Source organism: Athene cunicularia, assembly GCF_003259725.1.
Source record: "Athene cunicularia isolate RWA chromosome 3 unlocalized genomic scaffold, athCun1 chr3_part1, whole genome shotgun sequence".
NCBI lineage: Eukaryota > Metazoa > Chordata > Aves > Strigiformes > Strigidae > Athene > Athene cunicularia.
In genome coordinates, this window is record NW_020799097.1 from 21,480,031 (window position 1) to 21,552,119 (window position 72,089).

The 72,089-nt window shown below is 37.6% G+C and overlaps 1 protein-coding gene across 1 annotated transcript; it reads left to right on the plus strand.

The window, feature by feature from the left end:
- Window positions 1-3,446: 3,446 nt before the first annotated feature.
- SH3YL1 (SH3 and SYLF domain containing 1) lies at window positions 3,447-46,062 on the plus strand. Its single transcript, XM_026844032.1, has 11 exons — window positions 3,447-3,566; window positions 7,993-8,044; window positions 10,761-10,871; window positions 11,849-11,962; window positions 12,458-12,522; window positions 15,733-15,845; window positions 18,419-18,547; window positions 20,472-20,616; window positions 21,279-21,351; window positions 22,072-22,128; window positions 45,490-46,062. Exons 1-11 carry the CDS (start codon window positions 3,447-3,449, stop codon window positions 45,687-45,689), a joined length of 1,179 nt encoding a protein of 392 aa, XP_026699833.1. The 3' UTR covers window positions 45,690-46,062.
- The last annotated feature ends 26,027 nt before the right edge of the window (window positions 46,063-72,089 follow it).

The window sequence follows — 72,089 nt, forward strand, 5'->3', positions numbered from 1 at the left end:
AACTCTTAATTAATAAACATCAAGTGCTGACACTTTTTTAATGTTTATTCCTTTTAGTTTGAAGAAATGTTTCTTGTGTGATTAATTGTTGAAATTAATTCATTGTAGGAATTAGTAACTTCTTAGATTTGACACATGCACATAGGGAATTGGGATATCTATGAAATGGGGAAATGAGAGGGTCAGAATGATAGTGACAGTTTTAATAATAGAAGTGTTGACTATTTTCTGCAGGAAATAGCTGGAGTCTGTATTTTGTTAAGGTACCCAAATATTTTTTCATGTAGGTCATTGTAGCATACAGGACTATTGTGTGGTGCACATTATGGTGGGTGTGTTACATTTTTGTTCTCTCTGCTTCTTCCCTGGTGAGAAGATAAACAAGATGGGCTTTAGGATTTTTTTTTTTTTTCTGGAAAGCATGGCTTTGTTTTAGTTAAAGCTTTCTTCTTCAGAGGTTAATATACTTGTTTACCTGCTTGGATTGCCTTGAAATGTATTCTCCATGATTAAAATAGAGTTAGCAAGCCAAAGCTGGGATTCCCATTGTGATTTTTCTCCTTACCTCCATGTATAAATTTCACATACCATACCAACTCTTGTGTTAACATGAGGAGAGACAGGCAGAACTGAATTCCTACCTCTGACTTAGCTTCAGTCGTGCTACTTATCTTGCTTGGTGGGCAGCACCCTTTGGTTTACACATCAAACATATTACAATAAGTCTATATGAAAGCATTGCTAAAAGGGTTTCAGGTAGACAGTTTCCCAGGGCTTGGGTGGCAGGGTGGATAGGTGTGGTGGTGTGTTTCGAGCAAAAACCTGCAATTCTGGTAGTACAAATTCTTGAAAGAGTTTACTTGTTAGTCTCAGACAACCCCCGGGGTAACTTTGCCTTTGGTGCTTGTTGTAGATAGTACCACTGTCTGTATTCTTGAAAATGATGTTTTCTGACTATCTTTGTACAAATTGAGTGATTTGTTCCCCATGCCCCTTGTATTTATCTTCTCCTAGTGCAAAGGCTACAACTCAGTTGTAGAACTGTGGACTCGGTATTTTAGCATTTTTGTAATTACTGAAAGTTACAAGGATTTTTGAAGACTTTTAGCTACAGGTGTTCCACTGCTTTGCCTCCCATACAGTTGAACAGATGTCTGATGAGCTTTTTGGAACAAATCCTCCGATTAAGCTGTGCCTCAGTGACTGTCTTCACACAGCACAGGTCCTTAGAAATAAGGAGTCATCACCTAGTTGAAACATCTTGCATATGCAAAGGGAACACATTTTTCTTTCAAGTGCATTGTTCAGCTATGTCAGTATCATTTTAGCCTCCTGTATTCCAGCTCCTCAGGAAGTTCATCCTTGTAGGGGATGACAGGAAATTCAGCATCACTAATTAGAGTTTCCTTCAAGCTGATTTCAGTACAGAAACTGCTGAGAACCTAACTCAAATGCTTTTGATAATGTGGGTAGCTCTATGTGTTACAGGGTTTTTTTTCAAATTCCTTGACTTTCCTTAGGGAAATAGTTAATTCAAAATGGGATTGAGGACTGATTTCCTATTAAGTTAACAAATTATGTATTTTATGTTTGGATTAGGTAAATCCTTGCTTCTTTGTTGAGAAAACTAATAAAAAATGTGCACACAATAAAACTGTGGACATGGGCTGGGGGGATTGCATGTTCTGAGATTTTTTTTAGCATTAACAAAATGGTTATTCCAGAGGAAAAATATGTACTTCCAGACCATGGGAGCTCAATATGTAATTGGTAGCAAAATCCAAAAAGGCAGCCTGTCAACACCAGCAGCTCACCAAAAACCTTGTATGCTTTTGGGCATGACAGTATTCACACTGATTTAGCTAACATGCATAAATACTTTTATCACATTTCATACAACTTAATTTATTCAAATAGTCTGTGTAGAGACTAATCTTATTATTGGATGTATTATTTTATGTAATTGCTACATTTCAAATACATTTTGCTTTGCTTTCAGTAAGGTCATCAGCTAACATCTTCAGTTTGTATCTCCATAAGCTTAAGTTTACAAAATCCCTGTGCTTAGAGGACAACAGGTTAAAAACTTGACCAGGAAGGAGAAGTTTTCTACTTTTAAAAAGTCATAGCAGAAAGCCCTGAACCAAAGTTAGGTGCTTTTGAAGGCTTTGAAGAGCGATTTGCCTTTGAATATGGCTAATAGTGGAAGAAACACAAGTGCAGATTGTGGGTGAGATAGTTTCCCTCTCCAGCTTCAGAGCTACCACAGTTACATGCTTCCAATAATACTGGATTCCTTCAAGTTATCTTCAGAGGTAGTTTGATTTCCATAGCTCATAGTAATATATTAGAAGAAGACCCAACAAGAACCACAGGTTTACAGAGATGAGAACAAAGTGAGAAATCTGTTCTCCTATCTCCATTACTTCTGTGTTTGAAGTGGTTCTTTCTTGAATAAAGACTTGTGATTCTGTAGGTTTTAGTTTGACTTCATACTGTGTATTTGCATACCAAAATCCAAATGTAAATGACTGGGTTTCTTGTCGTTGTTGTTTGACTTCTTAGTTGTCTTGGAATAAGCATACAGATGCAATGAAAGATTCCATACCGGTTTTCAACAGTACTAATCTTCAAAATTGCATTTGGCATTTTTTCCCCCCTCAAATTATTATGATTTAAATATAGAAATATATATATGTAAATTCAGAAATTGTATGCTTGATAAATTCAAGAATTTCTTATTATAGCTCTCTCCCCAGTTCTGTAAAAAAAAAAAAATCTTCAAAACACTGTAAATAGCTTTATGTAGTGATAGAAATGTCTGTGAAATTCTCCTCTTAGAGAAATATAATTGTTGGGCTATTTTCTCTTGAGAGAAGGTGCTCTCTTCTGTTAAGTGACATAACTTTTTTGTATTTGAGTTCTTGAAGGCTGAATTTTGTTGTAACTTTAGTATGCTCATGAGATTTTTCCCTGTGCACAGGCTATTGCCAACAGCTAACCTTAGCAGGGTATTGCAGGTGAAACAAGGAAAAACAGGCTGGTTTTAACATGGATAAGAGTGGGCTGGTTTTTTTTTTAATTTTCAGCTTTATTTTTAAGCACCATTTCACTTCATTCCAATGTTTGGGAATAAAAATCTGATTGTTCTTATATTTCCATCTGTCTTTGGTGAACCTTGAAATACTTCCAACCTTGTTTTCTGTAAGCTGCAGGTTCTGTGGACCTTTCTGCTCTGTTCTCCCACCCCCTCCAGTTTAATGCAGTACCATCCAATAAACTTCTTGTTACCCAGGGTGGGGAAGGAGGAAAGAGTAGTTAATTCACAGTATAAAAACCTTTAGGGTTTTGAAAGCACACATTAGAGTCTTCCAGTGAAGCTCAGCTGCCACTCTGCAAGGCCATGTAGTTCCTGCTCTAGTACTTGTACCCTACCATAACTCATAATGTCTCCGATAGCACTAACTACTCACACCAAGCTTATTGAAGAACAGTACCGTAGGAAAGTTTGTAAAATTTCAGGAATCCGAGTGATAAGGAGCATGGTAGACATACATGAGATTAGTGTAAGGCTTCACTGTTTTATCCTTTTCAACTTTGCTTCCGTTGCCTTATACCGATGTATTTTCTGTTGTCTTTTGTCTCCCTTGCTGTTCTACAGGTGCCTTTGGCAGAATTGTACAAGAGACAATTGGCATGAACCTCTATTTGCTACTTTCTCATTCCCTGCTACTGCCTTCCTAGACTCCTTTTTGCCCTACCATTAGTGCTTTCCAGCAGGATGATCAAAGCACACATTCTGAGGCTTGCTTCTTTCATGCTTGTTGGAGTCTCAAGGAAACAGTATCTGCTTGTTGCTGTTGGTTCCAAAACCAGGAGTAAGGAGCTCAGGCTCTGACAACAGAAGCCTGCTGGGTTTCAACCAAAGGGAGTGGTTATTGCCTTTATTTTATTCCACCCTTTTCTTCCAGGTTCCTGTTTAACTTCTGCATCTATTTCCTTGAGCTCCACAGATCTTTTTTTGACATTTCATTGACCTGGCTGCTTTGCTGTCTACCATTGGCATCAAGTGTTAGAAGTAGTAAATGGATGGAGGCTGGTGGAGACATGTTTAACGTAGTCTGCTGCTCATCATCCACTGCTCTGTATTGCTTCACTTTTTCTTGGATTAGGCAAAATGCTTACAACGCACGTCTTGCACGCTGTTCTCGGAATTCCAAGTACCAAATGAATCCCAAGGCTGGAGCTGGCTGCCACAGTACCAACATGTTACACATCTGTGAAACCAAAATTACATTCATCTCTTTAATTGTAATGCTGCACTGAAAACTCTTGTTCAGGCCCTATTCCAACAACTGCACTGTCTTGCTTTTCAGGTTTCTCTTTCCCATTAGATACTCTTCTTTAACCTTTCTTGACTATGCTAGTTCTCATGTTTATGAGTGTTCTTAATTGTAATTTTGAATGTTCTCCATTCATTCAGGCTTTTTAGCATTGATTTTGCTGCTATAACCATGGGTATTTGCAAATCAGCTATGCTTTAATATGTTATTTAATGTATTATTGTGCTGTTTCTGCGCTTTTTAGTGAAGTGAAAGTGAAGAACTGAATTACTGTTGAGGGCTCATAGAAGGTATTTGCCATTGTTTCTTCTTGGTTTTGTAACCAAAAAAACCCCGAACCACCTTGCACCAAATACATCAAAGCTCATACCTACATGGGCAACATATGTATGAAATCTGTGTGTAAGGCTTTGTCTCCACTTTATCATCAATCTTCTTTGAAACTGTACTTTGGATTTTCAGGTTCTCCTGTCACCGTACTTTATTTCATCTGTTCATATTCAGCTCAATTTTGATTTATCAGAATTAGCTATAGTTTTTAAGTAAAAAGGCTTTATTTATTCTTTATTACACCTTGCTCTGGTAATTTCACCAAATGTTCAGCCAACACATTATTACTGTTAGTCAGAATGTAAATTAGAGGCTGACGCACTTGCCTCATCAGCCTACAAATTAAGCAGTTAATCAATTTTGGTGTGATATTCCCCCATGGGGTTTGTGTTGCTGACTCACATATGCTCAATATCTTCTCCTTTCAACAACAAGCAGGAGTGCAAATGAAGTTTGCTCCCAGCTGAGCATTCGCTGGTCATGGCATTCCAAATCCATCAGTCGGTATATCCTCCTGATAGATGTTATTGTCTTATTGCTCCTGGTTACCTCTTTCCTGAGCATTACTTGAATACAAAACAGACAATTATATATGCATACTTAAAAGCTAATAGTGAAGGCAGTGCTACAGGATTATTTCTTATGTTATTGAAAGGGTAAATTGAACATGGAACTTCTGCTTGTTTATAAATATTTCATACAGTATATTTAAAAGCAGGTGTTTCTGTAATATCTGTTCAAGAGACTTACAATATTAAATCAGATTTTAGAAAAAGAATTTTACGGTTCAGATCCTAAGATAAGCTTGAGGAGGAGGAGGACAATTGGTGTACAGAAGTTTAAACTATTTTTGATGTCATAGAAATCCCACTTATGGTTTTGTCTGTTTATACAGTGATTAAAATAAGTAGAAACAAGATTTTGTCTCTAACCTTCACTATAATTTTTAGCCATTTTATTTCTGTTATATTTTGGGACAGACACCACCATTTCATAGTGCAAACCTCCATGCACTACTTTTTTCATTAAAAAAAAAAAAAGTCTTGAATTGTCTTTGATGTATTTGTGCAATTTTTCACTTACTATTTTTTTTAACTGAAAAAACATAATGTTCTTTTCCTTTGGACAAAGTTTTACGAAACTGATCTAAAATTTAATAGTAAGAGTGAGACCTGACCCATACTATATAGCTAACCATTAAACTTTGCATTTTTAGTGTTGATTCTCATCTGTGTCCTTCTTTAATCTTGAATTCTGTCAACAAAATCTTGACTGTGGTATAGCCTAAGAGGGAGAGCCAGACCTCCACCTTTCTTCAGTGATAAAAATATTAGATTTCTTTTTCCATGGCTCTAGCAATCTTAGCAAAATGGGAGTCCAGCCAAGCTTTATCGAGCATCATATTGTACATAATTAAGGTCAGGGTGTGGGCTTGTTGTTTGGTTTTGGGTTTTTTGTTGGTTTTTTTTTTTTAAACAAGTCATCAGTTCCTCAAGACCTATGTAGGCATCCTGCCAGTTCCTTACTATCTACATAACATTATGGAAGTAAATGAAGGGACTCAAAATGAGCCACTATGGAAAGAATCATATGATAGCCACTTTAAGTAACTGTGTTGATTTTCAGCAGTGTTTAATCAGTTGGTTTATTGATCCTGTCCATTATTATTAAAACCCTTCTGTTTTAGCCATCCTTGCTTGCCAGTTAAAGTCACTTTAATTTTCATACCTATTGCTGTCCAAATTAAAATCTGGATGTAAGTCATTTTACTTGTAACACTTCTTTACATGGTGTAGCTTTGAGCTCCTTAGTTGGCAGTGTGTTCAACCTCTTCCTTTTTTCCTTCCCTCTTCTCCCCTTTGTATCTCTGCTGTGCTTTAGAAATATCACCCATTTCTTAGCCCACTTCTGAAAGCTCATGAATGTGACTCCACGCAAAGTAACTGACAGAATGTTATTGTCAAATCCTTCCGCTGGATTTTAGTCCAGAAAAATAATCCTGCATTGCTTCAGCCTGTGGCAGGAAGGGAAAAAGCAAAGGGCAATGGAAGTGTGAATTCTTGCAGATACCCAGGGGATGCAGAAGCAATATTGATACAGGAAACAAATAACATGGGGAGAAAGGGAGGTTTCTGCTGTTATTTTGAGGATGGGAAGTTGGGTTATTCTTGTGCTTACTATTATGGTGTACGGCTAGATGAGGACTCTCTCTCCATCTCCCCTATTCCCTGGTAATAAAGGAACATCACACTACATGGCACAAAAATTACCCTTTTAGAGGGATTGGAGTGGAAATACGTAATTTTTTATTTACTTGGTTAGTGATATGTTAATGATATTTTTCTGTGCAGAGTTTGCATTTGACAATATAATGTTTAGAATGATAGTGCAGATAAATCATAGAATCATAGAATGGTATTGGACCTTTAAAGGTCATCTAGGCCAACCCCGCCCCTGCAATGAGCACGGACATCTACTAGATCAGATTGCTCAGAGCCCTGTCCAGCCTGACTTTGAATGTTTCCAGGGATGGGACATCTACCACCTCTTTGGACAGCCTGCTTGTAAAACCACTATCCTCATTGTAAAAAATTTCATTCCTAACGTCTTCCTAAATAGCCACATCAGGAAAAGAATAATCCAGGTAGGAATATCATGCAGGTATCTTGTGAAACTTTCAAACTAAACACTGAAAAGGGTTACTTTGACATCCTCCCTCCTGCCCCAAGGTTTGATCAAAACCTGAATTTGAAAGCAATTCTGTATTGAGAGTTGAAGAGACAGTGAGGTAGTAACAGTATTACTTTTGCTGGCTCATAAAGTTCAGTTTTGAATTGTCTTCAATTAAATAGTAACTCCTACGTGCACATAAACATGCACACAATTTTTTCTGGTAATCCATCAAATCTTTCTGAAGCAATTCTGAATCTGAAAATGCACATGAAAACTGTAAAGTGGTTTTTTTTTTTCTAACTCATCTGTTTTTGTTTGCAGACTTTAGGTCTGAAAACATCTCATCTCTTAGTGAGTTTATCTAAGGGATTTCTCTTCTAATCTGATTGAAATATGAGGGGGTTTCTTTTTTCCATTTTTAGTAGTAAGAAGAATGTATTGAGATACTCCTCCAAATTCTGAGATTGGTCAGAGAGAAGCAAAGGGGGAGAAGGTATGCATGCAAAGATAAGAAAGAGGAGAATGAGAAGAGCACAGAAGTTTAGTTTATTTCTCTGTAATCTAGAAGCTGGGTGATGCTTGCTTTTGCTCCGTAATGTTTCTTCTTGTAGTGTTTTTTTGTCTCCACAATGTTTTTTATCTCCAGTGTGCACGTCTTATCTTCATTGTCTTGATCACTTTACTAGAAGTTCTTCGTGGTTAGGCATGTAACTGTCCATGTTACCACTGTTAAAATGAAACATATCTTTCACTTTAATCTTACTGAACTGTAAGAATAATTAAGAACCATGAAATATCTTGGGTAGACTGGGTAGGTGACTCTCCCCAAAATCAAGACCTCTAGACTTATAAAAGATCTTAAGTGAAAACCTACATATAGAAGTGGACACCTGGTTATGTAAATGGATGTGCACTGTGTGTTACAATATTAATTATTATTTGCAAGTTATAATATGCTAAAAAGTGTATTATTCATGCCTTCTTGAGAAGAATGGTGTTGCAGTATGCCTTTTGTGACTGCCTTGATATATCTCCATACAAAAGCAAAAATCTCCCTGTGTTTCTCTTACAACATGATGGTAATGTTTTCCCCTCTGACCTTGAAAATGTGATATGAAGTACAAACAACAGAAGAAATGGAGACATTTGCTCTAGCCCGGTTTGTTAATCTACCAAAACTGATTGTGTGCTCATGTTTTGTTTGTGCTACACTGGACTCTCTTTTTGCTGTGTCCGTGTAGCCAGGTTCCAGCCTGGTCAACCATGGAAGAAATGCATATTCAAAACTCCTGCAAGCTGACTTACAATTTTAGTGCCATTACAGTCAGAGAAAAATGCACACGCTAATAGCTTTTTTGGAAGGTTCTGAGGTCTTAGAGTTTAGTGGTGCACCTTCACCTGCCCTTTCACACACAGAGACTTGTCCATTGTCTTAATTTCTGGAAATGGAAGAATTAGTATGTATTCTCTCTGTTACTGCAATGGAATTTAGAGTCCGTTGCATTCTACGCATCTATTTCCTTCTGTTCCCAGAAAGGGTGATACTTCTGCACAGGCTTGTGATGTCTGCTGTCACTTCAAACTCTCCAGTGTTATACCTGCTGCATTTTCACAGAAGCCAAATGTTGCTACAAGCTTTCTTTCACAGGGGAAGGTAGTTCAGAGACTCAGCTGTCAAAATCTCTTTTTCTGGGAATCTTCCTCCTTGCTTGGAGAACATACTAGAGGACTATACTTCACATTGAAAAGTAGAGGCGTAATTCCTGTTCTAGTCAACGGACCCTGGACAGAAACTTGGCTGACTTGCTCCTAGGCGTTTCACTTGGCCAGAGCTGAATTGCTCTCCAAGGTTCATTGATTTAATCTCAAAATGTATTTAGTACTCACCTTCATGATTTTGGCTGGGAATGTTGCCCAGAGTGAAGAGGTGAATGAATGTTCAGGGAACACCAATTAAAGTAACTGGGCCACCTTTGACTGAAAGTTGTTTCTCTGTGCACAGTCTTTTCTATGCTTTTGTGAATTTAAGAACAGTAGAATTTTATGGAAATAACTTTCACTAGTTCTTTTCAGAAACAAGACATGAGGCTAGATACATCTTTGGTCTGACAATATATGCATGTATTACTAGGACAGTTTGCTGCTGATAAACTTGATAATGGTGGGTGTTTATATGTCCAGACAGGAGAATAAGAATAATTTAAGTGGTAGCTTTGAAGGATTTTAGTAGATTAAGATTCAAGACTAACTCATGTCTTTTTATCTGCGCTAAGGCATCTTTTTGCACATCTACGGGTGAAATGTTACTATTCCTACATAAAGTGGTATTTATACTGTTGCAGAGTATTAATATCTTACAATACTTGATTCTATTCAGTAGTTGATTAATGACAAAGATCTGGTAGATCTAGATGGAATTAACACTTCTGTATAACTTATGATCTCATGGATTTGGGGGGTAAATTTCAAGATTTTCTGTCTTTGCTACTGTAGTCTACAGTTTTATAAATCAAACATAGTCTATCCCTAATCCCTGCTTTTTCCTCAATTGAAATCTACAGAGGTGCTTATGTTGGATCACATTGGAGAGAAAATATTGATAAGCCCTTCAACAGGAAATATATTTCTAAAGAAAATTTCTTGGTCTGAAAAAGAATTTTGTTCACTTTCAAAGCATCCTGCAAGTTTAGCTCTGTAAGAGAAATCATCTGAAGAGATGTTGACCATTTAGTGTTCATTGGTTAACAATTGGCAGTTTGAAGGATGGCAGAGTTGATGGTGGTACAAAGAACAGCAGTTAGAGTGATCAGAGTGATGGAATAACTACCTTGAAGAGAAACCAAAAAGGCTGGGACTCCTGAATGGCTGATGAAGGCTGGGGGGGTCTGGCTATTTATAAAAGCGCGAAGGTAGTGGATAAGTTGAATGCAGTAGTTGTTCACCAAAGTTCATGAGACCTAAACTAGCAGGCATTCACTGTAACTAGTAGATTAATTTAAAACAAACTAAGTATTTCTTTAAGTAGCAGGTAATGAACTGCTGCTGCAGGAGTTCTGGAGGCAAAGAGTATCAGCAGGTTTGAAAAGGTTTTAGACAAATTCATATGCAACAAGCCCACAGATAAATAGTGACGGGAACAACATCCTTGCTGTTGCCCGTTTGGATTCTGAGGAAGTACAAGGGGAAGAGATTGCAGAAAAGAACAGGACTTGTGTGCTCTTCATAAGTGGTATCTTCTGTTACTACCATCAGAGACAAAATGTGGGTCTGATGCAGAAAGATCACTTCTTAAATTTGCTGTTTCCCCATGTCTGGTTTGAATCATTTTTGCTATATAACTTACACTTTTATTTTTATATGAGATATCCTGAACTGACCATAGATAAAATTTATTATTTCTTTCATGTTTTACAGTGAATAACCCTATACCTTCGAACCTGAAGTCAGAAGCTAAAAAGGCAGCTAAAATATTAAGAGAATTTACAGAAATAACTTCCAGAAATGGACCTGATAAAATCATACCTCGTGAGTAAAGTAAATATTTTGATTCAGCTGAAATCTCCAGCACTTCCCGGTGTTGCAATCATGCTCTTTTTACCAACTGCCTGTTTTCACTGACCTTAATTTAGAGAGGCATGAAGATCTGGGGTGTCAGAACTTTTGTGAAAACATTTTGGAAGTAAAGGGGTTAGGTTTGCTGTATTCTAGGCAGAGATTACTTACTGGGAGAGATCTTTTGCATGTTTATAGCTACAGGGTATCTGCACAGGAAGACTTACCCCTGGGGTGGACGAACAGTCTAATGTTTGCCCTGTGAATGTCTGTTCTTAAGGGAGAACCTGGAATAGTGGCTCTAGTTCTCAAATATCTATGTTTATTAGAATTAGCTACATGGAAATAAGTTGAAGAGATCAGGATGCATTTCCCCTCTGATACTGATCAAGCACTCTTACTTGCTTCTGTCCTCTTTATTTTTGCAATTTTTATTCTGTGTTTCTCCTAGTGTCTTCCTTCATCTGGTGTTGCTGGTTGTGGCTTTGAATTTATAACTGTTGTGTTCCAGAAAGTCTGTATAAGACTTGCAGGATGATGACACTTTATTTGGAACAAACACTATCTAATGATCTAAGCTGATTAGGCTGCTGTGTGTCACTGTGTTTTAAATTCAGACTCCTCCAAAAATCTCTAAAGACATGGATGTCAACTGTTTACTGCCTCTTTAACTTGCTGAGGGTAGCCATACACAATATTCGTTTCAACAAGCAAATTAATTCTGTATAAGCTAACTGGGATAGCTGAAGCAGTTGTGGCAGTGTAGAGATCAGCGCAGGCCAACACTGGGTGGTTGACTGTGAAGTGGAGGTGTCATTACTGATTCAACTTTTTTACAGTTTTCTTTAAGTTTTTGCTTTGATAATATGACTCTTATGTGTTCAAAATTGTCTCCCCTTCTCTTAGAATTTCTCTTACAAGATCTTGAATGAATGATTTTCCCATTTCAGCTCATGTAATAGCTAAAGCCAAAGGCCTTGCAGTTTTGTCTGTTATCAAAGCTGGATTTTTGGTGACAGCTCGAGGAGGAAGTGGAATAGTATTAGCTCGTCTTCCTAATGGAAGTAAGTGGATATTTTCCTTCATGAGAGAATTAAAACAAAAATAATTTTGTTTTCTTCATTATTTCTTTTCATAACATGAAAGCATGAGATGTGTGAGGAGTCAAGCCAGTAAGTGACGTTTAATGTGAAAGATGTTTTCAAAATTTTGTACCTACTTTTAACCAGAAGTAAATGCTTTCACTGTCTTTGTAGAAAAGGATGAAATATGAGTTTTAAACCATACGCTTTTATTAGAAGAATGAATTATATCCAGTTGTGGACAATTGTATGATAAATAATTTATAACAAAGATTTGCTTAGATCATGATGGTTTGTATTTCTTACATTCCTTCCTGTGGGATAAACTAGTCTATTTATGTGATTCCATTGTAGTGGTTTTGAACATAGTTTTATGTAGAGAATTTCTTAGGATTTTTTTTTAAAGTGTAATAATAAATTGAGTATTTCTTGTAACGTGGTAAAAATTCTGTAAATTTGTCTTGTTTTGCATGACAGCCTGGTCTGCTCCTTCTGCAATAGGAATTGCTGGCCTTGGTGGTGGATTTGAAATTGGAATCGAGGTATAATTTTGCACTTGAAATACTTGTTGGTAACTATTTTTGCAAGAAATTAAAATGCGTTGACAAAGATCTAAATGTTGGCGAAAGAGCAGAATCTTATTTTTCTGTGTAAAAAAAGCTGTTATAAAATCATTTATACAAGACAAACAAAATAGGGATTTTGATCCTATCAGTCTAATTGCTTAGAGAAATTTAAATGAAAATGAATGACAGCTGCTTCCTCAGTTTCTTACTTCTAGCAGACTTGATTTTTCCCTAATGAAAATCATCTTGTTACTGTGTTCACATATAAGTCAATTGGAGTTAGTTAAAAGTATCCTGTACTTAATATTGTATCACATGCTTTATTTAAAGAGCACAAGGACTCCATCTGGCAAGAAACAGTGAAAGAAATTGAAGGCAGAGTAAAACGAAGCCTGGCTAATGTTACTGTACCTCATGCATTTCCCACTCAAACTTGTGATTACTGACTTCACCCTTCAGCTTGGGAGCATCAAAACTGATGGTGCCTCCTTGGAAGGAATGCTAAAGAAAACAGTTTCCAGCCAGCAGAAATGGTTAAGTAAGGGACTCACGGCGTCTTCAGAGAAATTCTGTTGATCTGAGCCCTGACAGGGCTGTGCCTCTGCTTCCTGTCTCTTCTTCCTCCCTGCTCCTTCACCCTTTTTTGTTACTGTTTTTCCTTCTGTTCCCACCCTAGCCTCCAGTTCTGTCCTTTACTTTGTGTTTAGCTTCTGTTCTGCCAATTTCCAAAGAAAATCGAGGTAACAGTGTGCTGCCAACAAGATGTCTTGCTATGGGAATGTGCTCTTCAGAAGCATCCATGCATAGATGGGCTGGGTGGTCCACACCAGCTCCCAGTGTATCTCCTACAACTAACCAGCTACCCCTGTCCGGACAGCCAGTTAGCCAGCACACACATAATGAGCAACAGATCAATATTTTTTTGTATCCTCATTATTTACTGTGTGATCTCAGGCATTATTGCTGTGCACTTTTTAAAGAATGCTGTGAATACAAAATTACTAATTTTTGTAAGGTTTTTTTCTTTGGTTTTCATGACTACAGGATCTGAATGCATTACAAAACACTGAGTTTAAGCCCCAGGCTTTAGTTTGGGTTTCTTTTTTTTTTTTTTTTTTTTTTTTTTTTTTTTTTTATTACAATGAAAACAGACTGTTTGCATGCTTTGATTATTCTATGAAACTTTTCCTTTAATCATCTCCATCTGATATTTTAGATAATGTAACCATTTACTATTGATACTTACTCAATTTCAACAGAAGCTATTTCTGAGAGGGTGTTTTTATCTGAGCAATATGCTATCCTTCATTTGAAAATTTAGTCAGATAACAAAATACTGTTTCCTTACTATCACTGTTATAACACAGTCTTACTTATTTCTTCTAGGGAAAAGATGCTATTCAGAAATACCTAAGTGGCTTAGGAGCCCAGAGTCCAGTTTCAGCATTCTTTTAGTCATATATAAACATAAACCTTTTCAAAATCAGTTGAATTTTATTCCTGTAGGAGAGATTATAGTATTAGATTATATATAGATTATATATATAGTATTAGAGTGGCATAGTTGTAGTAGTAATTATGGGTGGTTTTAAACAACAAGAAAGAAATCAGAGACTTCAGCAGTCATAGTAAACAACTTGGTACCTCAAATTAAAGATTAATTTTAAAATCCATCTAAATGCTTTCCTTGAAGGTTTTCTCACTATGGATTCATTTGGCTTTAGCTGTGGAATCATCCTCTTAATGAGTAAGAGGGGGTAGCAGCACCCTGAATGACATTCTCCATCCCTGGATGATTCAGAAGCTACTGTCAGCCATCTTTTGTTTGGGATAGGGTGGAGGTTACCAGGAGGCTAATAATAAAAGCCTCTCTTACGCTGTGTGTAATACTTCTGGGCCAGCCTTGTTTTGCAAATAATCTGGTATTTCCTCTTGTATTCCCTGCTGTCATTATTTGGAATTTGGGGTAAGTTGAAAGTTTTTTCTGAACCTGGCTTTCAGTCAAGTCCGTCAGATGAAAGATCAGGCACAGTAGTCCTTGGGTAGTCAATATATCTGTTGAAAATCCATCATCTGTTGATAATCCATCACACAAAACTACAAAGGTGTAATTCACTCTGTTGAACAGGCTGGTACTGCTGCAGTAATTTTTAATACAGGTAGTGTGTTTACTGATCTTTCAGGTAAGATAGTGATCTTTATAGGATCATGCTTGTGTTTGAAAAACTTTTTCCTTCTTTAAAATGCTTCCTAGTTTGGGAAAAAAAGTTTTAGGAGACTTTTGTTGAAATCTGTCAAATCGAAGAGTTATAGGTTTACAGTACTGATGGTAATAGGCATAAAATTAACTAGTAGTATAAGTTCTTTGATACCTGCATTTTGTGTCACAATCTAGGCAAATAAAGTCTTTTAAAAATAGTGATTTCCTTTTTTTCTGTTTTTCATTTGAATCTTTCAAATATCTTGTTAGTTCTTCAGTTACTTGGTTTAATAGTTTTGTGAAGAAACTGGGTAAAAACTTAAAACTTAAGTCTTAAAAACTTAAACATGGATTTATATATACTATATATATTAAACCCCTTATTTTCTGTCAAGGAAATAAAATTTTGTCAGTAACAGGAAAATCTGTATCTCTTGGTGTTTATTCTTCAGAAAGTAATTTTTGTTTACCAAGTTCCGTCTCGCTGTTATTAATTCAGTTATGGAAGGCTCAAAATTATTTCCTTAATCTGATCTCTCTTCACATCTAAAAACACCTTCATAATTGTTTGCAAAAGCCATAGAAAATAAAAAATGGTTAATTAGGTAATTTTGAATTAAAATAGTGTTTCTGTTACTGCTGTTGTTTACCACATATTGACCATATCAGCATTTGGAAAAAAAAATCATTCAAATTTGTATTAAAAAGTAGGTGAAAGGATTTTTAGTTTCAAAATACCTTGTAAAAAAATAATCAATTTGTTATGAAAATTGTTTCAAAAGACTCTTTACAAGAAAGCAAGTCATTCTCTGAGAGAACAAGAGATTTTTCACTTCAGTTAAAACCTTGATAGATCTGGAGCCAGTTTTCATTTGCAGAAGGGGGATATCTTCGATACTCTCACCTGTTTTCCTGCAATACAGAAGATACTTCTCCCATGCCATTCGTTCTTAAAAAGCATGGTACTTTTATTTTATATTTTTTAGGTTTCAGACTTAGTGATAATATTGAATCATGAAAGAGCGGTAGAAGCTTTTGCCAAAGGAGGGAATCTTACACTTGGAGGAAATCTTACTGTGGCAATTGGACCTTTGGGGAGGTGAGTGAAATACTTTCCTAATATGGGGTAAATTTAAATATGGAAGTTAATTTTTAAAGCTGTATATAAACACTGATGTGGCTTTTTTTGTTATGTTACAAAACAAACTGGGAAACCTGTATGTTGACTGGGCCATATTGTTCTTGTAGTGTTACACCTTTTCAATCTCTTGTTGCTTTTTGTTGCTTTTTTTTTCTTTCCCGATAATGACATTTGTTGGTAGAAGGAAAGTGTTCTGAGATTTATTCTCTTTTTGCAGGAGACTGCTTGGCTAGGCTCAATAAAGAGACAGGTGCTACTATGCCTGACAACTATTATTTTTATTAACCTGTGGGTCTGTGCTTTCTATCACCACAGATCTGCCTGACAGTAAATAAAATATACACCAAATAATTACTTTTAAATCTTAAGTGGTTAAGCCAGTTTACTTTAAGTATGAGATGATATAATCACAGAATAATTTAATTTGGAAAGGATCTTCTGATATATCTACTCCAACCTCCTGCTCCAAGCAAGACCTGTTATGACTTTAGATCAGGTTGCTCAGGCATTTTTTTTCCAGATGGGTCTTTAAAACCTACAAAGATGGAGACTGTCTAGGCTCTCTGAGCAACCTGCTCTATTGTTGGGCTGTCCTCATGGTGAAAAGTTTTGCCTTTCATCCAGTCAAAATATTTCTTGTTTTAATTTATGTTAATAGCTTTTTATCCTTCCACCATACACTGCTATAAAGACCCTGGATTCATATTCTTAATTGCCTCTTCATAGATAATACTTAAAGGTTTCTTTTAGGTTCCCCCTAAGTCTTCTCTTCTCTTCTTTGCTAAGCCCAGTTGCCTCAGACTCTGCTCATGGGACATGTGCCTCCTTATGCCTTTGGGTTTTTTATGATGAAGTTTTTACTGATGTTTTTTCATCTTTTCTGAGAAAATAAAAAGTTAATAACTGTTCCACAGATTAGAGAGATCTATGGATCAGGGGAGGGCAGTGAATGTTACCTGCCTTGCAAAGGCATTCAGTATGCTATCCTGAAACATCTCTGTGTCCAAGCGGTGGCCTAGGTGTCAGGGTGTGGGGCAGGTTATCAAATAAGTGAAAAAATAGATCATCAGGCTCGAGCAACAGTGGTAAATGTTGTACTCAGGAGCCAAGTTTCTTTGAAATTCCTCAGGAGACTCTTCTGGGACCTCTCCTGATTGAGATTTTTATCAGTGACCTGGAGGAGGAGATGCAAAATATCCTTTTCAGGTTTATGGATGACACCAAATCAAGGAATGCAGCCAATATGCTTCAGGGTAGGGTTGCCATTCGGAGTGATTGACCTAGAAGTGTAGAGGAAAGATCCAACAGGAAACCTCAAGAAATTAAACAAGGACAAATGCTAAGTTCTGCACCCTTAGTTGGATAAACCCTTCCTCTGCAGTTGTCTAGGCAGAGCCTGCCAGGCTGGGTAGCTGTCCTGTTGAGAAAGTGCTGGGGACAGTAAACTGAGCCAGCAGTACATCCTGACAGGAGAGGCCGCGAATGGCGTATGGGGCTGCATCAACAGAGCTGTAACCAGTAGATAAGGGAAGTGATTGTTTCCCTTTGCTTGGCAATTTGTAGACTGTGCCTAGAATATTTTGTCCAGTTTCATCCCTGCAGTAGAAGATGTTTATAAACTTGGGTGTGTCCAGTGAATGACTACTGAGATGGTGAGGAACACAGAGTACATGAACAATGAGGCTGGGGGAGCTCAGCTTATTTAACCTGGAGAAGCCAAGACCTTGAGGTCTTCTAAGAGGCTGCATTCCCAACAGGGTCTCACCAAGAAGACAGACCCCAATTCTTTGCTGAGGTGCATGGCAAGACAGTGAGAGATGGAAGTCATAAGGAAGGATCTGACTGTATATGAGAAAAAAATTTTCAACATTAGTATAATTGAGTAGTGACACAGAGTGTCTGTGGAATCTATATCCTTGTAAGTCTTCAAAATCTGGCTAGACAAAGCCCAGAGCGCCTTGATCTCAATTTGATGTTGTACCCATTTTGCCCAGGACATTAGACTGGCTGACTGCCTGAGGTATCTTCAAACCTAAAATATGTTATCCTGTGTAGGACAAAAATTGTAACCTTCTAGTTCTGTTGAGATCTGATAAGGCCTTACTTGAAATATTTTGTGCTGTTTTGGGTAACATAAAATCAACAGGGATTTGGATATATTGAATAAAGTTCCGAGTCACCACAAATGTAATCAGATCATTTTAAAACACGATTAAACCATGAGTTAATAATTTTCAGACTTCTGAATGCAAGAAGAGTTCTAATGTGTGGCATTCACATGAGGCAATGGTCTGTGCTTCAGATGAAACCTTATCAAACAACTTAATTACTTTGTACCGGGTCCTGTCTGAAATAAGAGCTGAAAATGGATTTCAGATTTGACCCACTTGAATTTATTCAATAGAGTTTGTAAGAAGAGAGGGAAGTGAAACTCTTCCTGACTTTTGATAGGATTAAAATAAAGAAAACAATTGCTGTTCATGTTGCAAAGCCATATTGAAGAATGTGAACCAAAACTTTTTTCCTTCTAGAAACTTAGAAGGGGATGTTGCCCTGAGAAGCTCTGCTGCTGTCTATACATACTGCAAATCTCGAGGTCTGTTTGCAGGTGTATCTCTGGAAGGAACATGTTTAATTGAAAGGAAAGAAACAAATCGCAAGTAAGTTCTCTTCAAATCTAGAAGATTCAGTGAAGGCATAGTGACAAAATGAACTAGGACACAGTTTGAAAAATGAGTTTGTTCTGAGAATGTACTCTGCTGTGTTTAGATTTTCTTGAGGGGCAAAGATTTCTTCAATTTAGACATCGTGCAGTGGGTATTGAGATGATGCTGAATGCTTAGAGTTTATATATCTGTGGTGGGTTGACCTTGGCTAGCCAACAGATGCCAACCAAGCTACTCTGTCACTCCCTCTTCCTCAACAGGATCGGAGGAGAAAAAAATATGACAAAAAACCTCATGGGTTGAGATAAACACAGGGAGATCGCTTACCAATTACTGTCTCAGGAAAAAAAAAATGGCTTGGGGAAATGAATCTAATTTATTGTCAGTTAATAAGAGAGTAAGATAATAAGGACAAATTAAAAGCAAACAAACAAAAAAACCCTCCCAAAACAAACCTTTCCCCCACCCCATCTTCCTGGGCTCAGCTTTACTCTCAACTTCTCTACCTCCTCCCCCTGAAGAGTGCAGGGGGATGGGGAATGGGGATTGTGGTCAGTTCATCACATATCATCTCTCTTGCTGCTTCTTCCTCATACTCTTCTGTGCTCCAGCATGGGGTCCCTCCCTCAGGAGACAGTTCTTCATGAACTTCTCTAGCATGGGTTGTTCCCATGGGCTGCAGTTCTTCATGAACTGCTCCAGTGTGGGTCCCTTCCATGAGGTGCAGTCCTTCAGGAACAGACTGACCCAGCATGGCTCCCCCACAGAGTTACAGGTCCTGACAGAAAACCTGCCTCTGTGTGGGTGCCTTTCCACGGGTCCACAGGTCCTCTCAGGAGCCTGCTTCAGCATGGATTTCTCATGGGGTCACAGCCACCTTCAGATGCATCCACCTGCTCTGTTGTGGGGTCCTCCATGGGCTGCAGGTGGAGATCTGCCCCACCGTTACCCTCCATGGGTGCAGGGGCACAGCCTGCCTCACCACAGGCTGCAGAAGAATCTCTGCTCCAGTGCCTGGAGCACCTCCTCTTCCTCCTCCTTCACTGACTGTGGTGTCTGCAAAGGTTTTTTTCTCACATACCATAGAATCATAGAATGGTTTGGGTTGGAAGGGACCAACCCTTGGTTGGGTTGGAGCTGGCTGGCATTGGCTCTGTCAGATATAGAGGAAGCTTCTAGCAGCTTCTCACAGAAGACACCCCCGCAGCCTTACCCCTTACCAAAACTTGCCATCTAAACCCAGCACAATACTGTAGAAGATAGGCATTGAGGTATTTACTACATAATGAGAAATATTCTTTTAGGCCACTTGAAACGAAAAAAATCTGGTTTAGAGTGTCACTGAACTTGAGAAAATACCCAGTTTAGGGAATGCTGTTTCCTTTATGCAGCCTATTAAGTTTAAAATCCAAGGAACCTCTGAGTGTCTTGTAATGTATGTCCTGTGTTTATAAAAAGTTGGATTCTGCTAATCTCAGCAAAGACTAACACTGATTTTAATGACAGCATTTCAGTAACTTTGAGCTATCTCCATTCATAAAATTCAGGTTCCAGTGTTTTAAGGAATTGTACTACATCATTAAGGAACCTATTACAGTGTTTTGCAAAAGTTGTGTGATTCTTCAGTTTGCTGTGTGATTGGCTTTCAAGTGGTCTAGCTGGTGCACACTGTGACCAGGAACAAAATATTACTGGCGAAGAACATTTTGAAATAAGGTAGTAAATAGGCATTCGTCTGCTACAGTTAGTTATCATTCCAGATTTACAGTGTTAAACTAGTTCTGTCATTTCTCAATAGATGATATGAAGGAGAAATGCAGGCATCGGGGAGGAAGGTCCTCCTTTTCACAGGATTTATTTATCTAGACATTAGAATGTAGTCATGATCAAATACCTGACATCTTTTCTTTTGTATCAGGTTTTATGGCCAAGATATTCGTGCTAGTGCCATCTTGCTTGGTGATGTACCTTTTCCTGCTCAAGCAGAAGATCTTTATGAAACTCTAGCATCCTTCACTGAAGTATATGAAAATGAAGAGCAAAAGAATAATCCAGGAAAAGCTGTAAGGGAACAAAGGGTTTATGCATCTCTTTTTCACACAGGCTTTTTCTGTTCCTAGTCAGTGGTAATGTTGATGTTCATGTGGCATTCTTAACTTCTCTATTGGGTGCTTAAAAGCATAACACATTGTAGATACTACATGTAACATATTCATTCAAGTATTGCCCTGGTAGGCTCTTCTGGACAAGAATGTTGATGGGTTTGCTTTGCATCCTCCAAAATAACAAAGTATATCCTTGTTTTTATAATAGTGCATAATGAAATCTGAGGTGATGATTAGAAAATTTTGTTCAACTATTCATAATTAATCTGCAAATAATGAGCATACCATGTTTGATGTTAATACTCTTAATTTTCCTACATTTTCTGTTTTCCATTCAAAGAGTCACATTTCCAATATAATATTAAGACTGTAGAAGATATTTTCCTGTAGATGTTGATGTTACTGATAGACAATCATTTACTTTCATCTTTGTTAAATCCATGGTGAATTACTTCAGTTATGTGTATGTCAGTAGTTCTTTAGTGTGCTTTTTCAGTCATACAATTTCAGTGGAGAGAGTGATTTTTTTTTTTTTTTTTTTTTTTTTTTTTTTTTAGCTCTGAAGTTAAAATCTACTGCCAAGTGTGATGCAATTTTTTATAAAAATTTGTACATTTTAGGTAAATGACCCACCTGCTAGACCATCATCGAGGCCAGAACCACCTAAACCCACTGTTAGACCAACACCACCAGGTTAAAAACATTTTTATAATGAGTAATTTATTCTCTATATAAAATTAGAGCATTAAAGCTAATGAATGTTATGCAATTATTCTAGCAGTAACTGACTATAAAAATATTGTGTTAATACTCTTCTTTGGGCAAACACTAAAAGCATGTTGGGATAGTGCCATGAGCGATAAAGGATAAAGGTTTTGTTTGTTTTATATTAACAAACCTTTTCTCTCTGACAGATTTCCCATATAAATAGTATTTGTATAGTTACAGAAGCATGTAATATTTCAAAGGAAGCATTCATGTTTATTGGATACGTAGAAGCTCCATGGTACAATGAAACTTCTTAGTAAAAAGAACAGATCTACTAGAAACTGCTGGTTCTACTTCTGTAAACTTTCGGTTTCTAGAAAATGTAGTTTCTCTTTTAGGTTGTCATTATCTTTTAATAGGTAGAGCTCTTACAGTAGAGCAGAGGAGGCAGAGTTTTGACTCTAACAGTTTGTCTACCAAAGTGCTGTCATTGAAAGTGAGGCTTTACTGTGCAGCTCCTGTAAACTTGATTTATTTCTCTGGACATGGGTATAAGACAAAGTCCTTATTTGTTTCTTCTATACTGCTCCTTAGATAACTGCAATCATTTTATAACTATTGAACATGTATTAAAAAATCAGTATATGAAATATAGCAATATATGTCAGTATATCATATAACTTGCTACTTTATTTTCCCTTTCAGCTAAAAAGAATACAAACAGACTTTATCCTGAACTTCCAAGTGATTATGCCTCTGTGGGTAAGTACTAAGCTTACATATATTCTGTTAATGCAGCGTGGAATCTGAGAAGTCCTAAGCACTGTGGAAGATACCTAACAGTATCTGTCTATATTTCTGTTTATTTTTCTTTATGTCTTAAAAGGACATTCAGGTCCTGTACACTCTCTTGAAAACAGCTTATAAATGTGAATCTTATTCCCTGACTTTACATGCCAACAATGATCTTTTTCTGAACAGTAAAAGTTCTTTTGCTTTAGTCAGTGAGCTTGAAAAATGCACTGAAAGTAGTAAAACTGTTTTACATTACCACCTAATTGAAGTGGAAAAGAAAGCTGATATAACAAGCTTGTGTCCAAGTCCTTATGCAAGATACTATAACTCCCGTTTTAATTAAAAAGTGCTGCCACAGGTAATATCTGATTTTGCTGGCATAAACACAGATTTCCATTGCAGTTATATTCCGTGAGGTTTTTGTATTGAGTTGAGATAACTGTATTATACTGCAAAGATACTACTTGTTTGTTGTTCTGTTCCAATTCCCTTAAGTTTAAAGTGGTTTCAGCTCTAACAGGAGAATGTTATTCTGTAGTATTTGCAATGCAGCTCTTGAACTCTCGGGCCTAACATCTGGAAACTTGTGATTTGTTAGGAAAAAACTTCATAATAAAAGTGGTTATGTTCATTTGGCTGCTATAGTGTTCTCTCCCCCTAGAAATCTAACCTTTCACAGGTGAAAAACTGCTAGCTGTTTCAAAGTCACTGCAATAAATTATTTCTCCCATGAAATATATTGCCCATTTGATAAATGTTTTAGTGGTCTCTGCTAGGATCAAAACCAAGACCAAGGCATTCAATATTACCCATGCATGTACCACTTGAGAACTTTTGCTTCATGTTATTTTCTTTCTTGCTTTTGAAAATCAAGTTTGATAATAGATCACAGTAAAAAGTCTATTTCAGGCAGAATACTGTGATTTAAAATAGTATTTAAACTCTGTTGTCTGAAGTCCAAAATCATGATTGTATTTTTCATTTCTTAGTTCATGTAATTAGATACTTTAACTAAAATTAAGATCAGTTTATGTGTGTCATTGTCTTTGCATTCTCCTTCATATCTTCTCTCCATACATGCTGTTGATGTGTGTGTCTGTTGAGGGGACCGACATAGGAGTATCTTAAACTGGCTGTTGATGTGACTTCTGCAGATCAGAGACTTCCTGAGAATCAAAATTTTCTACTGTGCTGTAAAACTTCTAGCATGAAAAGAATGATGACTATATTGATCTGTACTCAGTAGCTGTCATACATAAAGAAAGAAAAATTGGTCTGCTGGCCATTAAAACTAAACTTTCCCAGTGTTAAACTCCTGACCAGCTGAGAAGAGGTTTCTAAAGCAGCAGGAAAAACTTGCACGCAGGTTTGGTGTATTAAAGGAAGCGTTCTTCCATTCAGGTGCAAGTGACAGCATAAAAATCTTCCAGAGCCACCTGTTGATGGCATTCAGAATTCTTTGAAATCAAAATGTGGACTCAATCATTCTACTACTTGAGGACTCCTAATGATTTCTAGAAATACATAAGCTTGTCTTTGAGGAGTGCAAGAGGCAGTAGGATCTTGTGTAAATGTCACTTCCTGCAAGAAATGTCTCATGGTAAATTTTTGTTTACATTACAAGTTTGTCATGGTCTATTTTACATTATGCTGCAGATTGTATTTCCATAGGTAACAGTTCAAATGCTATCTGAGTCCACAGAATACTACGTTTCAAAGGCTAAAGAATTATTCTTACACAGGGAAAAATCAAGGCTGAAGTCAGTTCCCCTAAGTGTCTCAGTACCGTAGCCTTACATGCATGTTGATGGGAGACTGGAATAGAGTTGCAGTCCTTTTCACATCAGCAGCAAAGGGTGTATTAATGCGGGATGATGGAAGAGAGAGAAGGAGCCTTAAGACCATACCTCCTGTCAATAATCTCTTCCTGACTCTTTATAGTCCAGATGATTTCACCAGAGCTGCCTAGCAGCTAGAGCTTGTACTAGCCAATCTTTATTGCAGGATTAGTTGTTGCAACTGATGTTCTACAGTGATCTGAAAAAAACGTACTTTTTTTGTGTCTTTCTAGTTTAAAAAAAAAAAAAAAAAAAAAGGGGGGGGTGTGTTAGATAACTAATATAAGAGTGCAAGAAACCAATCTTTAGGAAGCTACATTTTAGGTATAATGGCTAGTGCAGGGCTAGGTTTTGATGAGCAACAAGCTTGTCTGGGTTGCCAACAGTAAGGATTTGCTTTTGGGCAGTGAGGGGGGAGATTGGCATTGTGTTATGAGGCTTTGGTTTTGCAATAGTTACAAAAGTAGTAGAAAGGTTGAAACGTTAATTCTCCTCGTTAGGTGGAAGAAGAGCTAGACTTGTGGATGAAACATTTTTAATTATTTTATGTTGACCTGAGTTATCTAGATAGGTAATGTAATATATCCTTTTTCAAACGCAAGAAGAATGTTAAATGAAAAACATGTTTTTCTAAATTGATAATGTGATACTTGAACTCAGGCACAAGTAGATTGTTTTCATGTAACTGAATAATACTTAAGGTAATGCATTTAGTTTTAAAATGAGGTTCAGTAATGCTTTCAAATGTTTCCAGAAACTTGGAAATACCATGAATTTTATTTTAAAAAACCTATAATTTTCAGAGCCCTTTTACAATTCTGAGAGGAAAAAAAAAAAACAAAACAAAAAAAAACCCCACACAACAAACAAACAAACAAAACAAAAAAACATAATAGCTAATACAGTTATCATGATTCAGTGAAGTATGAAGAATCTCTACTGTAGTAGTAGAGATTTTTCTGGAGACTGTTCAGATAAAGATATTAGATTTGCTTATGAGTATGAAAGTTCATGCCTCCTCCCTTACTAGAATTAGGGATTTGCAGCTTCCTTTTTCCACTTGTCTCCCTCTATGTTGTACAATCTAATAAAAGGACTGACTGGTCCTTCCAAACTTTATTACCATGATCTAACTTTACTTCATCTGGATAGAAGGCATCTCTGGAGTTCTGTACCACACTGTAATATAAATGACCTGTGGTTCTTTAGTGGACTACTTGGACATTGGAGATGCAGGAGTGGTTTATTTTATTAGGACAAATTCTTTTAGATACATTAGGTTGATGGTTTGTCACACTAGAATATCTAATCCAAGATGCTAGATTTTTATCAGTATTATGATTTCTAGTTATTTCTGCTCGGAGTTCTGCTATGGAGCAGCAAGTAACCAAAACCATAGATAAATGACTTATCTGTTTGTCCTCCTAACAAGTTACTAAATACTGTAAAGTTCTGAAAATGTTGCAGTGATGTGGTTTCCGGTGATCTGCTAGTAAAAGCAGAAGCTGGATTAAAGTGAATGTTGGTGAGAACTGAATCATTAACAGGCAATTTGTTCAGAATCAGAAGTCACGTATATTTTCACTTTTTCTTCAGCTCAGCTAATCAGAAAAGGACAGGTTCATGTGTTTAAAAAAGAACCACTTAAAATTGACAAGATGCTGAAACAATCAGGAAACAGATTTGTGGCAGGAATGGGGATGAAAATGCAAAAACTTTTTCCTTCCAAACACTGTTATTTCACTACTCATACACCATTATCAAAAATCATCATGGGCTTGAGTTCTCTGGCCTCGAAAAATGCATACTTGCTTCACATTTCATTCTGCTTCTGCTCAGTAATGTGTTCCTTTTCAGGAAGGGGTGGATCTGTGGCTACAATACTGTAAGACAAAATGCTCATTGTAAACACAAAAGTGGTTCTTTTTATAACAGTGTATTTTGTCATAATTGGAGACAGTAATGATGCCATTTGCATCTTTTAAGCAGTCATATGCTTTGCTTGAGAAACTCATAGGAACTTGTGCCTGTAAAGGCTAAGTGTTCAAGGGTTGTGTTTAGATTTCTCTCAGAAACAGTAGCTTTCTTACGTTTCACAAGTACTTAACCTAAACATTTTAAAATTTAATTTTATCTTGGTGAAAAGGCCCTCTTCTTTTGATTTCTGAACTGAATAAATTATCTATCTGCACACACTGAACCCTTAAGACTATTGTGTAGAAAAATCGTCACATGCAAACTTGATCACAGTAAAACTAAAAAAAAAAAAAATGAGTCATAACTATTTTTTTCAGTGCAAACTTTTAACTTTGATAATAGTACAAAAATATTAACAGATTGTCACTGCTCATTAGAGATATATTTGTATTCTTACATACTGAAAGAAGGGCTAGATCAGGCCTACTGATGAAGACACAGAAGCAGATGAGAAATGTTTTTAAGAAGCTAAAAAAAACTTCCTTCAATGATGGTTTGAGTGATTTGTCAACCTCATTATTAAAAATTCATGTCTTCCAATATGAATTTGTCTGCAGCTTTTAGGCAGTGATGTTTATTGTGACTTTCTTCACTATATTAGAGACCTTTCCTACGCAAAGTATTGGGTTTTTCCCCCCTTTTCCCTTTGAGACAATTGTGCTGTAATCAAACCACCTTTTGATCCTCCTTGATCTTTCTTTTGATTGCTAAACAGATTGATGAACTCTTTGTCATAAGTAATTTGCTTTCCTCTCAAGTTTTCAATAGTGCTACAAATAGCAAATTCTGACATGTGAACTCACTGAGATCAGTAAGGTTTGTGCTCCTAAAAGCTAGATTGAATTTGGACTAAACTCCAGTCCTTACCTTTTGTTATTATTTATTTATTCATTTATTTATTTTAATCTTCTTACATATTGCTACTCTATGTTAAAACAGTTGAGACAGTATTGACCCTTTTTGATTATGTGGTACCATGAGGTTGTAGTAAACTCAGTTTGTGTAACTAAATCTCTCTGAGATGCTGCTTTTCATGGTTACGGTTCTTCAAGAATCTGGTCTGGCCCAATTCTCTATAATTTTGGAGATTATCTCAATGTTTCTTTCAGTAATTTATGAATGCCAGATGGTTCAGTAGATCTATGAAAATCTGTTTGCTGTGAGAATTCCAAGACAGATTTTCATGTCTCCTGAAATGTATTTTGTCAAGGAAACTTGAGGTTCTGTATGTGAATTTCTTTTTGTTAGTACATTATGGTGGGGGTTTTGTAGCCAGTTAAAAACGTAAGTGCTAACTAAGATAACACAATTATTTGGACTAAGAATTCATAGACTCCTTACAAGGTAAAAAGCTTTTTTAAAAAAAAAAAACAAAACTGTTTTGCAGGTCTCTGAGGGCAATAGCATAATTTCTACTTGTGACTTCACCTTCTGTTTCACTTATTTGACTTGAATGCCTGTTCTGCAGTTCAGTTTCCATCTGACTTACAGAGCTACAACCTGTGTGATAATATTAATCAAATTCAGGGAAAAGACAAAATATAACCTGGAATGTGGGCACCATTTAGCTGTCTCTGCATTAATTAGTACCTCTAATTATGTGTACTTCTGAGCTTGTCTAAACACTGTAGTGAGACAATGGAGGTTTTAGAGCTGCTGAAAGAGAGCATCACTCTGTCCTTGCAACTTTAAAACAGGCTTGCTTTGCTAAAGGTGTGTTGAAGCAATTGCTTTATTTTTCTGATCTGCTTCGCTTACTTTTAACAAAACTGGTACTATTTTTGAAAATTTAGAACTTAACTGGAAATCTGACATACAGCTATTTAAATCAGGTATCCAGTTCCACATTTAGAAAGTGCCCACTGACAAAAACACTAAGAGAAATGTAAGTGTGCCCAAATCTCCTCTTAAGTAGTGACTTTTGTCTTGAGCATTTTTATTGTAATTAAGACTAAACACCACAATAGTAAAGTAAAAGTATTTCATCAGTTTTGGGGCCAGTAAAATTCAGGTATTTCTGTGGTATCAGGCTAACTTAATACCTGAATTTTTGCTTTTCCTTTGTTGTCAGAAAGCATGTGCTTAAAGTCTGTCTTTCTAGAATATTGTCAATATTGCAATTTTTGCTTTTTTTCTGTCTGTTCTGGATCAAGATGATTTAAAATGGTGTCATCATTCTGAAGATTCATTTGCCAATTTGAACTGTAGTAAAATGAATCAAAAGCTTTTAGCTTGTAGTTAAGATTCTAAAATGAGGTTTGTACCATGCTATCTGCATAGACCTGTAAGGGAGAAGGAATCCAAAACCTGTTGGTTTTAAGGATGTAGGAAGACTCCATGGTTCACAATGAGGGGGAAAATGCATTTTGCTTTTGAACTGAAAATAAAATTATCCATGGAAACATTATTTATTTCTGTCACTGAGACTGACTGATATTTCAGGAATGTTGGTCCTGAGTCATTTTCATAGGCATTAGACTGTACACTTCTAGAAGTCTATTCATTAGTGAGGATATGAGAGCTTGGAGATGAATAATCAGCTCCACCTGATGGAGTACTGATACAGGAAGCCATTCTTTCAGTTGAGTTTCCCATATTTTCCTGTGATACTTCTGTGCTGTTACTCATTCCATGTAGATAAGGAAGTTAACTGGTTAATGAAATTGTTCTCTAGTTGTGTGTCTTCATGGGGAAGTGGAATAGATATTTTTTGTGGTGAATATAAGATGCTGATTTTGATAATTAACTGAAAACTGGATAAGATAAAATAACAAACTCGGATATATGCCTATTCCTTGAGGTGCTGTGGATGTGTGCTATGTATCTGGAACTGAAAAAGAGCCACTTTTCATTCTTCAGTTCATGAGTTATTTGTTTTCCAAGAAGGGCAAAGATTTGCTGTAGGATCAAGTAGAACTATTTCACATTGTAAGCAGGAACCCTCATCAAGCTGTGCAGTAATCTGTTCCTTCTATAATTTGAGAAGGAACTCTAGCAGATTATAAACTATAATATCAATTAAGACAGTTCAGTGTGACTAATAGATATTTGGTTTAGAAAATTTTTTCAGAGTGAGATATATGATGTATCTTTCATAAGATCCTTCATAATCCTTCATGATATTGTCTGCTAATTTATCAAATATGAAGAAATTAACCCCCTGGAAAGTAACTCAAGTACATTTTTTTGTTGTTGTTTGTTTCTAAGAGTTTTAGCTAAGCTTGGTCTATTTCTGTGTTTTTCATGGCAAGGCTTGTGACATGTTTATATTTAGTTACCAGAAAAATAAAACATCCATCTGGTGGTCCTTCCCAGTATTAATTTTCTTGCTATTATGAGCTCTTTCTTAATACTAACCAAACCCAGGAAATCCCAGGAAATTATTTTTGAGACTATTTTTATCCCTGATTCACTTTTACTAGGATCGTACTATTACTATCATGAATGTAAGAAGTCTGATAATCAAGCTGCTTATGGCTTATGTTGTGGCAAGCTGAGAGGAAAATAATGTAGCATGCATCAAGACTTCACTGGTCATACTGAAACAAATGACTTACTGCGTATAATCAGCTAACTCAAAATACAACAAGGCACAGAGAGATTGAGGTCAGACGTGCTAGGATGAAATTGGGATCTTTCTGATGTGCGCCTGCATTGGCGGAGAGCTGTCATGCTAAATATGAACCAGATACACTGGCATGGGGAACAATATTTTTTCTTGTCATTTTTTAATGGCGTGGAATAAAAATTAGGAAATTAGAGTTAAATCATAAGAATATCTCAGTGCAATCTATGGTTATTTTATGTGTAAAGCAGCATTAAACTGATAATCCTGATTCACATCAGTTAAAATGCGAAATTGTTCATGCGATCATATAAATGTTAAATGATATGTGTTAAAGTCTTTTGTCTGAGGCCCTTGTAAAGCATGCAGCTTAATGTTTTAGCATATTTATGAAATATATGCTTAAAAAGTTGTTTCAGAGCTGTGTACTGCACTAGATAGTACTTTCTTTCCATATTGTTCTAATAGTAGGACAAAGGTAAGTTTCAATTGCTTTCCTATCTATTTATCTAGAAAAGCCTTTGGCAGTATGGGAGCTTCTGCTTCATTAATACTAGTAGAAGCCAAATAGGACTTTTAAGTACCTCAAGGAAGTAATATACAGGATTTCTATCCAGACTGTGGCAAAATGGCCTGTGCTTGATTGACTTTAGATGAAAGCTGACAATGATCTAAGAAATGGAGATCATTTTGCAGTTACAGTAGGGCGATGCTTTACAGAACTATCTTGATAGCAGGGACAAGAAACTTCACTACATCTGAAAACTGCATGTTTGAGAGCATCCTGTCTTTCACATAGTCCCCTTACCTCTGGTGAGAGGCAGGAAGGAAATGGGAGGAAATGCTGCATGTCTGTTCCCAGAAGGATACTGAACATCTACTTTATATTACATTTACTTTATATTAAGTGTTAAGGCAAGACTGATAATATTTCCCTTTCTTTGGGAATTCATTAGTTTTTACCCTGATGGAACAACAATTTTAAATATATTTTTCCATGAGTAGTTGCACAATGGACAAATTCGATTTAGTGTCTGTATAATATCTGCAAGCAGAATTTCTTCATACTTGAACTAAGGGATATTTTCTTTCACAAATTTAGTTAATATAAGCTTTTTCTTTTGAAGGAGCACCTACACAGCCAATATTTCACTTGACATAAAAGCATACATAGCATCACATCATGTTCATAAAAGTATGAAAAATACTGTCAATACCCTTCTTAAGCATTAGCTGAAAATTACAGAGCTGTTTGCCTTTTCATATCATGAACTTTATCATGACTGTGTACTTTTTGGCCAGGCTGATGTAATGAGTTTTCAGCAAAGACTGGCTGTGCTAGCCTGAAAAGTGTAATGTGAACACAGGTTGGGTGATGGTGGCAGTCCAAGATGCTTCATCCTCATGAGGGTGGATGTTGCAAGTTGCAGAGTTTGCACTGAACAGTTTAGGCTCTAATTCATAGGTCTGTGCTGTTCCTAGCTCATACTGAAGTTGTTCTGTGATGAAATAGGGGTATCTACCTTTCTTCTACCAGTTTACACTGTGATCAGATGATACAGATTTGTGCTATGGGATACTGTAAGTGGAAGTACAATTGTTTGGGTCACCATTTGGCAGAGGAAGAGAACATATGTTAAATACCTTTTGAAGTTATAAGCTGATAGAGACCGTGGTTATAGGTAGAGTTAATAATGGCTGTACTGGTGGTAGAGTAACATAACAGCAATGAAAATAAGTAATTGTGGCAAGAGTAGATTCTAGCATATATTTCAACAGCCGCTGAGCCTTAACAAGTGTTTTTAATAAGTGAATAAACTGGCAGAAACAGCATAGAATGAAGTTGGGTTTACTACTTTTTTTTTTTTTTTTTTTTTTTTTTTTTTTTTTTTTTGGTTAGGCTGTATAGTGTTTCCCAGACTGGGGTAAAAGCTAAGATTTATATCAAGTGACATAGCTCATGCGCCAGCAACGCATCAGCAGAGCTTTTGAATCTGACTGTACAGAGATTTAAGAAGCAAGATGCGGTGTATTCAGGTTGATATGTTAACTCAGTATGTGTAGAGGAAGCATGGAAAAGCTTGTCTATGTAACAGAAGATCCACAAGATTCCTAAGTTGTCAGTTTGACCTGAATAAAACAGTTCTCATTACTGTACTGTACTTTTCAGAATATGAAGGTTATGCATAGCATTGCGTCTCAGCTTTATGATTTCAGAGCAGGCATTATTTGCATTAATGTCGTCTTGAACATAATAAAGCCCTTGACATTGATGTAGTTTATTTGACCATTTCAGTTTGAATTAAAATTTAAATGTTTTTTGAAAAGTCAGAAAAATCTAAAAAGTAATCAGCAAAAGTACTGTTATGGAATTGACTCTAGCAAGCAGGAGGTGATATTTTTATATCCTAAATATCAAATACATCCACAGATGCTTGACAAAAAAAGGCATTTCTTTAACGCAAAAGCTGAGTTTGCTGAAACAAAGATAGAAAGCTTTCCATCAGCACATGAAGATGATGAACCAGCATGTTCCCTAGTAGGCCAGAAACTCAAAAGCAGTGAAATATGTTTCATACTGAATGAGCTTAATTTGCACAGTAACTTAAACTTTAAATATAGTCAGGTCTGTTTCAGTCACGAATGAAACCACTGGTTTTGTTCGCTAGATCTGACACCGTTCAGTAGTGACATGGAAGCTGCTTTGAAATGGTCTATTTTCAGTTTATGTGGAAAGAGGTCAAAAATACTTACGCCTTTTTCTGGGTTTTGCGAGTGTATTATAAAAGTGTGTATAATACCCCTATTCCATGCATACAGATTTGCAGCTGATGATGAATTTCTTATCTGTTGAGACTCTGGAGCAAAACTGACAGTAGCATGTCTTGTATGGAACATCTGGCCCAAACTTTTTGCTTTGTACTGTCTTTAACAACAAGTATAAAACATGATACAGTTTTTACAGCCACCATTTTTTTTGTTAATGGAGAACATAATTATGAAGTTATTCCAGAAATCAACTGGAGGGCTTTGTAACACTGGAGACCTGGACAAAGTACCTGGTCAAATACCAAGTAATAGATAGTGTTTAGCTCTGCAACTAACTCAGAAAATAGGGCTTGCTGAGACAGTTCCCATGGAAGTGGAAGAGGGCTTAACATTTGGGTTTGTACTCCTTTCCAGGACTGGCGTGTATATTTAGTATACAGAGGTATTAAAGAGTGTAGTTCCTGGAATGTTACAGGCCTTCCTTGACATTATCCAAGGTACTTTGAACGTTTTGAAATTGTCTTAAATCTACAGCTCCTGTAACAAAACAGACATCAGGTCGTCTGGATATAGGATGATTCTTTGCCTGTCAGCATTTGTAGAATAGAGCAAAACAACTGGTGCCTGCTCCTTCTTCAGAGCAGGTTTGTGCAAGTAGGCATTTGTGTGGGCATTTAAAGGGTAACACTTTACAGCAGTGTCAGTGAAGCTCGTTTACCCCACAAAGTCCATCCTCATTTTCTTGGTTATGAAGAAGGAATAGATTTCAGATTTCAATGTTGATCTTAAATACTTTGGTAATCATAAGAAGCTTTTTTTCCTAAAAAGAGAAAGTCAAGTGGTTTACTTACCCAAAACAGGCCATAGTTAGTGTTAAAGAAACATCTAAGGCAAGAGATTATTTGTTCTGAGCATGATTTGCTGAATATCATGTCTCCTGACCTTTGATCAGATGAGCATTATTGGAGATTAATTGGATCAATGATGGCATATGACATACTTCAAGTATCCGTACAGAAAGATTTATGCTTATATCTAATTATAGGAGATTAGTACCTGTAGATATAAAATGTCAAATCTACCGTGCATACTTAGTCCTTTCCAAACATCTGTTCAATGAGATCTGAGGTTGTTGTTTTGTGTATCCTGAGGGTTTTTTGAGGTGAGTCTACATTTGAAAAACAAAATTTAAAAGGCCATTAAGGAAATTAATAGTTGAATGTGGGTAGGACATTTGAGATTTCACTTGTAAGATTGAACAAACACTTGGTCTGTAATTTGTCCAGAAACAATTACAGTGACATTTGTAAATAGGTATATGTCTGTTTTGCTCTAAAAGCTGAGATAAAACCTGTTCTTCGTAGGTTAAAGGCTGAGAGGTATGATCTAAGAATATGACAAAGGAAGCACAGGGGCTTGAAAAAAAGAACTGATCTGTGTACTTGTGTGATTCAAGAACTGAAATTATTTTCATGACTTCTAGTATTTAGGATACAGTTGGGCTACTTTTTTTTTTTTTCCTGAATGAGAGTTGCATGGAGACCTTTTTTTCATAGTGGGCATTAGCACATGTAATATTTTGTTGTCATACAGGACCTGAGAAGTTAACTTCTTTAGAGAGTCTCAGTGTGTAACATACAACAATATGCTTCTGCTTTACTCCTTTTTCCCCACCCTGCACTAGCTGATGTTTCATCTTGTCTTGAGAAAAGAAAGCCATGACATCTTTTAGTTTATGGCCCGCTTTTTCTCTGTGTAATAACTCACATGGCACTTCTTTCATCCTTTCTCTGACTTTCCTTACTTCATCGTAAGTCTTGAAACAGAGACCAGTTGTTACTTTCCAAAGATGATGCTGCTTTAGGCCTATCACCAAGCATAGTGAATGATAAAACCTAAGAATGGACATTGGCCAATAAGTATCTAGTAAGTGAATCTTAACTTTATAATGTATATTGTTTCTGCTTATCATGATGCTGTAACCTAGGTAGTTTAGTAATCTGTTTTAACTTTTGTGCAACCTAGCTGTGAACATGAACTCAACATCACCTTTGTGGGTCTGTCCCCCAATTTTAAGCCAAAGTTCACATTACCTAAACAGTATTTCTTAGAAACTACTTACGAATAGTAAAGCCTCAGAATTCAAATATCAAAGCATGGATTATTAATTGCATTAAACTTCTACATTCATAAAATGTTACGAAGTATAAGTATACAGTGAACAATACCTAATGAGGTCTTAATCTCCAAGATGCCTTTTCCAAAAGTCACATGGAATAAGATTCTGTATCTGTCATGCTTTTGTTATTGCATGTCATCATAAAGTGGATATTTTGAAGCAATGTTGTTTCAATATTTTATAACATCACTGTGGAAATATTTTTTTTCTTTGTTCACATTCTAGCAAGTAAATGAGCCAGTTCTTTTTAATAAAGGAATTACATATAATATATGCAAGAGTTTTTTTAAATTTGAGAAAGTGTTAAAACTGGTAGTCGCACCTATTGCAAGCCATATATTTCCTATTTAAATAACAGAATACTGATTTCTGTTGCAGTTTTCATCATTTTGATTGCTTTCTAACCTCTGAGTGGAAAAATTGTAACAGACTTTGTTGTCTGTGTGCAAGTAGTTAGTAATAAACATACAATTATGTACTTTTGTAGCTTTATTTCTTTACATCCTAGAGTATCGTTTCCTGTGTTTTCAAAGGTATTCTGTGCATTTTTGACTGTTATCATTACAAATGAAATATTTTCCATTATTGTGTTTCTAAGGGTACAAGTTTAGTCATGTCCATGCATACTCTCAGACAACTGAACTATTTCCAAGATTGTCTTTTAGAATATCAACAAAGTGAATCTTCAATTGTTTCTTTGTTCTAACTCATCAGTGTGACTCATTAGAATTATTCTGATCAAAACCAGTTAATTCACATCTTGAATTTAAAGCTTATATTCCTTCGTGTTTTAAAACTCTTACTTAAAAGCAATTACAAAATGTAGTGGTGATGTAAGGCATGAGATGCTTAAAATTAAAGGACCAAACTGCTTGCAAGAAACTGTCATGTAGGAATAATTAGTGGTTTCCTAAAAAATCCAGAACTAAGCTTTACATCTTTCTTCCACACACTCCATCTCAGTCCCCTTCCAATGCTTCTTTGACTATCCCTAACACGATTCACCTAGGAAATCAAATCTCTGTATGACATAACTTTGTATTCATAAGTTATTTTCATAGCTGCTATTTAACGTAGTAATTCAGTAATAGACATAAAATATAATGGAAGCCAGGAGGGTTATATGTAGTAAAAGGTAGATACTCCCCAGTGTGACTGACAGTTTGCTCATTATTGAAAAAGGTGCTGTATCACTGAGACTATTAGTAGTTTCAGCTTCGTAACTCTTTGGAGAAAAGAGCGCTGAAGAATTAGCATTATATCAGTCAACACTCTGTCCAAATACTCACTCCATATTGGTAGTTCAGCAGACAATTAGTACTTTGACTTCAACCTGACTAATGCTTTTCATAACTGCTTTCTAAATTAATAGTAACAGCTCAGTTTTAGCCCTGTTTTCTTAGTCTCTTTGAAATAGCTGCACCATTTAATTCATGTGCTGGTATTCTTATGGTCAGGGAACATATAAAGGCACTAATCACAAAGACATCTTTATTTTCTCTCCTAACTTTGCATCCCTCTAGTCTTGTTTGCTAACTTCCTTTTTTTGTCTTTGGTAACTTTGGAACAGGTTCCATTATTGTACACAGAGACTTCTCTCCTTTCAAAACCTGCTAATACTAAAATGCTTTATAGAACTGATGACTTCTTGTTGGATTAATGATCGTCAAACTAATGAGTGACATCTGTGTTCAACACTGTATTACGTTGAATTCTAATATGGCTCTGGGTTTAGAGTTCTGAGATTTGGAATGCATCTATTCATATTCAAAATCTATATCCCTCTGTACTGAAGTTTCTTTAAATTATCTTAGACTCATAGAATGGTTTGGGTTGGAGGGAACCTTAAAGACCATCTAGTTCCAACCCCCCTGCCATGGGCAGGGACACCTTCCTCTAGATCAAGTTGCTCAAAGCCCCGTCCAACCTGGCCTTGAACACTGCCAGGGAGGGGGCAGCTACCACTTCGCTGGGAAATCTGTTCCAGTGTCTCACCACCCTCACAGGAAAGAATTTCTTCTTTATAGCTAAATTAAATCTACCCTCTTCCAGTTTAAAACCATTAGCCCTCATCCTATCACTACCCTTCCTGATAAAAAGTCCCTCCCCATCTTTCCTGTAGCCCCCTTTAAGTACTGGAAGGCCATTATAAGGTCTCCCCAGAGCCTTGTCTTGTTCAGGCTGAACAACCCCAACTCTCTCAGCCTGTGCTCATAGGGGAGGTGCTCCAGCACCCTGATTATCTTCATTGCCCTCCTCTGGACCTGCTCAAGGAGGTCCATGTCCTTACACTGGGGGCCCCAGAGCTGAACATGGTACTGCAGGTGGGTCTCATGAGAGTCAAGTAGAGGGGGAGAATCGCCACCCTCAACCTGCTGGCCATAATTCTCTTGATGCAGCCTAGGACACAGTTGGCTTTCTGGGCTGCAAAAACACATTGCTGGCTCATATTCAAGTTTGCATCCAGTAATACCCCCCAAGTCCTTCTCAGGGCTGCTCTCAGTCCACTCATCCCCAGCCTGTATTTGTGCTTGGGATTGCCCTGACCCATGTGCAGGACCTTGTGCTTGTTCTTGCTGAACTTCATGAGGTTTGTACGGGCCCACCTCTCAAGACTGTCAAGGTCCCTCTGGATGGCACATCCCTTCCCTCCAGCGTGTGGACCACACCACACACCTTGGTGTCGTTGGCAAACTTGCTGAGGGTGCACTCCATCCCTCTGTCCATGTCACCAACAAAGATGTTAAACAGCGCTGGTCCCAATACCGACCCCTGAGGAACACCACTTGTCACTGCTCTCCAGTTGAATATCTAACCCTTGACTGCCAACTCTTTGAGTGTGACTATCCAGCCAATTCCTTATCCACCACGTGGTCCATCCATGAAATCCATGTCTCTCCAATTTAAAGACAAGGGTGTCCTGTGGAACGGTGTCAAAAGCTTTCCACAAGTCCCAGTAGATGACGTCAGCTGCCCTTGCCTTATCCACTAATGCTGTAAACCATCATCAGAGGAGTGTGTCACCCTTAAGGTATCCTTATCAGCCCTCTGTTTTTCTGTTAAGATTTCCCAGGTAGCTATGCTTTGTCCCTTTTCATTTGCTAGATAACATTTTCTAAGGACAATTCATAACTACATTTGTTTTGGATTCACCTCTTCCTGCCTTACTCTGGTACTCCTTTGTTAAATAATTATGAATTCAAGCTAAAAATGATCAAACAGAATCTGAATTTGCCTGTTGCTGACTACTGCAGAACAAGTGTGATCTTCAAATTTAATTTCTTTAGAAGTTCTCACTTTCTGAGCAATGAGTCCTACAAATTGTTTTCTGAATACCTTCAAAGATGCAGTCTTTTCTTTCCCTTTCCACTTTTGTCCTGCTATGATTCAATTGTTGCAACATCCTTCTCTCTGACCTTTGGAAATTCAATATTCCTTTGCTCTCAGATAGATTCAGGTCTTACTTCAAAGTTAATTTCCTGCCCTATCACTTTGCCCATCCTTTACATACCTCCGCTGACTCTCAGGTTAAGTGTGTCTTTGAACTCGAACAGAACCAAAAGCGCTCTCCCTGCCAGCTCCAGCTTTCATCCAATTCTTGTATTACAGATTGAATTTAGTAGTACACCTTCCTACTTCAAAGTTAAACTTTATGCCATTTCTCTGCCTGCTTTTAGGCATCATCGTAGCCCACTGCTGCTGCATTCCTCAAATCTAAATTTTAGGTCTTTAGTTCCTACTATCATGAACCGTAGCACTAATTCAGAAGCTATTCTTATCAGTAATAGTTACTTTGATGCCTTTGACCACCCCTTGCCTTCCACATTCTAATGCATAGTATGCTAGATCTAGCAGAAAATGTATCTCCTCTTTGGTTCTTGCAGTTCTTACCCAGATCCTACCCAAAATATAGCTCAGTAAGATTCAAGTCTGAAAATACCAAAGAGGAGGGGTGACCGTAATTACTGTAAGAACTGGACCAGTTTAAACCACTCTCAACAGTGAGTGCAGAATAATTGTTGTTGACTGGATTCCGTGCTCAAATTCTAGTTCTGTCCTTAAAGCTGACTTTCACTGTAGTACAGGAACTCGGATATACCGTAGAATGAACTATAAGACATTTGTTCTTACTCTATCCTTCACCCATTCTGCAAGGATCCAATGTTATCTTTTAGTTTCCAGATCTAGCTGATGAGCACAGAAAATCCAGAAATATCTGTAAGATATTTACTCTTGCCATTTAATGCCTCATCTCATTCCTGATACTTCTTGTCCACCAATAAGTCTTTCTCTTCAGGCTCTTACTTTATTAAACTCTGATCCTGGTCTTTACCCAAACAGTAGCCTAGTGGCTCTGTCAGTCCTAGTCTAAACTGGTCTTTTGCAACAAAGAACAGCCATATTAGCCTCTCATGGGACTGCTAGTGAGCTTAGCTTTTACATACTTGAATTCCTGCTCTTAGCCTAGCTTTATCATCACAAAGCATACATGCCCTCCTTACTAGACCAGCAGTTAAGTAAGTTCTTTCATTATAATTATTAGTTAAAGTTCAGCAATGACCTTGAGCCTAAACAGCCTTAACCCTAATCTTTGCTGTAGGAGAAGACACTTTTGCAAGAACTGTCACAGGGGAAGACTACTCAGTTCATGTAGCTTAAACCAAAGTCAGGATCAAAGTGCTTTATTAATTCACTAATAATAGATAATAAGCAGTAATCTGTGAAGTATGCATTCAGGATTAATATCAGCGTTACAGCAAATAAATCACAATTAGACAACTACAAAAAGAGGTTTCTAAATGCAACCTCCAAAGTTTCAATTGTGCTTCCAGGCATGCATGCATGTTATGTGTACAAAGCTCTGCATTCCTGCACCTCCCCCCTCACGGTAATATGGGTTATGAGCACACACAATCTATTCTGGCGGTGCAGGTTCTCATACATGCACAGATCTCTTGTTGGAGATGTAGGTACTGCATGCAGCTCTATGTGAGCTCCTGCAGCTCCCTACAACCCACTGACCCATATGTTGACAAGAAAGCCCCGTCATGAGGTCACAGATGCACAAAGAGATGTGAGTCCCTACTAAGTGCATTCCCCTAGCTGGGGACAGGCTAGTCACAGTGTCTGACAGGGAGGCTGGTCTGTCTGGCCTAGATGGAGTGATGCTGGGCAAGGTGACTTCCATTTGTATCAAACTGAGTTTTGATTTCTTCTGTTCCAGTTCAAACTCTCTCCCAATTAGAAATTTTCATGCTGCTTTTATACACCAGGGTAACTTTGTTTCAAAAGTCACTGAAGTTTTTTATTGAATCACGGAATGGTGGAGGTTGGAAAGGGCCTCTAGAGATCATCTGGTCCAATACCCAGGCTCAAACAGGGCCACTGAGAACCAGTTGCCCAGGACCATGTCCAGATGGCTTTTGAACAGCTGCAAGGATGGAAACTCCACCATCTCTCTGGGCAACATATTCTAGTACTCAGTCACCCTCAAGGTAAAAAAGTGTTTCCTGACATCCAGAGCGCACCTCCTGACAAGATCCTGGCTCCATCCTCTTTCCACCCTCCAGGCAGTTAGGTAATTATAGACATTGATGAGATCCCCCAGAGCTTTCTCTTCTCCAGGCTGAACAGTCCCAGCTCTCTTATCCTTTCCTCATAGGAGAGGTGCTCCAGTCCCTTCATCATCCCCATGGTCATTTTCTGGATTCCGTCCATGTCTCTCTTGTGCTCTCTCTCTCGCTCTCTCTCTCCATGTCTCTCTTGTACTGAGGAACTCAGAACTGAACACAGTACTCCAGGTGTGGCCTCACCAGAGCTGAGCAAAGGGGAAGAATCACCTCCCTTGATCTACAGGCTCCTGTAAAGCTGTTGAATCAAGCTAATGATTGTCCTCCTCTTTAACATGTCCTGTTGGGGCCTGATAATAGTCATCTTTTTTAGTATGATCATTTGGGTCAAGCATCCTTCAGGAAGTTTAATGTAATCAACATACGTATACATACACAGTATTTACACTCACAGTCATATCTTAGCAGGTGGTGTTGTCCAGACCATTCACTAAGGGTGGACACTAAAATCTATAAACTCTTCATTGTTGCTGACGCCAAGTATCATTTTTTACTGAGAGATTTGCAGGACCCAGTAATTAACCTAGTTCTTCAGCCTACTTTGTATTCTTTTCTGAACTCTAATTATAAACTTAATACTAATCCTTTCCAAACAAAAGCCCAGTGTCCCATAATGGGTAGAGAACTAACTGTTCACTGTTACAGTTCTCATCCTAAACCTATGAGCAATATCCGAGGCTTTCAGTGCCTCTGAACACTGTACTAGTGATAGTAAATCTTTCTGATACTTGATATATTTGTTTTTAAAAGCATAGATGCTTCCATTTGTCTAGATCCATTAGTTGTTTTCCATTGTTTGTTCTGTTTGTTGGTTTTCTCTTACTTCTACTGCATAAACAGGGTTCATATGGTTGCTTAGTTTTCTAGGTCTCCATTTAACCAATGAGAATTCTATTACAGCTCTTCTGTAAGCTGACACTTTTTGGTGCAGCTTTTATGGCAGCACTATACAACTTCTGTCATTTCCGATGCTGGAGACTTATCTGACTTTTAACATTGTGTGTGGCAGTTCCAGTCACTCCTCTCTACTTCTTTACAAAATACAGAGAAAGTAGAAGTTGGTATGTTGAATGTGTTGCTCATTCAGATTGCTTTTTAAATAACCAAAACTACAGCCATGCATTCTAAAGGTTGCACAAAAATTTTAGTAAGAAAGACTATTCAGTTTCAAGGCAAAATATCTCTCCCTAAACAATCAAATTTTCCTATGGTATGTTGCATCCCAACAGAAGCAATGTTATAACCTTTCAGCTTCAAAAGAAACCAGACTCACAGCCCATTCACCAAAGTAGAGATTTAGCAGAAAGTGCATAATATATGGACAGTCGACAACAGGGTTACCCTGTAGGTCATAAGTACCCTTGATCACATGGCTCATTGATGGTGACAGTTGAGTCAGGGCTCCTTTTTTGAAAGCTCTTTAATACGATTCTGTCTCTCAACTCAGATTTAGTTTTTGAGAATGTAATAAGCTGAACCCAAAATGATGTGAAATGCCAGTTCTTCTCTAAAAAACAGTCTTAGAATCAGCCTATGGGTTTACTACTATTTTACAGATTCGTATTAGAATGTGAAACTAGTGGCTATCCCTACTAGTAAATTAAAATGTGAAGGCATGGAACCAAGCACTATAACTCAGTTACCTATGTGGTTGTGTTGTTAGAAAGTTCCTTGGCATTATTGCAGCTAGCACTTTCCCACATAATTCATAGATGTGGTTTAGGAGTTAGTACAGTATAGAAACCAGTAGGTAATTTGGATGTGGCTCTTTTCTTTGGATGGTGAGCATTTACTAGTATGTGTGTGGCCAGTCTATGCCAGTTGGCCTCAAAAGCAAAGGCTCTGGCACCCTTCAGACAGTTAATAGAAATGTAGCCAGTGTATCTGTTCTATAGCAACCTTCTAGAGATTGCTTTCATTCTGTGGTAAATGTGCTGTAATTAACGATAGATTTAACGTTCTTTCATTCACTCGGGCTGGTACTGCAGCGCACCCAAGAGGCCATAAATTCACTCTAGTTTGTACCTCATCAAGCCCTTAATCCATAGCAGCAATCCTTAACGAAAAGTTCAAATCATTATGATATATAAAGGTGAATAAAAATAAAAGGATATTGTGGTCAATTAAAGGATATTTGCTATCAAGCGTATGCTATAACTATGTATGCTAGAGCACTGAATATGTATGCTGGCTGTTGCTCTCAATGATCTTCAGCCAGAATTTCTGTATTTCTGTTTTGACCACTGTGTTTGTAGAAGTGTGCTGCGTGTATTCAGATACCATTAATTAAGGATTTTCCACAGTGTAATTTGTTTTTATTCCAGTGTGCATGCTCATAAATCTCAATGATTTCAGTATCGTATGCTGTATGTAGCACTGTAGCACCATCTTGTGTGAGCTGCAAATGTGGATTCAATACATGCATTCAGCAATCTTCATGTTGACTATAACAACCTTATTTAAAACCCTTTTATGTAAAACTGAAATCAAAAAACAATAATGTGAAATAGTTCCTCTTTATAATATATGTGGTAGATTTCATAACAGTGTATTCATTTAAGATAACTTTTTGATGATCCATATAAATATGAGGCATGGGATGCTGCAATCTAGAGGCAATAAATATGCATTTTATCTGTTTTATGATGCTACAAAAATACAGAATTAAAGCATAGATATTAGAATCTTTGAGAAATAAATCTATAGTATGGGAAAGAGTTGCTAGGGAAAAGTAAGAATTGTTATGAAATAGCTGACAAGAATAAAGCTGGAAAATGCTTCTAAGTAGTAGCAGGTGGCAAATGGGCAAGGACACAGAACTCTGTTAATATAAGCTCTAGTACTTTGAGATTTCTGTTTGGAAAGATACACATGCACAGGGGCAAATAGTGCAAAGGTAGATGCATAAAACAATCTTGTTTGTATGACAGAGCAGTTATTGGAGGCATGGTTGTGGTGCATCAAATGCACTGCTATACTTTAATGTCTCACATGCAGTTCTTTTGTTCCACCTTTTAATGCTTTAATTTCTGTCTAGTTTCCCTTCATTTTTCTTCCTACTTTTACTGAGTGAATTTCAGTATACTCCATAGTTTGTGTAGGAATTATAGTCTTAATGCAAGTTCAGCTATGGAGGAGGTGACTGACTTGCTGCCATTGCTACAAGTCCAGCATATTGAAGTGCTGGTGACAGTTCTGTTGAATGTAATGAAAAGAAGCTCTCACCATCACTTTCAGCACTTTGGGCAGTTATAAATATATAGTAACTCTAATTCTTGAATGATAATCCATTTGAACATTTAGGTGATGGAAACACATATGGTTAAGAACCCAAAATATAATAATTTGTAGCCTTCATCATAACTTATAAAATGTACTTTAACCCATGTGTGCTGTCTGAATGTGGCACAAGGGTAAAACACCCCCTTTTCATGTGCAACTCAGTCATAACTGTTTTCATGCTTTAGCACCTAAAGTGTCCTGAGCCACAGTATTTTCTTACTATTCTTCAATTAAAAGTAGGAGTAAAATTCAAAGTGTCTTTTACTTTTGTGGGTTTTGCTATGATTTCCTCAATCAAAATAGCTTCTAACCACATTTTGCATGGGAACATATCATCCTGACTGCATCAAATGCTTGAATTCTTGGAGAAAGATCATGTAATTGCTGAATAATCTGTCAGGGTTTCAAGTATGAAAGTAAAAAAGATATTTAGAAAAGCTTTTTTTGGTAGGAGTAACTGGTGGAGATAAGGACCTGATAAACATGGCTATTCTCATCTGGATTTGTTTTCACATCAAAGGAAATAGTGGTCTGTGACTTTAGATCATGAATATAGATATCAGGAGAGAGACTGATCAAGGAAGACAGCATTTGACTTCTCTGCAACCAACACTCTCCCAGCATGTGGCCAAATATTTTTGTATTAAACTTTGATAGTTTAGCAAATGCAGATCATGAAAGGGAAGAACTGTGCTATGGAATGAACATAAATATTGACAGATGCTGGCAAAAAAAATCTCTGCTGTCTATGCATACATTTGTTGTCCATTATTCTTCTCCGTCCTATTTTGTATTTGTTTGCGTTTGTGAGGCTTGGGGGGAAATGATTTTTTCTCTTTTCTTTTGAAGTGATAAAAGCAACTAGAAGAGAAGTTCTGTGGGTATCAGTTGTTGACAACAGACTGCCAAAAAAAAAAGTTCTGTCAGTGCTTCTTTCACCATCCTTTTGGCTCTCTACTTGCAATGCATAGACTAAGAAGAGGCTGGGTTTCCCCTTTTGCAACACAGTTTTGGCAGCAAGCAGGTGCAGCTAATGCTAAAAGCCTTTAATCTTGCATGCTTGAGCATGTGTGCAACCATCATGTCCTTATGATCAATAGACCCTGAAATCTCCCCCACCTGACTGTGTAAATGTTTCCTCTTAACTAGTCTTCCACTGCACTGTCTGTTTTTCACTTTTAGATGCGTTCATGGGGGGGAATTTAACTGTTTGCTAAATCAACATTAAACAAACGCAACTACCTCGTATAGTTCGGACAGTTAAAGGAATTGAGAACAAACATAATTATTAGCAAATTGAAGATACTTAGATTAAAAGTTCAACAGTAATAAACATTGAGATATATTGGCTAAAAAATTGTCAAAAGGAATGGAGGCTGGATAATAGTATCCAAGACTTTAAACTAGATCAGAAGACTGATGACTCCAATCCCAGCTGAGGACTGAAAGAGTTATGTAAGAGACTGGTGGAAAGAGAATAAAAGCCATTTGTATATGCGGTCTGAAATAGCGCTGTGCAAGCCAAGTCACTTCCAGTACATCAAACCATAATCAGTTCTTTCCACTAGCACATCAAATCCTAGACACTGCAGACTCTCTGAGAAGAGTGGAAGTGCTGGGAATATTTTGTATTTTACCATTCTACATTCTGAGTGTTGATAAAAAAAGTAAAAATCTTTGCTTTACGTTTTGCAGTTTCTATGAAGAAACTGTCCCAGAACACCCACCAAAACTAAACCCAGAAGTGGTTCTGTTCAGGAATCTTTCAGGAAGCACTCGCATGTTCTTCAACACACCACTTTTGATCACACCGTGTCTGACTGTATGAGGCATACAGAAAAACCTGCTTATCTTCACTTTGTATAGAATACCACTTTATTAAGTAGACTGTGCTGATAGGCTAGAATCCAAATTTGACTTAAATAAGAATGTAGTGGAAGTGGAGGATTTTTTTCATCAATGGTTTATATACTCAAATTATTCTGGTGTCTTTATCGCTGTTTTCTACTGTGATTTAAGAATATTATATTAAAGGACTTCCTGTATGTGCAGTTTCCTAATTTTTTTATTTCATTTCTTTCACTTCAGGTAACTCTTGGAGTAATCCAGTAGAAGTAACAGCACTTTATTCGTTCGAAGGACAACAGCCAGGTGACTTGACATTCAAAGCTGGAGACAAAATCACAGTCACAACCAAAACAGATTCCCAGTTTGATTGGTGGGAAGGAAGAATAGGAGGACAAACTGGCATCTTTCCAGCCAATTATGTTGCCATAAGTAACAGCTAAATTTGTATAGAAGAAAATGGTGGAGCAATAATATATTTACACTGAAAAACATATTTTAACTTTTCAGATTCTATTAAATGAGATTCCTATCAAGACTATTCTAACACAAAAGAGAAATGCATTAAATGACCTTAACTTTCTCCTGAACTTATTTCTTAAATAAACAGTAGGTGATAGTCAGTTTATGACGAAGTTTTATTTTTGAGCAAGTTGCAATATAAAAATTTGTGTCTAGTTTCAATTTTGTCTTGCTGTATGGATTTTTTTTATATGAGGGGAAAATTACAAAAAACTTAAGACTAGACATACTGAAAAAATACTGATTTCTATTAAATTATAATTTATGGTCTCTTTCTATAATAAATACTCTCAAATTTGCTTCAAAGCATCTCTGAGTTGGAGTTCTTTACTTTTACTAAACACAGATATTTTTTTGCAGGTATGGAAGAAGAAATTACCCTTGTATGTGATTTAAAAAATTACTTTAGGCATTGCAGTTTCTCTTAGTAACTACTTTAGGTCTGGTCCCCAATGTTTGTCCTTGTTAGACATACAAAGATCTTTTTTTAAACAACTCTGTAACAGTCAAACAGTTCAGTTTGATAGCTTGTCTTCTGTTGCCCTCATCTTTGAAGAATTTAAGCACTTCTGAAAGTTTGTTTAATAAAATACATGTATAGTCCCTCCCAGAAAATATATAGGCTTATGATGTCCCTTGATTCCTGTAGGAACTTGTTCCCCAGATGGAAAGCAAGATAGAGAAATCTCTGCCTCGTTAACAAGTGAGCTTGCACAACTCTTCCTGCTTCTTCCCAGTTAAGATTTTTTTAATGTTTAAGGAAAGAGCAACATAAATTACAGTATAATCAGAGTAAATTATTAACAGTAAAATAGGGAAGATATTTCTGTAGGATATATGTAGTAGTAATGTATAACACTATCATTCTCAGATTTTCACTTTATTTTGAGCATTTTTGTAAACCAACTTCATTTTACAGATGCAGATATTGACTTGAAAGTTGATGTGACAAAGCAGAGGTGAGAATGAGACTTGGAGTTTTTGAGAACCAGTTTAGTTTCCTTCTTATTGCTGCATATGCTGAATTTGCCTCTTACATGGAGTTAATGCCAAGATTATAATTATACTTCTTCAGTCTAAGCTTTCCCCACTTGAAAATGTATTTTGTTAAGTCCTTGTTTCTTCTAACAAGTGCCATGAGTATCAGATGGAAAATGAGTATGTGTGATCTTTCCAGCAGCCAAGTTGCAGTTGATCTGCTGCTATGATCTTTTAATCTATCAGGTTCTGTTTAAGTTATATGAATGGCAAGGTTAAGCTTAGTATAGATGAAGACTTATCATCATTAGAAGATCATTCTGTTCCACTCATTGGCAAAAGTTTCTGTATTTCTTTCAGACTGGGACACTAATTTTTGATTACAAACTCAAAATGAGACAGAAGAGACTGAAACCATAGTCAAATGTGTTTACTATCTTTCAATGAAAATCCTTCATATTCTTTGCCTCATAGACCAGACAGATGTTTGTGATCTGTCTCCAGACAGATACCACCACCAGATGCATACTGCTTGCAGGTGATTTTTTAGAAAGTATTTTCCAGCCAGTTGGGAAGAGTTCTGTAACCTTATATAGCTGCAGTGGAATTGTTAATGTATGCCTTTAGAAGGACAGTTGTAGCACCTGCCAGTTTGAGGTGAGAAAGCAAATTCTTTGTATTAAGCAAAAAACCACTAAATCATCCAATATCAAGACTCACTGAACAGGATTAATAATAATATCATACACCCAGAAGGTAGGTATGCCATATATTCACAAAGAATCACTCCTGCATTTATTATACCCTGTTGCTGCACTTTAGTTACGCAGTACAAGCTAAAGCAACCAGTGGCACAATTGTGCTGTAGTACTTCACCTCCAGAATGCTGGCTGCTTTTTCCGCCTGTGTACTTGCTTTTGTGTGGGGTTGTTAAAGCTTATTAACTCATCTCAAGTGTCTTCTATGAAACTCAGAATTTATGAATTTGCACAGTAAAATCTTTTTATTGTTTATGTAAATTTGGTTTCTTAGATTGCCTTAGTGGAGTTTGGGGAAAAATGAGGATTATCTAATCCTAAGTGTTCGTGATAGTCTGTAGACTCTGCAGGATAGCACTGATTAAGTACTAAATCTAAGCTGCATTTTGAGAGGGAAATACTAAAAGGGATGTGTATCTTATACCTGGAACATTTCTTTCTTCATCTAAATATAATATAGGAAAGAGAAGGTTTAGTAGATTAGCCTAATGCAAGAAAAGACATTGATTGTCAAAAACAAACCTTCAAGCACTACAGAACTCTACTGGCCGATTCTACATGCCTTAGACACAGGCTAGATCAACCCACGTCAGTGGATTTAGGCTAATTCCAAAAGTTGTCACAGTAAAAGGCAGTCTGCGTGATTTGGTACACTTAAGAGATCTATAAGGAACAGGTAATAATATAGCAGGTTGTCTGCAGGAGATCTAGGAGCAAAAACTTAATAGATATACAGTCACCCAAAAGACACATGTTCTGGTAAGAGGTTTTCTGTGAAAGAAAGTCCAGATATGTGTTCCTTTGCTACAGGACATGTGACCCAGATACAGAAGGGAAGATACTGAAGAAGATGGTGCCTCTAGCACAAAATATTAAATGTGTTTGTAGACCAGCCATGAGGTGCCTGTCATCTGGTTTTTAGTGGGGGGTTGGGAGACTAGATATTTGTAGGACTGTAGTAGAAGAGAAAAAATGAGTTACAGAGCCATTGGGTTCCCTCAAGGGGATACTTAATAAAAGGTACAGAGATTACAAGCAAAGTATTTCTGCTGTGGTGTTGAGCAGGTTCAGATCATCATCGTGCTCTTATAAGTAGTTATCTTCAGCATTTAAAGCAACTATTTTTATTGCTGAAACACAGTTAATCACAAAATAGTAATTTCTCTAAATATAATAAAGGTAATTTCCATATTTATTTTGTTCCTATATATGTTCAACATATCAGGTAACTTAATAATTATTCATCTTAATATTAAATGTTTCACCATCCTAAATAGTCAAAGTAGAATTCTTTCTTGGAGGAAACCTTATGGCTTACCATATTATAGGCTTCAAATTTTGAAGTTCATGATGCCCAGAAATAACTTATTCCATTGTACCTCTAAGCATTTTTCTCAGGATGATTACTGATGGGTCATTGGACTGGCAAATCATGTTGCATGGTGCACTACAAAAAAATCTTCCTTCTGACACGTCTAGCTGGTGTGTGTTCACTAACACATGTACACATACTGATGGCAGGTTTGCAAGAAAGTTTTCACCAACTCTGGCCTTTTGCAAAATATCAATCCATTTGTCTGCTACAAGCATTTGAATGCATCTTCCCTGCTATCTGTGTCTGTTCATCCTTTCAGAAACTGAGATGCTTGCATAAATTTCACAGTTGAAGGGCAAAAAGAATTAAAACAGGTATTTCTCACCCCCAACATGAGTTTGCATCTTGCTTTGTTTCTAGTGGATTTAGAAATATTCCTTGTAGGACTAAACAAGTTTTTCTGAGGTAATCTGAGATTATTAAAGCCTTACCATCTATATCCATTTGTGATAGCTTTCATTGCTTACAACTGGAGAAAGATATAGGGAAGAAGTTAGTCTTGTTCCTCTTTTAGCAGTTTCCATTGTCTCCCTATACTGTATTCTCACCCACCTAATCCTCACCTAAAACCTGAGTTTGAATTAGTTCCTAAGATCCCTCTGTCACCTATAGGAAGACACTTCTGGACTTTAGACTTGTGAAGATGATGGTCACTTCTCCACTGGTCTGATTTTGTTCACTGCATGCAAATTTTTCACATGAGGCTGTTCACTGCCTAATCCACTGTCATTAAATTCTATTTATCCACAATAAAAGCTTACTGGAGAATATATATTGATAGTAACAAGACTAGCTACCAAGTCTATCCAGCAAGAGTTCAGCTCACAGGAATATCCTAGTGCATAGAATCTCATCAGTTTTTGGATTGACTCACTCTCCTTCTGTGTTTTATGTGATTTCAAGTCATACGAGTTTCATCACATCCACCCTTTCCAGAGAATATAACTTCAAAAGACTTGATAATTGTTTTATGTTGGTATTTAGCAAAATTTGTTTTATTTAGCTGACTACAGGGTCTGTTAGTTTTGCAAGGAGAATCCCTTGAAAAAACTCAGAAAAAATCCCCTATAATTATTAAATACACCAAGTTTTACATAATGTTTGTAATGGTGAACAATAATACCTGATGCTTCCAAAATTTTCAATATTCAGAGGTTTAGGCAACCATCTGTCAACAAATTATGTAAATAAGAAAAGTATTCAGCATTTGGTAATGGGACAGGATGGTACATTTCAAACTTTTTAAACCATTAAGATCAGCTTAAAAACCAAGGTACTTATTTTATCCTGGTACTAGCCAAAGATACGAAATGCAGGGGGGAAACAAAAAAGTTTTTTTCTTTCTTACAGGCATTTCATCAGCTAGTTGTCAAGACAGAAACAGTATGCAACTGTTATCAACAGATCTTTCTTCCACATCTATTTCAAGTAATGCACCCACTTTAATGAACTATTTAAAATTGTAGCTATGCTTCTATCTCTTGATGTTAGGACATCATTTTGTCCATTTATGTTCATTTGTGATACTTTCAAGTACATGACTAAAACCATAATTAGAGTGTGATCAGATTCTGTTCTTTGTAATATCTGTTTTGCAAAAATCTGTTAATTTACTAGTAAATTAACTTTAACTCATAATTTTAAAAATAACTTTGGTAATAACTGCAAAACTTTTGATTTTACATTTTCCTCTGTTCTTTTTTTGTTGTTGCAGGCTATTGCTGACCAAAAAGTATTTCTGTTAGGTGTAGGTATACATTTCCACCATGGCTAATATCTCCAGTTTTTCAACAACAAGTAAACACATAATCCCACTCTCCCTTCTCATATCAGGCCAAGCATTCCCATATATTGAACCTTCCACAAAAACATTTCAGGCTGATCTTTCCTGATTAGTTCTTTTGTTTCACTCTTTATGTGTGTGTGCACATACATGCACTGGGTGGTTCTTTTGGATCCATGTATGGATAAAGACCAGCTCAGTCTGACTGAACATCATCTTCAATGATGTTTGTTTTGTTTGCCTTAATAAACTGGGAGTAGTATGTCAGGCAGAAATTCCTCAAGATTGAGTACTGGCATCTCCTTGAAATATGACTGAGTTTCTCCTTTAAAAGCTCAGTAATTTTCTACAGCAGCTCTACTCATGTTTGCACAAGTTTTTAAACCAGATTACAAATTGTGTCAAATTTTTACGGTCTTAAATCCATACTGTATACTTTTCTACCAATTCTATTTGTAGCTTATGCCTATAGGATCATAAGGAAGACAAAAATAGTTGTTTATGTAGCCTTTGCAGTAGATCTTTAAAAGAATTGTCTCATCTAAAGGGAGCTGAACTGCAGCTGTTTATGTTGATTTATTGTGGGTACTGAGATGCACAGAACTTTTGAAATGTAGACCTTTCTTCTGTGTTACCTAAATACAGACACATCATCCTACCTATAGCCATCTAGTTCTAAAACACTTGGCCAGAACATTTTGAAATCAAATTAGGTTGTACTGAGAATCTAAATTTATCCAACACTTCAGTCTAAAAGTTCGTGGGAAACCATTTGTGAGTTTTTAATTGGTTCTTGCTCTTAATTGAATTAGAAATACTGCAAAGAAATGGGAAAGCTTTTCCCATGCCATAACTAATGTAAGAAAAATAAATAAAAAGAAATATCAAGCTTCATTCTTTGGAAAAGGTTTTAGTTAATTTCATCTAAAATTAAGTGCAAATAGTTCCTTAAATGTCAGGATGAACGCTAACCCTAATGCTATGTTGATATCCACGTGTTCTTCTGTATCTATGACCCATCCTGTAATTCTTTACCTACATCTTTTTTTTTAACAGTAGAACTAAAAATTCCAGTAACTAGTCTGCAGAGGAATTCTGCCATCTGCATCACTAAGATATGCATCTGCCTTTATAAAGCTTATAGGTAGTACCGGCTTCGGAGTTCTCTTCAACTGTTCTTGAACCTTTTACCTGGCAGAGGTCACATTCCATTTAACACTGTGGAAAAAGCAAATACTCCTAGCCCACTTTTGCCTACTTCTAGCCTTCAGCTTGAGAATTTGTTTTATGCAAAATTCTATATGAGAGGCAGAGAACACAAGCCACGTAGTGCCTAGAGAAGCTAAACATGGCTGTCTACCACATGGAAGATCTGCCTAGCTGGAGATCTAGGAGCTGGTTGGTTGTTGAACCTGAGGATGTTGCCTGTAGTGGTAATAGGAGCTTGAATGTCATTTTAAGTATATGAGTGTTTACAAAACTACTGAAATACAACTAATTCCATTCACAAAGGCAATAATCATAAAGTAATTTTATTGTTTAAAAAATTTTGAAGAAAGAATTTCCCTTACTCTCTTCTTCTTTTGCACCTGTGCATCCTCCAGTCTTGTACTATTCCTGTGCTGTGCATGGCCTTTTAGTATCTGACCTGCTGAATGCTCGAGGACTGTTTGACAGTGTCCAGGGCAATTAAACCTAACCTTCCTTTGGCCTTCCTCTAAACATTTGAGTAATGTTAACCATTGTACCAAACCGTTAGTTGGGGGGGGAAGGAGAGAAGAGACTAGTTAACTGGCTTTGGCAGGCTAAATTCTCACATTGTTCCTATAAATGAAAGTTGTTCTTCTGTCAAATCAGATATATGGTCTCACAACAAACATTAAAATTCTGAGTTCCTGAACGTCCTGTTTTCACAGTGTCTTTTATGGTTTCAGACATTTTAATTTTATTTTCCAAATGCAAATGCTAGTCAGATCCTTTTCTCCAAGAGTTTTAAATCATTTTAGACTCTAATTTTCACACAATTAAATGTGAATTATTGCCTCACAACAAATTTAGATAATGCTGTTGAGGGAAATAAATAAAGCACCTGGATGCAAAAGTATTGTCGCAGATTGACAGTTCCAGCTGCTTGGGAGACATTTTTGATTAGCAAGCCACTTAAATAGGTGCCATTCATTAAGATTTTATGAATTACAGAAATTTGGGCCAAAATGAACTTTTATTTAAGCATGGGTGGTATCTGTTAAAATACTGGGTTTAATTTCAGTTATACATTCTGTGGCAGTAATTTTTTGTGGAAACTAGATCTGCCCATTACCTTTTAAAACCTGTCTCAGGCTATTACTTGCTCTCAGCCTGGTATTCCCTTTAGTGTGTCTTGTATTTTAATGTTCCCAATTTCCTTCTGTCACATTTGATGTCAAAATTAAGGCCACAGTTAAGCCAGAAGTTCAAAACATCAGTCTCTTACACTAATTGGTTTCTTGTCAGCCATCAGATTCTTACATATGTGAACTGGGACAAGCTGCTTTAAAATTCTGCAGCTGAAGATTGTATTTGATGTGGTTTGGATCACTTCTTTTGCCTATCTGATTTCATGCTTTTCAGACTAACCCCTTGTTTCCTTCTGGCAATAATGAAAATACTTGGGCCTATTGCAGCTGATTTTACATCAGTGGAGTTCTTTTGGTAGCTTTGAGGTAGACTTTAAATCTTAAAACGCGCTACACTGACTTAAAATCTACATCATTCTACCGACTTTCCTAGGAGCCAGGCTGCTGCTCAAATTACAGTGTAAGATAAGGATTATTGATGTATTTATATGTTTCTGAAAACAATCCAATCAGTATTTTCTCCACAGCCATCACACTATGAAGCAATATATACTCTTAATGTAGCTTTCCAGTAGCTCACATCGCTAGCATCGCTAGCAGAAGGGATATTTTGCATCAGTCTGGGCTAAGTATTTTTCTTCCTATATTACCATCTGTATGTTCTTCTGGTCAGTTACTCCTGTCATTTAAAAAGCCATCCCATACATCTCACAAGTTTGAAGCCAGTTGCAACTGAAGCTCTGAAGCAGCCCTGACCTTCTTTGCAGATTCCTGTGCAGATTGTGAGCATCTTTTCCTGTAGATCTCTTGGAGTCTGGTCATGAACATGGCAGCCAAAGGAAACAGACTTTTTTTTTGCGGGTTTCTAATCACAATTGCTCTTTGGATAGCATAAAAAGGAATTTGCTATATAAAAGGCAAAATCTTATAGCTATTTCCTTGTTTTGCCTTCTCAAGGTTTGGAACATTACCTTAGCTTAATTCGGAGTATTTCATGATGTCAGGAATTTTCCTCTTGTAGCAAGGCTTTTTCTTCTGATACACAGAGATCCCTTTCTGCAGAGTAGCGCTCATTGCCGTACTGCTGATAAATGTTTAAAAAACAAAAACAAAAGCGTAGGGGAAGGATAGTCATCACCAACCAACACATCATCCAAAGAGCAGTTCTATTTTTGCAAATGTACCTAGATTTGTGTCATCTACTTTCAGGTATGTGTAGGAGTTCTCCCAAGTTAGATATCTGTTTTTCCAGAGCAGTCAGTTGGGAGAGGTAGATTGCATTAAATGTTTTCTAGAATGCTTTCTGGAGTCTCTAGTAGAGAAGATTAACTTGTTCCTTGAAACTGTCATCCTAATGTCATTTTGTTGGCAATCCTTCAGGATGATCTCTGTATATAAATACTTTATTCTTGCATTTCAGAAATAATTATTTCTCCAAGATCTGCTGAATTAAGCAAGGAGACACAATTTCAGATCCTATTAAGAAAAGTTTCCAAACTGGAACATGAACTGAAACTATGGATCACTGACACTGTGAATGAAGAATGGAAAATATAAGAAAGGGAAAGTTATAATTAACAGCAATATAAGTTCATATCTACTTTGGTAATAGGAATTAATATGGGATATTAATCTTAGTTGCGAGTTTTGACACAAGCTGTCTGCTTATTTCATCATTGCCTTTTTTGGTCCTAAGAAAAATGCTGGATAAAAATATGTATCTATCTAACTTCATATTCAGAGATTTGGTTTAGATTAATAGAACACCCTTCAAGTTATTCTTCTTTTGATCAGTTTAGAAATATTCTTGGCAAAACAAAGAGATTGAAAGTACTGAGCTGAAAAGAGAACTTCCTGGACTGAAGAAAACACAGATCTCATGAAAAGTTATTTCTTAGAACTGTTCAAATCATACATTTCTAAATGGATTATCTTAATCTAGGGCTCTTAATTTAACGATATTGTTGATTATGTCTAACAACAGGGTACAAATCAAGTCTAAGGAACTCAGGTAGCCTGGAATATCTTTCTTTTACATGTTATAATATTAAAAAATGTGTTTATATTATTCTCCTGAGGGTGATATCAGAATAAAAAGCCTAAACATTATTTACTTACCTTTTAAAAATGCTGATTTTCTTAAACAGGAATTTTCTGGGCTTCAACTGGGCTTCAAAATACAAATGAAGAAAATGTTTAACATGAAACTCAGCAGTTCCACATGAACAGATCCTGGCTGACAGTATGAAACTTGGACATTATTGATTATAGTTCCAATGAGATGTACTAACTTTAATACAGCGTACAAGCAACATGTGCAGGCAAGCCAGATGCAAAACTGGAACATTATCTAAACAGAGTTGATTTCAAATGTTTCAAATGTAAATAACCCACAGGGTGGTCCTTGAGACCGTCAGCCGTCATTATTTTCTGTAGCATAAACAGGGCTGTCAGCTGGGATTTCTGTCACAAAGATAAAAAGTCATTCTTCCCTGGCAAAGCCTAGACTGTTGTTTTTAAAGAAATTCATGCACCTCCATAATAGATAAAGAGTTCCTTTCTGCTTTTTAATGAAAGTATTTTATAAGCTGCTGTGAAAACCAGAATAGTTGTCTGAACAATGTAGACTAGGAGACAAGTAAAGGTTAATGGAATTAGCAGAGTAATAAACCTTAAAATTGTAACGTATCTAAACAAATGCATAATTTCCATAGGTTCATTGTGTATGTTTTTCAAAGTTTTCTTCAAGTAGAAAAAGCTAAACCAAGAAAATAGATAGCAATAGATATCAAACTTGGATGAAAAATTCACTGTACGTTTGAGGCTACTGCTTGAATAAAAATATGAATTAAGTGATCTGAAGGATTAGTTGATCATAGGGATTTATACAATGGCTTTAAGGTTTAAATTCTCTAATCTGTTTCAGATATTACAGAACAGTATTATTACACTGCCTGCCTCTACTTAGTTCAATGGCAGCTGAGCAATTAAAACTTCTTAACAAATCTAGTCTGACATCTCTAAGCACCTTCAAGATCTTTTTCACATTTTCTTCTGGAAATGGGTTGTCAGGGGTCTATACCTCTTTCTGTAATTGTCGTATGCTCTGCTTAAAAACTAGAGATCTTCACACTTTGCTGAACTACAAAGCTATCTTCTTCCTATGCAGGTGTTTTCTTTGTGCCCGATTCTACCTTCCATGATAGAGCCATCCTTTGCAACCTGAATTTTTACTTGCTTACTTGGTGCAGTGAAAGGTAAGTAGAGTCAACTGAAAGCATTAACAATGTTGTTAATCCCTCCTGGTGCCTTGGCTCCTGAATATATATTACGTCATTTAGTAATTTTTGGAATAGGGAAGGAAAAGGGAATTCTTCCTCTGGAGTGTGACCTGAAACCTGAAAGTCTAAGGAAACAATGTACATTTTAATGTGATAAATTAAAAATGGCAGAAAGCTTTTGAAAATTGTCAAGGCTCAGGGGTGATTCTGCACTCTCATCCTTTTGTAGCCAGGAATATTATCACAGTTCTTTTAATCTTAAATAGAATCCCATGACTGCACTTCTTTGCTTCTGGATCATATGACAAGATAAACTTGGCTGTATTTGACACTGCAAAAAATATCCTTTCACCTAAGAAATTATGTCCAGTGATGCAGAATTGGCTTTCTTCAAACAGTCTCTTACTCATTCAGAGATACTGCAGGAAAGGGTTAAAAAGTCAAAAATCTTTACTTCTCTCTCACCTAAATCTTTACTCTTTGCTTGTATGTTCTGCAAAGTCTGTGTAGTGTTGCTTTTGTGCTTGTCAGATTGCCTAGCTACATTTTTTCTTTTTCCTTTACCCCTCTTTCAGTGTGCTCCCCATTTCCTCTCAGGCAGCCACCAACTATTTAGTTCACCTTTCTTTCCCCAGGGGATTTTGTATGGTCCTTTCAACCCTTGCACTTCTGTCTTGGAAAAATAGCTGTATAACACAGCTAGCATCCTGAAACATCCCTTTTAAAAATCCCTTTTAAAACTAGCTCTTGCACTTAACTCTCTTAAGTTGTCTATAGTTGTCTTTACCTTTTTCTCACTACAGAACCTTTCAAATTGCATAACTGCATAAAATAATACTGTGGCTATCCCATTGCTTTCTACTGTTAAATTTTTGATGGCGAATTCCTAATAAGTTACTAATTAGTTATCCTAATAGATACACCTACAATAGTACAGGTTTTCTTTTGTGTCAAAATTAATCCAAATGGCAATATATTTTAAACAGAACTTTATTTCAGCAGATAAGATCAGCAGATACTTTGAGTGCAAGGAGGCTGTAAGTGTCTTTGTCCCATACGTGCTTCATGAGGAGCAACTAGCCTTTACTGAAGCAAGATGAAACCTGCCCAAGTACCACACAAACGATGACCAAACTTAAATGATTGTGAAGAATCTATTGCAGGACTTAGTACTGGAACAAGATAACCTTAAGTGAAGTACTGCACACACAAGAATGGCAATGGTATCTTTGTGAAACAAGTCAACCTATGTTAGTATGAATTTCCACTATTTATGTGGGAAAGGTAAATTATTGTTTATTCAAATTATTTTTTCCAGCTCATTAATTTCAGTTCCCTCAGAATAAAGGCTGTAGAATTATAAATTCAGCATGTTATAAGCACTTAAGCTAACCATCCACAAATCTTTTGCATTAGATGTTACCAGAACTCCAACCCAGACATACAGCTATCTGCATACCATGTGCAGACCTATGTAACTGAAATGATGACAATAAAGGACTATCCTTGCATAATTATTGAAAAGCATATGGAGGCCCATATCCCAGTTTCTGTGTCCTGAAAGGGGAATGTGCTCATCTTGGTATGTAGTCCTCTCTGATTCTTTGAATCACAGCTGTACTTTCTGGGTTTTGGTTTTGACAGAAGTAATTTTTTCAGCAGAACAGAATTTTTGACAAAATCCTCCCTTTCACAAGAATGGTCCTTGTTTTAAACTCTTTAAAATAGTGTTTGGATCTTTTTTTCAAAAAAATGTGAAAAAAAGTTTGAAATATAATTTCAATAAAAATCAGGAAAAAAATAAATTTTCTTCAAGTGTGTTTCAGGTGTTCCAGCGCCCTGAGACTTTTCTTCTGCTGTTCCCAGTAGTTTCATCATCCTACAGTGTTTCAGTAATTTTCACACATATTGCTTTTAGATTTGTGTTTATGCATTTCATGGCCTTTCAGAGCAAAGAAACTTAACTACTGAAATAAAAAGGGATTGAAATTCCTGCAGTAGAATCTCTGTTCCAGAGTCAGAGAAAGCTATAAATGTGCTCTTTATAGTCCTTTCTTTCCTTTTTTCTTCACCTGGCATAATTTTTGTTGCACTGTCAGTGAAACAGTCTAGTAATTGTCTGTAGTAAAGAAAATGCAAACTTTGCCCTATGCACTGACATGTCAGATTTGAATGTTAAAGGAAAATACTCTGAAGCCAGCTGAAACTGTGGTTGCAGAGAAAGAAGATTCTTTCAAATCTCATTCTTCGGTATCTTTTTTATAAGTATCTGTTGCATTTATTAAATTAATGCCAAAAGGCTTTTATTGCAGCAGTATGTAATAAAGTGGAGGGACTGGATAATCTAAGGGTAGATTCACTGTAGCAGTTTTTATGAGTGCCTCTGCAGGTGTGTCTATCTATATGTAGTATTTGATGAAGAAGTAATGCTGGACTGAACCCAGCCTCTTTCATTGGATTATATTGCATCTTGCCTTTTCCATAATTATTATATTATTAACTGATGTTTATTTACATAACTGTGCTTTTACTACATTTGTAAAGAAATAGAAGCCTGCTTTGAAGTTCAGGATTATATTGTGCTGGGAATATTACTTAGAAATTGGATCAAATACAGCAACAGAGGGAGGGCACTGAGCATGGGAAGGGTGAGTGGAGCACAAGCCATAGATGTTCTGAAGCCCTGGTCCCGTGACCTTTAATAACATAGCTTCACTTCCCTCCCACTCCACAAGCAGCACCGCTGATTTAGTTGCATGAATAAGATTTAAAGGATCAAAATTCTAACTTGACACTGGTGGACATATTGACATCATTTGGTTTAGTCTACTGTAAGATCTAATTTTGCTCTGATTCAGAAGAGAAAAATTAGAAGAACACACTCCCTACATAGACACTGGAGAGAGGTAGGTACTTCCAGGGGGACCACTTAGATAGTGTCAGTAAAACAGCTAAAGCAGACAGCGTAGATAATGTGCTTCTGAAATATAACTGTACCATGTGGTTCTTGGAAGGCCAGACAGAGACTTGGATGCATGTTAAGATTAGTCAAAGAAAGATAAACTTATGGTGGAGTTCTTGCTACTTTCATTTGGAATGTTAATAGCCCAAATTAAAACAGTGTAGAGTACTCCAAATACCAGAGCAATGAAAAAGTTTACAGCAAGGATATCAACATTTGGAGTATCCATATTTTTTCAAGGTCTGCTCGCTTCCCATGACTTTCAAAATACTTGTACATTGCCAAATAACTCAGGGTACAGATATGATGTAGGCCTGATTTGGAGTTCCTGGGTACAATTCCTTCACCAATGTTACCCCATGAATCCAAAACAGAACTGAATCAAATAAAGTTGCTTTCTATTATAAGAAGTATATTTTGTCCCCACAGATGAAATAAACTTCCAGGTTAGTGTACTCAGAAAGGAGGCCAAGGAGTGAACTGGCACAGAAATATTCTCTCTTTAAGTAAGAACAAAGAGATTTCTGAAGCCAGTGTAGAAATGTAAGTAACCCCTGTTAAAATTATGTCTTTTCTGGGCAAAAATAGACAAGTTTGTTCTCAAAGTCTGACAATTCTGGAGCTCCCAACATAAGACATGGACCTTCTTGAGCAGGTCCAGAGGAGGCCATGAAGATGATCAGGGGGCTAAAGCACCTTCCCTACGAGGACAGGCTGAGAGAGTTGGGGTTATTCAGCCTGGAGAAGAGAAGGCTCTGGGGAGACCTTATAGCGGCCTTCCAGTACTTAAAGGGGGCTACAGGAAAGATGGGGAGGGACTCTGCCTCAGGGAGTGTAACGATAGGATGAGGGGTGACAGTTTTAAACTAAAATAGGGTAGATTTAGATTACGTGTAAGGAAGAAATTATTTTCTGTGAGGGTGGTGAGACACTGGCACAGGTTGCCCAGAGAAGCTGTGGCTGCCCCCTCCCTGGCAGTGTTCAAGGCCAGGTTGGACGGGGCTGTGAGCAACCTGGGCTAGTGAAAGGTGTTCCTGCCCATGGCAGCGGGCTTGGAAATAGATGATCTTTAAGGTCCCTTCCAACCTAAAGTATTCTATGATTCTATGATTCTAACCTTGTCTTTTATACTCCTGATTTCAAGTCTTATATGCAGCTTTCACTTCAGAGATAGTGGCATGAGATAAAGCATCATCTCCAAAACATCTCTAGATGAAGTTTTGGTCACACCATTTTTTGCAAACAGAGCAATCAACAACCAGGCTGCCAGGCTGGGACAATGGCAAAGTAACAGACAGAGAGATAAATCTGGAAATCTGTGTCCATCCAGCTAATTTACCAATCTGCCACTTGCTGGATACAGTCTTTTGGTTGAGCCAGCCTTGCCACTTCCTCTTCCCCATGTGCAATGTGAGGAACATCCTGTGTTTAGAGCTTTAAGGAATAATACATGTAAAGAACTAAACGCAGGCACATTTGAAAGATGGAAGTATATTTCAAATCCACTCTGTTGGTACCTTGGCAGCACTGTTCAACTTACTGCTTGTGTGCAGTCATTTTGGACTAGCCACTTATTTTAGGGGACAGAACAGTAAAATGCTGAGCTCCCAGTGGTCTCCATAGTGTTAAAGAAAGTGGAAAAAAAATTAGTTGTAATATTGATATGCACCCACAAAATAATTGTAGCTGTATCCTAGAGAAGACTTGCCATCTGGGATAAACCCTGGCTGTCCTGGATATCCATCACTCCAAAAGCAAACCTTTGGCCCCTTTATATTTTCACAATTATATCTATGTTATCACAAAGAAGCAAGAACGTGGGAAAGGAAAAAAAAAATGTTTTAAATAAGCATCTGTACTGTGGGAACATGGTGAGGGAAGATCAGTGAAGGCAGCAGCTTTCCTTCAGAGCAGAGTGGAATTCTGTGCAAGGTTCTGTTGTGTACATGCCCGTTTTGTTTAGAAAGGTGCTGTTGCCTGAGCACCTGCCTGGCTTACCCTAAAGCCAACAAGCAGCAAATAGTTCTGTCTTAGAGATGCTAAAAACAGCCATAGTTTGTGATTACTAAGTCCAAAGCCAACAGGAGGCCAGGCCAAGCAAATGCACCTTCTAGTTTGGCAAGTTTGGGTGCTGGCTGTTTGCTGGTGGGAGTATACAGATGCTACATCTCCTATCTCATTTGAAACATCTGTGGGAAGTAGAAGTATCACATGAATGCTGAATACAGAACATGAGGTTCTCACTGCAAAAATAAAAGAATGCAAGAAAGAAAAGGCTCATTTATGTTGCTTTTCTATGGTGGACCTACAAGTCCCTTAGTAAATACTGAAATGCAAAAAAACCCAACCAAAACAAACAAAAAAAACCCCATAGGAAACTAGATTAAAATAGTTTATAGACTAAAAAGGCTTGATCCAGTTGCTCTTGAAATCATTCAGAATTAATTTTAGAGAGTTTTATATTGAAAGCGTACGGACATTCTTAACAGATAAGTTGCCTCACTGAACATATTTGAAGAGTTTAAGGTAAAGTAAAGGGCATTTGATTTACAGGGCTGTTGGCTAATGTGTCAACATCCATAGTCATGGCAGTCAGAGGCCCAGGCAAATCACAGATCAAAAGACACGGTCAATGTCAGCAAGAACAACAATGGGCTCTATATTAGCTCAAGAGTACCCATGTTTACCATCCTCTTATCTTTTGTGGTTTTTTTCTAATACTTTGAATGTTCTAAATTAAGGCTTCTTGATAAGTGTTTGTGAGACACATGAGACACTACTACCCAGATACCAGGTTCCTCATGCACATGGAGCAGGAAGAGTCAAAGCCCAAGTCATGTGGGACAAAGGGAAAGAAGCAAGGGATTTGTCATTCCTGAAAAAAAAATCTTGTGGATAGAGAAGATAAATAAGTATCTAACCAGCTAACATGGTCTCATCAGTCTGCTTCAGTAAAGAAAGGCTGCAGTGGCACTGCCAGACAACACTGGAATTTGTGAGAAAATGAGAGGTTGGACAAGACAGGAAGGGAAGGCATGAACTTGGGAAGAAGCTGTATAATAGGGAGAGTGAAAAAGGATTGTATCAGAAGACTTGCACCACCAATTAATTTATTCAAATGTTTTGTGGTTGGTGTGTCAGTCTCATTTTATTTTGGGAGTTGTCCTTAAGTCCTTAGGAAGCAAATAGCAGAAGAACGTTTGCTCCAGTAAACTAAGGATAAATGGAAGTGAAGTCCATTGTTCTATCAAGTTCCCAATGATATTAAACATCCTTTTCTTTCTCCTTATCCTCTTTTCATAAAGCCAAAAGCATAAAATTGTCACAGCACAAACATTAGCAATGTCCCTCTACAGGGATTACACAGAAATCTGTGAAATGTTCTGCAAAGCCAGAAATATAGTTAAAACTTGGAAGCCGTCTCAAGAAAAATTATGTCTCAAACAAAGATGGTTTTGTAATTTTTTGATAGCAAACCTTTCCCTCCTGTGGATTATTAAGAGCCACACTGAGCACTGGTCAGAGCTAGTGTGCCACGATAATGGAATAAGCAGTAAGTAGCAAGTGTTCAGCTGTGAGCAAACATGAAAGCAATGGACTATGAAAATCTCAGTGAAGCAGTTCCCCTTTGGCCTTCCCGCATCTATCCCTAATGCATGTGATTTCCAAAATGCAGCAGAACTAAGTAAAAAATGGATTTCTTCAAAATCACTGTCCTGGATTTCCACCCCAACCCCCTCCACTTCTGGTATATCAACTCAGTTCCTTGCAGAATCAAGGAGAAATACACTTTTAAGCTCAGTACAAAATTTAGCACACAGGCAAGAGAGGGGAAAAAGATAATTATTGTTACTTTTCTTCTTAGATACTTCTGTGGCACATCACTGCTGTGATTACAGGGGCTACACCTAGCTACCCAGATATTCTTTTTGAAAGAGAAGCACAAAGAACATCTTGATGTCTCAGGTGATTCTATAACTACAGAAAATTGACACCATTTATTGACATGATCTGATAGTCCTTTCTGCAAATTTATGTGATGTTAAAATGCTAACATTACTATGAGCTCCATAGATTTGAAATTTTTATGTTTACCTGGTCATTAACTGAGTATCTGTACTTCACATTATTCAATAAAGTAACATACAAAAGGGATAAAGTCTTCATGAAAGAAGCAAATTTTTAGTATAGTTTGGCTGCCATTCAAAAATGCAGAATTCTGATGGCTCAGTTCATTTCAGTGGGAGTCTTGCTCTCAGACAGTCTAAACTTTGTCATCAGTGGCAGCCAGCAGAGCAATAGCTAACTTGGCTTTTGATAGACAGAGCTTCTTGCTAACCAGTTGGGTTAATAAACAGTTTTGAAAGCGTTTTTTTATCCACTGTTACATTGACAAAAACTTATGATCACTGAAACTGGAAGTCTGAATTAGAAAGGAATCTCGCATCCTCATGTCTCTGTTCATAAATTGCATTTACAGCAGTGTATTTTGATTTGGATTCCTTTTATTTTCTTTGAACAAACACTTGTAATTTTTCTTTGGTTTTGAACATACCATGTAGAAATGACATTTTTTTAGGATGACTAGGTAATTGTTGAGTTTTTGCTCTTTGTCACAAACACAAATATGTATCAGTGAAAAAGGTTTTCACGTCAATGATATCTCTTGAAGTTTGGATTTGTCCTGAGTTCTAACAGCTAACATCTGACACAGAGAGAAATAACTAAAGAAATATATCTTGCTCCCACTGGAGTCAGAAGAGCCAAGCTGATAGTAGGAGAACATAGAGTGAAGGTTACTGGATAGTGGCAGTGGCAATCTAAAATGGACAGTCTGATGCCGTATAGGTGAAAGATATATTCCGTTTCTCTTGAGAAATACATCTAACATGCTTAAGTCACACTGGACTTTAATAAATGCTTAAATTTAACAGGAAAATAAGTTTCTTTGATGAATTGAGGCCTAAATGAAGTAGTTTTAAAAATTAAAAAAAAAAAAATAGGGTTTTCTAGTCTTGTACATTTTTCATCTCTAATTAAATTATTGGGAAAATCCTAAAATTTAAAACAAACAAACAAACAAACAACAACAACAAAAAACCCCAAACCTAAAAGCAAAATGAGGACAGATGAAGTGGCAAATTCAGAACAAGCAATTGTTACTTATTTCCCATTTCTCCTTATAGGTTTTTAAAAAATAAACCTCACAGACTTTGAAAACAGAAAGGAGAGAAACAATTCAGAAGAGTGCAGAAGGAGTACAAGCAAAGAAATTACTAGAAACAACTGACCTTGAGCCAGTCTTTCAGAATGACAGGCTGATAAGGGACTAGATGGATAAGAAAAGAATATTGAAGATAGGACTGAAAAAGTCCTCAGCCTTTGTTTTAAGCTCTTTTAGACATTTCCTTGGCCGTTATGTTATTGACCTAAAGAAAGTAATGACTAGCCTTGCTTCCTAATTTCTATAAATGATGGGGTTTTTACAGGTAGGACAATGTCAGCTTGATCATACACAGTGTTTACAGTTGGGAATGTTTGCAAGGAGAAAAAATAACTTTATTAGATTACTTTTCATAATGGTTTGGTTTTGTTTGTTTGGGGTTTTTTTCTGCAGATCTACTAGGAACTACTAGGTTCACTGCTGAAAAATTTGGGGTGAAATCATGGCCAATGGGACTTTGCCATCATTTTCAAAGGAGTAAGATTTCACCCTAGATCTTATTTGTCTAGCAAGAAAGTGCTTATTTTTCTATTCTTTTTTTGTGCACAAACTGTCAGCGTTGCATGAAACAAACCATCCTGATTTCCAGAGGCCCTTTCAAAGGCCGGGTGATTGCCAAAATTGCAAATCCAATTTGTTCACAGATTGACCAGTGTGTGATCATTCCAATTATATTTGGCACATGTCAAGTGGAAGAATCAAACCTCCCTTTTTTTGGATCGCTTATAAACACTTCAAAAAATAAACTCCCGATATAATTAGCTGCTGAAATGCTTGGCAGGTTGCCCTTAAAAAATCCCCACCAGAAGAAAACACACCCCCTTGATTCTTCCCAAGCGTGTTCTTCAATAAGCTACTCGGACCTTGTCCCCTGCACCTGCACTGATTAGCGTAATCCTCCTGACTGCCTGTGGGTACCCCCAAAAACTAGTTTTCCCACAAGTGAGGTCCAGGAACTCCGTTACACGAGAGCTGGACAATATGGCACGATCATTCCCCGCCTCAATCTCCTCTGTGCAAGCTGCTGCTTAAGCCCATTTGCAAGTTGAATATATGCAGCAGTGCTCATTGGTGCCCTTATCCTTCAACAACTCTGTTACTAATACATGTTGAGGTTTTCTTTTAGTATATCAGTGAAATTGCATGACCTTGTCAAGCTGTCTGAAACCCTGTGTAGGAGCTACCTTTTCTAGCAAACATCTGCCTTACCTCTTAAGAGTCCTTCTCTTCTGCCTGTTGCATAATCCTGCCAAAAGGCAAAGAAAAATTCAATGAATAGGTTACTCATTTTTGCTGCTGTCTTGAAACACAAAAGCTCTTCTTATTTCTTTATGAATTTCATTTTCCTTCCCAGTGATTCTTATAACAATAGCTTCAAAACACTCAGAAGCTGAGAAACAGAAAAATGCACTGCTGAAGAAGGAAAGCAGAATAGCAGGTAAACATGTGACACTCGAGCTTATTCAGCAAAACCACATTTTTGTGAACAGTTTGGCAAGAAAGAAAATACGCCTTTGGACTTTTTAAAGTCATTTTATACTTTGTCATCAGAACTCTGGGGATATTCCACTGCTTAATCTTCAGAAGACGTTACTTCTGAAGCTAATTCATAGTCCCCCGGTGCTCTAACTTCCACTCTGTGCTGTTAACACTCACCCTATTTCTATAAATTCAGGTCTCAAGATTGTCCAGATCTTGACCCCCATCTGCGCTTGTAAAGCTTCTCAGCATTTTGTGTGGGAAGACCATCAATTAAAATATTAAATCAGCCCCATCTCATGGCCAGTCTCTGTCAAAAAAGCCATTTCCAGCTCCACAGATACTTGCTCGAAGTAACATGTCACTTTCTCCCTATTAAGTCTTTCCATTGTGATGATCACTTTCCATTTTCCTCGTCTTCTCCATCTCAGTTCAATTCCCATGTAGAACATGATCAAAGGCAAATGTTTTAGACAAGTCTGGATAGTTTGGCTCTGGTTCATCACCTTTACCCAGGAATAGATTATCACAAAAGCTGCCAGATAAGCCTTGCACAATCCATATTTGGTAAGTATTGTTGCAGTTCTTCCACATCTTTACTTATGTTTTTCTTCAAAACTGCTCTGAAATCATGAATACTGACAAATGGATCAGTAGATGCCTGGTTTGTGTTTTTCTTTCATTAAATATAGCTAGTAAGTTTATTATTCTCTAGTCAAAAGCTACCACAGTCAGTGTGATGGGTGTATTTATAACAGTTTCTACCAGACTTCCATCTCTGTGTGCCAGTTCTCTCAGTGTTCTGGGATCATATGATCCATCCAGCTGAACCGTGGTGAAGTATTTAGGACTGTCTGCTACCTTGTATATAGTAATGTTCATATCCATAAGTCAGCTCTCCCCATTTTCTATCAAATCTTCCCATTGAAAAGTGATGAGCCACTTAATTTTAGGAGTAGAAGTTTCTCAACACAGGAAAATTAAAATCTGAATTTATGTTCACATACACCATCTCATGAAATTTTGTGAGATTGCTACCCAGAGACTGTGCTTTTGGGAGAAAAGTATTTATACTTGCAAAGTTATGTAAATCCTAACACAAGTTTTATGAAAACAGTTTTCAGACAGGTAAGCTTGATGCCTAGTAAGATATTGGATCTCCCACTCATTTTCATTTAAGGAAAAGAACTTCAAAGACAACAGATTAAAAACTTGTTATTTATATATCTTCTAGGCAATTTTGGTTTGTGTTGTGTTTCTGCTTTTTAAGGCAATGTAACAATTCCCACTTGTATATATGGCATTGGGACACTCTCCCTCTTCTGTATAAACCTGTATTTCTGGATGTCTATAAATCAGCCCCTCAAGATCATTCCAGACAGAAACTTGGCTTCCAGACTCTCATTGCAGAGGAGAATGCTTTGCTTTTCTTTTCTTCCTGCATTTGACAAAAAGTAGATTTGATAGCGTGTAAGCCACACCACTGGAATGCAGTAAATAAATAAACATTTAAAGGACGTATTAGCAGCCTCAGGCAGTTTATTTACCTTGCTCTAAGTCAAATTACCTCAGTTTAAAGCACAGTTCAGCCATTCAGCTGCTCCCCGACTTCCTGCATCCTGTCCCCTCAAAAGAACAAAGATGTGAATATGCAGGAACAACAGACACAGAGAAGCACCAAAGCATCAAAATCAAGACTGAGAGCTTGTAACACATGCTTGGATCCCATGTATTTCTGGTGATGCTTTGCCAACAGCTGCTGAGTGCAGAGGGCAATGTAGGCACCACTTACACCACACCCAGAACGGAAAATTCTGGGCAAAGAGACCCAAATCTTCCCATCCCAGAAGGCAAGCTATGGTAATGCTCTACACTATTCCATTCTCAGATAATTTTTATATGTGGGAGGAAATGCAGACCACAGAGAAAGGAGTCAATGGACCAAATATTACAGAAATTCCCCATCGTGCCCTCTTTTTAGTGGGCTAAGGCACCAACACTGCATTTCATGCCATGAAATTCTCTAGTTGCTATTCCTCAGCTGACAGAGAATGTCTTCCCACCAAGCTCCTCCTGGGATCAGTGCTATGAATATCCCCTCCAGCACAGCAAGCCGAGGCAGGCAGCAGCCACAGATGGCATTTGGCTTGGAGAATGTTTAGTTATGTGAACATCAGCTTTCACAATCTGATTTGTAGCCTGAATGAAGGTTGCAAGTTTTCAGGCTGGTATGCAGACACATTCAACTCTAGATTGTAGCCTTACCAGCTCTTTTATTTAATCTGAAGAGAGTCAGTTACAATGAACATAAAATGTCTTTTAAATCCCCTGTCCACTTAAATTTCCCCCTTTCTCTCCATTACTTCTTCCTTTCCATCAGGGATCAGGAGTCTGTGTTTTGGAGAGGTAATGAAGGAAAACAAATAGTTATGTATCAGTTATTCCTTCATGGTCACATGAAATTGATTACTTCAATTGTCTAAAGAAGGAAAACGCTGTCTGCTATCAACTACATTCTTAATAAAGAATCTCAAAGGAAATGTTTTGTTGTAGAAGAGGGAAAAAATCCTTCCTCCACTGTAACTTTGACACTAAACCAGAGACAGCCAGTTTTCCTTGGGCTTGTGTCTGAGGCATAAGAGTTCCCTCCATGGCCTCAGAGGGAAATGGACATGTCTAGAGGGTAGTTTTAGTGGCCTCACAGCTTCTCAAGGCATTAGGTTCTTAATTCAGTTGATAGTCTAAAATTAGGGAGAATTAATTAAGACAGTTTAACAGAAGTAAAGGTGTGGAAAAGACTGAAAAAACTGCATAGTGTGGGCATAGGTAAATAAAAGGATTCAAATACCTACAAATTTTGGTGTTTGCTTCACCAGAAGAATTTTCTGGTAAGATTAACAAGCAAATGGATGGTGTTTGTCAGAAGTGAGTTTTCAATCCTTGGAGAAACAAAGAGAGGGGTTAGTAAAACTGCCACCTTAGACTTCTGGAGGGCAAACTTTGACCTGTTCAAAAGTCTGATTAACAAAGTCCCTTGGGAGGCTGCCTTGAAGGAAATGGGAGTCCAGGAAGGCTGGACATGCTTCAAGAGAGAAGTCCTAAAGGCACAGGAGCAGGCTGTTCCTGTGTGCTGAAAAACAGGTGGGGAAGAAGACTGGCCTGGCTAAACAGGCACCTTTGGCTGGATCTCAAGAACAAAAGGAGAATCTATTGCCTTTGGAAGAGGGGACAGGTCTCTCATGAAGACATTAAAGATGTAGTGAAGTTATGCAGGGAGAACAAGAGCCAAAGCACAGCTAGAGCTCAACTTGGCTACAACTGTCAAGGATAACAAAAAGTGTTTCTATAAATTCATTAACAGCAAAAGGAGGATTGGGGAAAATCTCCCTCCTTTACTGGATGCAGAGGGAAACATGGTAACTAAGGATGAGGAAAAGGCTGAGGTGCTCAACACCTACTTTGCCTCAGTGTTTAGCAGTGGAACTGGCTGTTCCCTGGACACCCAGCTCATGAGCTGGGAGATGGGGAGGGGAAGCAGACTGAGGTCAGCACAGCTGAAGAGGAGGTGGTCAGAGACCTGCTGCACCACTTGGATGCACACGAGTCTGTGGGACCAGATGGGTTACACCCAAGGGTGCTGAAAGAGTTGGCAGATGTGCTCGCCAAGCTGCTGTCCATGATTTACCTGAAGTCATGGCTAACTGGGGAGGGTCCATTGGACTGGACGGTGGCAAATGTGACACCCATCTACAAGAAAGGCCGAAAGGATAATCCAGGAAACTATAGACCTGTCAGTCTGACCTCGGTGCCAGGGAAGGTCATGGAGCAGATCATCTCGAGTGCTATTAAAAGTCATATAACAGACAACCGGGGGATCAGGCCCTCTCAGCATAGGTTTATGAAAGGCAGGTCCTGCCTGACAAACCTGATATCCTTCTACGACAGGGTGACTTGCTTATTGGATGATGGAAAGGCTGTGGATGTTGTTTACATTGACTTTAGCAAGTCCTTTGACACCGTTTCCCACAGCATTCTCCTAGCAAAACTGATTTCTCTCAGCTTGGATGGGCACACGCTTTGCTGGGTAAAAAACTGATTGTATGGCCGGGCCCAGAGAGTTGTGGTGAACGGAGTTAAATCCAGTTGGTGGCCAGTCACGAGTGGTGTCCCCCAGGGCTCAGTGTTGGGGCCGCTCATGTTTAACATCTTTATTGATGATCTGGACGAGGGGATCGAGTGCACCCTCAGTCAGTTTGCAGGTGACACCCAGTTGGGTGGGAGTGTTGATCTGCTCGAGGGCAGGGAGGCTCTGCAGAGAGACCTGGACAGGCTGGAGCCATGGGCTGAGGCCAACTGGAGGAGTTTCCATAAGGCCAAATGCCGGGGGCTGCCCTTGGGTCACAACAACCCCCAGCAGCGCTACAGGCTTGGGGAGGAGTGGCTGGAGAGCTGCCAGTCAGGGAGGGACCTGGGGGTGTGATTGACAGCCGGCTGAACAGGAGCCAGCAGTGTGCCCAGGGGGCCAAGAAAGCCAATGGCATCCTGGCTTGTGTCAGCAATAGCGTGGCCAGCAGGGACAGGGAAGGGATCTGACCCCTGTACTCGGCACTGCTGAGGCCGCCCCTCGATTCCTGTGTTCAGTTTTGGGCCCCTCACTCCAAAAAGGACATTGAATGACTCGAGCGTGTCCAGAGAAGGGCAAGGAAGCTGGTGCAGGGTCTGGAGCACAGGTCGTACGGGAGCGGCTGAGGGAACTGGGGGTGTTTAGTCTGGAGAAGAGGAGGCTGAGGGGAGACCTCATCGCCCTCTACAGCTCCCTGAAAGGAGGTTGCAGGCTGCTGGGGATGTGTCTCTTTAAGGTTTAGACTGGATATTAGGAAGCATTTCTTTACAGAACGGGTTGTTGGGTGTTGGAATGGGCTGCCCAGGGAGGTGGTGGAGTCCCCATCCCTGGAGGTGTTTAAGACTCTGGTCGACATAGCGCTGAGGGATCTGGTGTAGTTGGGAACTGTCAGTGTTAGGTTAATGGTTGGACTGGATCATCTTCAAGGTCTTTTCCAACCTAGACAATTCTGTGATTCTGTGAAGTGTGCAGCCTACGATGAAACAATGCTACTGACATTTCTTGGGTTTTTTCTCTCTGAGGAATTCTTCTTTTTAAAATATAAGTCTATAATTGTCTTATATATCCTGGTTTCCATTTACCTCAAAATCATCATAGATCCCTAGTGCTGTTTAATGAAAAACAAGAAATATTTGGTTATTTAAAAAGGTGCCCAGTCTCTATGAGATACATGGATTGTGTGGAGTTTAGTGAATTACCATGCAGTCATTATAGCTAAAACTGTTGGTGAAAAGGGTTACAAATATGTTTTTCCCCTAAAAAAATGAGACAGTATATGATGTTGTTTTACATTAAGGTTTGCTCTTTGATTACTTTAATTATTGTATTCTCTAAGGACAAACCAAATGTGTAAGAACACATCCTGGCTGCTCCTGTATCCTCTTTGAAATGCCTTCATGACACACTGAGATGCTGATAACACCCGTCAAAGGCAGCCTAATGCCATCCATTTTCTTTTCCCCAAAGTCCCGATGGCTATGGTGTCTTGGGTGAAGAAAAGAAGGGATTGAATGGCTGGAGATGGCACTGCAGGCACCTGAAACAAACCCTATCGGACTGAGGAGACAGAAACAAGGTGTAGTGTAACATCAGGGGTGTCAGCCATTGCAGCTTTGCTACATGTACCCGAGCTCTTTATACAGTAAGGAGCTGGGGTGTAGGGAGCTCATAGAGCTGGAGCTAGATGTGAGCACTCTGTGGGCTGAAGTATCTAATGACCTCAGTTTAAGATGTAGGGGCCAACACTTAACAAACACAGGCACTTTTCAAACATTAATGCCTACCTTTGAGTTCAGTGGAAAATGGTGCAGAAAGGATTCCAGCAGACAAGATTATCAATCTGAGCGCAGACATTTTTCAGAAGGTCAGCACAGGACAATAAGGAGTACCACCCTGAAGCATCTTTCTGACCTTTAGTGACCACCGGAAAAGTGTGGCAGCCTCTTAAAGCAAGTTGGGATGCTTCTGCTGCTAGCAGTGTAAATTGTCCATGAGGAGAAAGTCCTGTAACTGCATTTCAAG

What these genes read in the sequence shown, in the direction of transcription:
- SH3YL1 (XM_026844032.1), top strand. Translation starts at nt 3,447, where the DNA reads ATGTCTCCGATAGCACTAACTACTCACACCAAGCTTATTGAAGAACAG. An exon ending in TAGACATACATGAGATTAGT is followed by an intron (nt 3,567 to 7,992) that starts GTAAGGCTTCAC and finishes TTTTATCTCCAG; the next exon opens with TGTGCACGTCTTATCTTCAT. An exon ending in GCAATTGGACCTTTGGGGAG is followed by an intron (nt 15,846 to 18,418) that starts GTGAGTGAAATA and finishes TTTTCCTTCTAG; the next exon opens with AAACTTAGAAGGGGATGTTG.